General features: G+C 43.9%; 4 protein-coding genes across 6 annotated transcripts in view; 1 reads left to right on the forward strand and 3 right to left on the reverse strand.

Moving 5' to 3' along the window:
* Nucleotides 1–1,516: 1,516 nt before the first annotated feature.
* MEAF6 (MYST/Esa1 associated factor 6) lies at nt 1,517–28,703 on the reverse strand. 3 transcript variants are annotated; one of them, XR_009221896.1, is made up of 8 exons: nt 28,584–28,703; nt 27,313–27,428; nt 23,824–23,911; nt 23,631–23,676; nt 8,251–8,443; nt 4,508–4,565; nt 3,853–3,886; nt 1,517–3,062 (listed from the first exon to the last, which is right to left on the reverse strand). XR_009221896.1 is itself a non-coding variant. In XM_058553724.1 (7 exons), the coding sequence occupies exons 1-7, from the start codon at nt 28,671–28,673 to the stop codon at nt 3,054–3,056; spliced, it is 576 nt and encodes a 191-aa protein (XP_058409707.1). In that variant the 5' UTR covers nt 28,674–28,703; the 3' UTR covers nt 1,517–3,053. The 3 variants fall into 3 exon arrangements, 2 of the variants coding, with proteins under 2 accessions (XP_058409707.1, XP_058409706.1); XM_058553724.1 differs by lacking the exon at nt 4,508–4,565; XM_058553723.1 differs by lacking the exons at nt 3,853–3,886; nt 4,508–4,565 and having other exon boundaries at nt 1,517–1,992.
* Nucleotides 28,704–38,528: 9,825 nt separating this feature from the next.
* SNIP1 (Smad nuclear interacting protein 1) lies at nt 38,529–50,875 on the reverse strand. Its single transcript, XM_058553716.1, has 4 exons — nt 50,598–50,875; nt 48,996–49,098; nt 40,898–41,496; nt 38,529–40,011 (listed from the first exon to the last, which is right to left on the reverse strand). Exons 1-4 carry the CDS (start codon nt 50,822–50,824, stop codon nt 39,747–39,749), a joined length of 1,194 nt encoding a protein of 397 aa, XP_058409699.1. The 5' UTR covers nt 50,825–50,875; the 3' UTR covers nt 38,529–39,746.
* Nucleotides 50,876–51,956: 1,081 nt separating this feature from the next.
* On the forward strand, nt 51,957–60,214 carry DNALI1 (dynein axonemal light intermediate chain 1). Its single transcript, XM_058553718.1, has 6 exons — nt 51,957–52,064; nt 52,599–52,744; nt 54,557–54,726; nt 55,760–55,938; nt 56,277–56,441; nt 58,347–60,214. The coding sequence occupies exons 1-6, from the start codon at nt 51,984–51,986 to the stop codon at nt 58,380–58,382; spliced, it is 777 nt and encodes a 258-aa protein (XP_058409701.1). The 5' UTR covers nt 51,957–51,983; the 3' UTR covers nt 58,383–60,214.
* The window catches only part of GNL2 (G protein nucleolar 2), a 23,959-nt gene continuing 13,449 nt past the window's right edge, over nt 60,157–70,666 (reverse strand). The window contains exons 9-16 of the mRNA XM_058553714.1: nt 67,743–67,871; nt 66,907–67,011; nt 65,968–66,126; nt 65,653–65,766; nt 62,354–62,811; nt 61,923–62,002; nt 60,999–61,084; nt 60,157–60,345 (exon numbers count right to left, since the gene is read on the reverse strand). Of these exons, the coding sequence (XP_058409697.1) occupies nt 60,193–60,345; nt 60,999–61,084; nt 61,923–62,002; nt 62,354–62,811; nt 65,653–65,766; nt 65,968–66,126; nt 66,907–67,011; nt 67,743–67,871 (1,284 nt within the window). The 3' untranslated portion in view covers nt 60,157–60,192. The remainder of the gene's footprint in view (nt 60,346–60,998; nt 61,085–61,922; nt 62,003–62,353; nt 62,812–65,652; nt 65,767–65,967; nt 66,127–66,906; nt 67,012–67,742; nt 67,872–70,666) is intronic.

A 70,666-nucleotide genomic window follows, 5' to 3' on the forward strand; every position in this document is an offset into this window, starting at 1 on the left:
CAGTATAAACTTAATTGCGGAAAGAAGGGTTAACCTATTTATTGATCAATTTCTTAAAGCACTTGGAAGGCCCCCAAGACATGTACAGCAGCTCTGAAAAGTCCACACTCTCTCAACCCACACTGGCCCAGTCCAAATTCATGATGCCGCCCTTCAGACCCTCCAGTGGGCCCCAAGTGGCTTCCACTCCAATCTTTTACTCTGTGGTTGTTCCTGCTCTCCATCTTCAACCTGTAGGGTCAGACTATGTTTTGAACATTTTGAATTTGAATAGAATAAACTCTTTCCCCAGCCCCCTGGAAGAGTATACTTGAGACTCCCCAGGAAGCTTCATACAGACACCCAACTCCCAGGATAAGACATAAAACATAATACAAAGTGCCTGCAGTTTTGTTAATGTCTTATAACTACCAAAAGAAGCAAAGAACAACCTATTCTGATCTTAAGAGATGAGAAAGCTAAAGCAGAGAAAACCAGATTTACCCAGATGGCAGAAATCAACCAGCATGACTGCCCTCAGCCCTCCCATTCCCTCTTGTCCCTCTGGATTACAGGAGAGGGAAGAGGGAGACAAGAGTCACCTTGCAATTTGGCTCTAGTTCTTTAAATCAATTCATCTTCTGCTTAAGCCCTGAAGCAAAGTACTATTCCAAACCCAACCAACCTGGGGAAGGTATGCCTGGAAGAAATGCCTTCTCGGTGGTCCTGGGGGTAGTCCAGCTCAGGGGTCGCTGGTGGGGGCTGCTAAGACGGGAGGACACAGGCCACCCAGTAGACCACGTGCACCAAATGTTATATAAGTGGGTACTGGGAGGGCAACTGCCACCTAAATGAACGTGTCACTCCGTGTTAGCACATTTCTTCTTTTGATCAATGACTTGATCAAAGTCATTACCTTATCCTCTTTGAAAGTCAAGCAAACTTAGTTTATAACAGAAGTTACAAATATCACAGATGAAGTAGGCAGGGATCCCTGGGCGCCTTTTCCTAGATGACCCCAATGTAGGGAACCCACGCAACCTTTCAGGACTTGAATATCTCCAGTACACCTGGCCAACTTACAGGAAAACTGAGAGGTCCTCTAATCAATGATTAAACTTTACAGAGAAAATAGTATAAAGCAAGCAGCCTGTCTCTAACTACGATTATATATACACATGGGTGTATTCATATACATAGATATGCTTTTAAATAATATACCTTTTTAAGAGCAGTCCTACTATATGTCTAGGAAATGTCAAACTATGAGAGTTAGGAAATGTCAAACTATGAGAGTTAGAAATGTTTTCAGGTTTGCTGTGTGCTTTCCTCGGAGTTAAGGAAACTGCAGGTAGCCCCCCTGACCCTCCCAGAGAAGACGACAAACTGATAAAGGATACAGAAGTTTCTGGTTTCCATTGTTTTTAGTTGTTGGTTTTTTTAAAGGAACAATCTAAATATAAGAAACAATTTCCTTAAAAACCCTGACATTGGAGTTCTGCTACCAAAGACATAGCCAAGGACATCTAAATAGCCACAGAGTCAAAAAAAATTTTATTTGAGAAGAAGAGTGAAAGCTTTTGCACATTTGACAAGGTAGACTTGTTTTGATAAGAGATGCCATCCATATTCAGCTCTACGAATATTATCACAAATGGAACATATTTTTTTCTAACAAAGATACGGGCATAAGTAAAGGACTATGACTAAGAGAGTCGAAGGAAAGGTGAGGCCCCAAATCTTATCCCTAGACTGATTCACAACATAGGATTTAAATCAAACCATCCAGTCTCCTAACGCAGTGCTTCTCAACTTGGCTTCTGATCAGAATCCCAGGGACTCTCTGAAAGGAAATCTCAACAACTAGACGGGACCCAGGCAGTCTCTGGGGCTGGGACCCAGGCAGCAGTGTTTTTTAAGCTTCCCAGGTGATTCCAATGTGCAGCTGAGGCAGGTCAGCACTGCTCTGGAGGCAGGCAACAGTTATCAGCAAGTTCCGCAGACCAGCAACCCCTGTACGGAAGAGAGTCTGTTGGGCATCGCTGGCTCTCATTGATCCTGTCTTTCACTCTGCTCAAGAACTCCATATGGTATCAGCTTTGGGTGCAATTCTGAGCCTTTCTATACGCCTTAGTGATTTTTAGAGCAATATTTAATCAGGCAAAAACCAGCAAAGAGAGAAAAGATGGAAAGAGAAAGAAATTTCAATAAGGCATGATATGAATAAATTATTTTAAAATAAGTGAAAAAACTATCTCAGGTTTAAAAGTAAAGCATGAGAAGTCAAAGCCTGTGAAAATTTATTTATACAAAAAAATAAAAATATCTATTTTAAAGGATTGATTTAAACTTATGTTTTTCAGCTTTTCCTGTTCCTTGAACATGAAACTGTTTCCAACTCAGAAAGATTTAAGATAGGCAATTATTAAATAAACACTCTTTACCTTCCTCCTGCAAAAAAACAGAGCCAAGTTCCCCATTTTATTTATGGTAAACCAGATTATCTTCAGTTAAGAATATTGGCAACAGCACGAAACAGATTATCAGATATGTCAGCAGGAAGGTACGAGCTGTACAACAGCATTACAAAAAGCCCAAAGAAGATGGTAAAAACAACAATAGAAAAATAATAAAACACAAACAAAATAAGAAACTGCCAGATATTTACAGCCTCCCTCTGAAATGTGACCTGTGTTCTACTTTCAGCATAAAACAAAAGCAGAGAACATTTCTCGATGGGTATCACAGATGACGCTGGTGCCAGCCAGTCTAGGGGGAGACATTCATTCCAAGAAGGGAGAAACGCACAGTTAGCAACTTGCTGGGACTGTAACCAGGTCTTGGTCTTCCTGCAGTTCTGTTACTAAAAATGACACAGTCAATGATCCGATGCAGTCTGACAGAAATGACTTGTTTGTCACCACATTTCAGAACAAACCACTCAGAGTCACAGGCACTGGGTCTGGGAAAGCAGAGGTGGGTGGCCACACACAGGTGAGGGATATTTATCTTTGTGAGGTCGGAGGAGGGAAGCAGGACTCTAGAGCCTGGAAGCTTCTGCACTAACGAATCTTCTAGTAGTCCTAAGGAGAGAAAAACAAAGTCCCAACTTACTCTCTGCAGAATACTGGTTTGAACCTAAGAAAAAAATCTCATAAACAAGTCTGCTAGGGGGTTGTTCTGTAGCCAAAGATTCTATTTCAAACGTAATGGACGTTATTAACATCTGAAAATGGCCTGTCTTTTGAGTCCACAAAGAGACTAAACTGAATCAATCCTGCCCCATTAGATCTTCTGAGCTCACCAGTCATAAAAAAAAAAAAGCTAGCATTAACAAGTCACTATTTAATGAAAGGGAATTTTTCTTCCATAAAGATGTAACCCTTTCTCTCTCCAAAGTATAAAGAAAGTAAATAACACCTCAAAGTTGAAGTGTATCCAGATGGACACCTCAGACTTTAAAATGGGAGTTGTGGGGCAGGCGTGGTGGCGTAGGGGTTAAGTTCGCATGCTCCACTTTGGCACCCCGGGGTTCGCCGGTTCAGATCCCAGGCACGGACCTACTCACCGCTCATCAAGCCATGCTGAGGCGGCGTCCCATATAGAAGAGCTACTACTCAACAACTATGATACACAACTATGCACTGGGGCTTTGGGGAGAAAAAAGAAAAAGAGGAAGATTGGCAACAGATGTTAGTGCAGGGCCAATCTTCCTCAAAATAAATAAAAATAAAATAAAATAAAAATTTAAAAAAAAAAACAATGGGAGTTGTGACTCCTGACCAGGAACACTCAGAGTTCTGAAGACAAATACATTTTTCTCATCATCTACAAAATTACCAGCCTTTCTGAAATGGTCCGGCTGATACTTACAGCTCGTGGTTTTTTGTTTAACTTCAGATCAATCCTGTGATAGGAAAGATAAAAAATATTTGCATTTTAATTTACAGAAAAAAGGTCCAAGAATCAGCTACGCATAGGGCACAAGCTATAACAAAGGCTATTTGGTTATGTAAAATCCACATTCTTCATTAGACTATGTCATATTTAGTTGTTTACCCAGATATTATTAAGCAAGTATTTAAAAACACGAGCAGATACTCTTGCCACAAGGTAAACTTAAAACGACTCAAAATAGAAACATACAGCAGTTACAAAAGCCATATAGTTTTTTAAAATTACTCCAAAATTACACATTAGAGATTGGATTAAGAGGCATGCTCTACGTTAATGTGTTAGCTCTGTAACTATATCACTGATAATCACTGAGACACAGAGTGATTAAGAATAGGAAAGAAACTAGGACGTTGTATTTCTGGACAGGAAACACCAAAGAAATTTTAAAAATTTCAATTTTTAAATCTTTCCAAAGCAAAATATCAAGATCTTAAAACTATTAATCTCCTTATGAAGCAAAGCCAGAAAATCAACTTAAATATAAATTAAAGGTTATCTATTTTAAAAGAAATTAAAATGCATAAAAGTGAAGTTTACTTAATTTTGCTTAAGTTATTAAATAAAATGTTACCTCCATCACGTTTTTCTGTTTTTAAAAAAAACTTCCCAGCCTAACCTAATATACATACCTACAATTAAACAGATAAACTATGGGTTAGAAAGGTCTCAAAAAGGCATATTGGTCTCTACACACTAAACAACACAGCACAAATACTAATTCAAATCAAACTTACTCAAAGTCATAATCAAACATGCCAGACGGGCTGAGGGGCAGCATTTGAAAGGAAGAAAGCAATAGAAATTAATATACTAATTGAATAAATTAGTTGATTAGCCACCCTAGCAAGATTTATAGAAACAAAATCAGCTCTAAGAATAAAGTTTCAAACATCAAAGCACCAAAGATTCTGTGGTTGGGAGATTCCCTTCCCTCAGTGAATTTCACATCAGAAGAACAGACTATGAAAGGAAAAGTCATTTCATTAGAAAACTAGATACCTGCAGGCCTTCTATTAGCTGCCAGATTCAGAGTTAGAACTTTTAAAATATTTAATTGTAACAAAAAATACAAATAGGGCATTAGAAGAAACAGAGAAAGAAGGGTTTAGTCATATAATGAAGGGTGCTTTGAAGACAGTACCAATAACTCAGCATAATATACTTTCACTAAAATGAAAGATTAAAACGTCATACACTTTTAAAAAAGAAAACATTTTGCAACTTTTAACTCCAGTTATATGTTCTAGGTGTGTCCAGGGAACATGGCACTCCTTTTCTACAGCATTCATCCTAGAAGCCAAGGGTCGAGTGGAGAGTCTTGTTCCAGACACTGCAGAGCCGTATCACTCTGCCCCCTGACTGGTGACGGCAGTTAACTGCTTATGTCAGGGCTATAGTTACGGAACACCAAAGCCTGCAGTGCCCCTATTAAAACAAAGGAACGCTGACCTCCACAAGCAGCCAAGCCCCAGGCTCCCAAAAGGGAGCAGTACAGAGGACCAGGCCACCTGTGGCCATCACTGCTAACAGACCACGGTCTGGGCAGACCTCCAAAGCAAACGTTAACCCGGAGTGCGACACCAGCTCCTTAGCCGGCTCCGACGCCTTCCCTGCTGTAGACACGTGGTAAAACAACATGCAAAATGGCTGTGTCATTTTGTCATTAGCCAGTGTTTGCAAGAGTGAAGCTGGAAGAAACCTGAACTTCAACATCCCTCATCCAACATCCCTTATGCAAGAGTTTCACTTAAGACATCTGGGACAGTAAACAGTAAGTGTACAAACCAGGAACTATCAAAAATTTAACGTTCAGCCTAACTCAACTTTGTTCACAAATCAAAGGAGACTGGACCTACTTAATGAAAACTTCAAACTATCTAGAAGAATTTGAGAGGTTGGGATAGTAGCAAAAACCTATAAGAGCAGCTATAAGTTATTATTTCAACTTTTTTCTTTAAAGACACTGGGACTCATCATTCAGATACCACGTAAAACATAAAAACTCAGAACATTGCAATCATTCATGAATGCTAAAAATTACTTAATAAATTTTCATATTCCCAAAGAGGACAAATTCAAAAGTGATTCCTTTTTGCTGAAGTGCCATATTTATTTCCACTTTGCTTTATTCACCATTAAACAGTGCCTGGCACACAGTAGGTACTCAGACGTTGGCTGAAATAATGTACTACTGACTTTATCGACCATGGGGCGTGGCACATGGGAAGAGAAACAAGTACTGTACTGAGTGCAGACTTACAACGTGTGGATCCCCCCACGCCATCTGTCAGCCCCACTCAGACATCAGTCAGGGGGTCAGGGGTTGGGGCCAAACACAATTCCAGACTAAAGACGGCAGGAGTCTGAGCAGCGTAACTGGCCAGGAGGTGCCACTCAGGTGCACTGAACTGTTCTCCCCAGTAAGAAGGCAAAGCAGGTCCACTCCGCCCCCCTGGGGCAGACAGTGCCTGAGGCCAAGGGAGACGCTGGCCAGGTATTAAACCAGGGAATGAACAAGGAGCCTGCTTTCCAAACAGAAGACACCACTTGTGAAAGCAGTAACTAACATCGAAGATCTTTATAATCTTGTATTTTTCTGAACGGAGTTAGCTCCTGGGGCCAGGAGAGGAAGGAAGAGTAGGAAGAAGTGCTGTTCCTATGAAAATCTACTAGAAACCTGCAAGAAAGTGAGGTTCACTGCCTAACTCCCTTGTGTCAGTCAGCTAATGATGTCACTAAAGCAAATGAGGTATTGCCAGAAATAAATAACAGCTATCTGGACAGTCTATCATGACAGATGGAAAAAATGTCCCAGCAACTTTGAAGGAATTTTCTCCCTACTCTTAGATACTCTGAAATAGGAAAAGAATCATTACTTTAAAATGACACTGGAGTAAACTTAATCAAAGCATCACGGGGCATGATATTTAATTATCCTGACAATTTAAAAAAATATTTTTAAGAGTATGGTTCTCTGCTACTGTTTGTGATAAGCTAAGATCAGTCCTATCACAGTGATCAAATAACCTGTAGCCTTACCGAAAAAAAAGATAGGCAATTTTTGCTGCTTCTTACTGCAATTATGAGACTGGCACGGTGATTTCTGGTTTGCAGAAAAACATAAGTAGCAGTCCTTAGTCGCTATCTGGATGAAATACTATTTCTGCGGTCTAAAAACCACCACCACTGTCGACAAGAAAAACTCTTAAAAGAGTTAAAGAATCAGTTGATGCCAAGGAGGCTTAAATCAGTTAGAGTTGATTCTATATTATCCCCGGGTGTCATATCCACGAAGCTAACAATTTTCATACTTTGGGTGCATGAAGAAATATCCTACAGGTTTGTAAAACAACCCAATCCAGAAGCCAACTGGAGGGTAGGGAACCCCACGGACTCCTCGCATGCCCCCTTTCATCTTCTCAGCATGCAGGACCCCCAGAGAAGCGGGACAAAAGCCAGCCTGTGGATACCTGGTTTTCATGCCTTCCAGGGGAAGGTTTGAGGCCAGAGCAAAATCCTCACTCTAGAAACTATGCCCTATCCTCTCTGAGTGCAGCTGTATAACTTCCAGTTATCTAAGTTAACAGGCCTCAGCATTACCATACAAACCCCAAGCAGAATGAATGCTAAAATCCTCTCTGGGTGACACCTGACCCTCTGTCCACTGATGTCACTCCCACCTCATTATGTACTGCAAACAAACACAGTGGACAAACAGCATCTAGGAAGGCACTCTCATATCTTATAGACCTTATGTTGTCCCTCTGATATCTGAAGTCAGCATATTGCAGAGATATATAAATCTAAACAGAGAAATCACAAGCAATCAAAAAACTGGTATTTAAAAAGAAAAAAACGCATGTGAGATCAGTTCTCTCCATCCTGGAGAGAGTAAGAGTAGGCAGGGATCAGGACTGAGAGCAAAGGACTTTATCCCACTTCGCAGCTTCCTAACATGCACTAGTGGCATTTTCTAAATACCATGACACAGATTCCGTTTCTATTTCCCCTTTCCCTCTTCTAAAAGGATTCCAAATCACCATATTAAACAAGTTTCTAAGGAATAAAATTCTTCTACACTAGAAATAGTGAGAAGGATGTCCTTCCTGGTTACTCTAATGCCCACCAGTTCTCCCGTTAGAGAGGGAAAAATTAGTCTGCTTCATTTGGACCAAAGGAATTTCTTCCCATCAGCAACAGGAAGACTGCACCAACCCTGAAGACTTTTTTTCTAGTAAAGTCCCTTTACAGCAATGGCCACGGAAGCTCCGGGTGGGCAGGCGTGGGGTGTGGGGGCTGGTCCCTGCCACTGACCTGTGCCGGTTTTTGTTCTTTCGTTTTTTATGGCTGCTGTGGTGACTCCCCGAGGAAGCAGAAGAAGCAGCCTTCTGAGGCTTCACTCCCTGCACAGATCCGTCCAGATCCTCAGGGTCCTCCTGGCTCGGCTCATTTTCCTGATTGTGGAAGTCTGGAGAAGTATCGCTTTCCGTCCCACTTCCCGGCTCCCCTGGAGGAAATAAACACAAGTCCCCAGAAACATCATCAGTACTCCTCAGGCAATCTGTCCACCAACCAGGAAAGACTTTTTGAGCACCAATATACAGAAATAGATTATTTGCTATCCTCAAGGACCATATATTCTAATTGACGGGAAGATATATACAGTCAAAGCATCAAAGTTACCAGAGTTCTTGAAAAACATGTAACCTGAAACAGTGTAACCAGAGGCAACAGATCTAATGACAGCTGGGAGATGGGACCATACAACCAGGATAACCTCACTGCATAAAGGTTACTATTATTTTTTTTTCTTGGTGAGGAATACTGGCCCTGAGCTAACATCTGTGCCAATCTTCCTCTACTTTACATGTGAGACGCAGCCACAGCATGGCTTGATGAGCAGTGCGTAGGTCTGCACCAGAGATCCGAACCCCCAAACCCCGGGCCACGGAAGTGGAGTGCACAAACTTAACCACTATGCCACCGAGTCACCCCCACAAAGGTTATTTAAACATAGAATACACTAATGAGATTAATAGTTATATGAGAAACGTTACTGAAAACATTACATATGTCTTTGGGAGGTGAGAGATGACCTTGGGAAAACTTCCTACAGCTGGCCCTGGTTCCTTCCCCAAACCATACAGGAATCCTGTCTTCCTATCAAGAAAAAGGGCCCAAGAGGAGAAGAGCCCCATTACCTAAGATACTCTGAAAAGTCTTATGAATATTATTTAAAAAGCGATAATAATACTCTTCAGGTGACACATATTCCCAATTTTAAAACATCCCTTAGATATATTAAATAAGCAAGTTCAAGAACAATTTGTATAAATATATATTTTTTAGGAAAAATCACATATATTTTGGTAAATGTATACTTTTTTCCCCTGAAAGGAATTTCTTGAAACTCTCAATAGAATAAGACAGGGGAAGACTTTCACTTTACTGAACTGTTGAAGGATCCTAAATATGTTCATCATCTGTTTCTAAAAACTGTCAAAAATTTTGGACAGCAGGACCAGTTTTCTTCTTATGTCTTTGTATATCTTATGCTGGGAAGAGATTTCAAATTGAGTAGCAGATGAATATGAGAAGTAGAAAAAAGAGGCAGTCTCAAAACAGCAGAAGAGAGAAACAGAACCAGATCTCATAAATCAAGAAACTCTATTTTTATTTATTTATTTATTTTTTTTTTTGTGAGGAAGATCAGCCCTGAGCTAACATCCATGCTAATCCTCCTCTTTTTGCTGAGGAAGACCGGCTCTGAGCTAACATCTATTGCCAATCCTCCTCCTTTTTTTTGTTTCCCCAAAGCCCCAGTAGATAGTTGTATGTCATAGTTGCACATCCTTATAGTTGCTGTATGTGGGACGCGGCCTCAGCATGGCCGGAGAAGTGGTGCATTGGTGCGCGCCCAGGATCCGAACCCGGGCCGCCAGTAGCGGAGCACGCGCACTTAACCACTAAGCCACGGGGCTGGCCCAAGAAACTCTATTTTTGAACATTTCATGAAAGCAACAGAAGAGGGAGCTCTAAGAACTATGAAGCTAGAAAAAGTATACTGACCAATGCTGCCCTTCTAAAGTTCAGGACAGCTGATTTCATATAAAAATTAGCAACAGAACTTCAAAACTTACTACACAAAGCTAGAGTAACAAGACTGTGTGGTACTGGTATAAGAACAGACACACAGATGAATGGAATAGAATTCAGAGTCCAGATATAAACCCTTCTATTTATGGTCAACTGATTTTCAACAGGGGTGACAAGACAATTCAATGAAAAAAGAACAGTCTTTTTGACAAACGGTGCTGGGACAACTGGACACCCACATACAAAAGAATGAAGCTGGACCCCTACCTCACACCATACACAAAAACTAACTCAAAATGCATCACAGACCTAAATGTAAGAGCTAAAACTATAAAACTCTTAGAATCCACTGGATTAGGCAATAGTTTCTTAGATATGACCACAAAAGCAAGCATGAAAAGAAAAAATATATAAATTGGACTACATCATTTATATAAAACTCTTGAGCTATAAATGATATCACCACGTAAAAAAAACAACCCACAGAATGGGAGAAAATATTTGCAAATCATATATCTAATAAGGACTTGTATCCAGAATATATAAAGAACTCTTAGAACTCAAATTAAAAAAAAATCGGCAAAGGATTTGAATAGACATTTCTTAAAAGAAGATATACAAATGGCCAACAAACACATGAAAAGATGCTTAACATCATTAGTCAATAGGAAAATGCAAATTAAAACCACAATGATTGGGTTGTTTGCTTTTTGTTGTTGTTGAGATGTAAGAGTTCTTTATATATTTTGGATATTAACCCCTTATCAGACAGATGGTTGCAAATATCTTCTCCCAATTGTTAGGTTGTCTTTTCATTTTGTTGATGGTTTCCTTCACTGTGCAGAAGCTTTTTAGTTTGATGTAGTCCCATTTGTTTATCTTTTCTTTTGTTTCCCTTGCCTGGTCAGACATGGTACTTGAAAATATGCTGCTAAGACCAATGTCGAAAAGCACACTGCCTATGTTTTCTTCTAGAAGTTTTATGATTTGTCTTACATTCAAGTCTTGAATCCATTTTGAGTTCATTTTTGTATATGGTATAAGATAATGGTCTACTTTCACTCTTTTGCATGTGGCTGTCCAGTTTTCCCAACACCATTTATTAAAGAGACTTTCCTTTCTCCATTGTGTGTTCTTGGCTCCTCTGTCAAAGATTAGCTGTCCACAGATGTGTGGGTTTATTTCTGGACTCTCAATTCTGTTCCATCGATCTGAGTGTCTGTTTTTGTGCCAGTACCATGCTGTTTTGATCACTATAGCTTTGTAGTATATTTTGAAATCAGGGAGTGTGATACCTCCAGCTTTGTTCTTTTTTCTCAGGATTCCTTTGGCTATTTGGGGTCTTCTGTTGTTCCATGTAAATTTTAGGATTTCTTGTTCTATTTCTGTGAAAAACGTTAGAACTTTGATATGGATTGCATTGAAACCATAGATTGCTTTAGGAAGTATAGACATTTTAACTATGTTAATTCTTCCAATCCAAGAGCACAGAATATCTTTCCATATCTTTGTGTCTTCTTCAATTTATTTCAACGATGTTTTATAGTTTTCAGTGTACAGGTCTTTCACCTCTTTGGTTAAATTTATTCCTAGGTATTTTATTATTTTTGTTGCAACTATAAATGAGATTGTATTCTTCATTTCTCTTTCTGCTAGTTCACTGTTAGTGTATAGAAATGCAACTGATTTTTATATATTGATTTTATATCCTGCAACTTTACTGTATTCATTTATTATTTCTAATAGTTTTTTGGTGGATTCTTTAGGGTTTTCTATACATAAAATCATGTCATCTGTAAATACTGACAGTTTTACTTCTTCCTTTCTAATTCGGATCCTTTTTATTTCCTTTTCTTGCCTGATTGCTCTGGCTAGGACTTTCCATACTATGTTAAACAAGAGTGATGAAAGTGGGCATCCTTGTCTGTTCCTGTTCTTAAATGGATAGCTTTCAGTTTCTCTCCATTGAGTATGATATTAGCTGTGGGTTTGTTGCATATGGCCTTTATTATGTTGAGGTAGTTTCCTTCTATACCCATTTTATTCAGAGTTTTTATCATAAATGGATGCTGTATCTTGTCAAATGCTTTCTCTGTATCTACTGTGATGATCATGTGATTTTTTTTTTCCTGGTGAGGAAGACTAGCCCTGAGCTAACATCTGTTGCCAATCCTCTTTTTGCTGAGGAAGATTGGCCCTGGGATAACATCCATGCCCATCTTCCTCTACTTTATATGTGGGAGACCTGCCATAGCATGGCTTGATAAGCAGTGCATAGGTCTGCGCCTGGGATCCAAATACGGCCGGCCCTGTAATTTTCCTTTTTTGTGTTGTCCTTGTCTGGTTTTGATATCAGGGTAATGCTGGCCTCGTAGAATGAGTTACAAAGCTTCCCCACCTCCTCAATTTTTTGGAAGAGTTTGAGAAGGATAAGTATTAAGTCTTCTTTGAATGCTTGGTAGAATTCACCAGGGAAGCTGTCTGGTCCTGGGCTTTTATTTTTGGGGAGGTTTTTGATTAACGTTTCGATCTCCTTACTGGTGATTGGTCTATTCAAATTCTCTATTTCTTCTTGATTCAGTTTTGGAAGGTTGTATGATTCTAAGAATTTATTCATTTCTTCTAGATTATCCAATTTGTTGGTGCATAGCTTTTCGTAGTATTTTTTATTCTTTTGTATTTCTCAGGTGTCCATTGTAATTTCTCCTCTTTCATTTCTGATTTTATTTGAGCCTTCTCTCTTTTTTTCTTGGTGAGTCTAGCTAAAGGTTTGTCAATTTTGTTTATCTTTTCAAAGAACCAGCTCTTTAGTTTCATCAATTTTTTCTATGGTTTTATTAGTCTCTATTTCATTTATTTCCACTTGGATTTTTATTATTTCCTTCCTTCTACTGATTTGGGGCTTTGTTTGTTTTTCTTTTTCTAGTTCCTTTAGGTGCACTGTTAGACTGTTTATTGGAGATTTTTCTTGTTTGTTGAGGTAGGCCTGTATTGCTATAAATTTCCCTCTTAGTAGCCCTTTTGCTGTGTCCCATAACATGTGGGCATGTTGTATTTTCATTTTCATTTGTCTCCAGGTATTTTTTGATTTCTCCTTTGATTTCTTCATTGACCCAACAGTTGTTCAGTAGCATGTTGTTTAATCAATTGTTTAAGCAATTAAATCATTTGTTCAAGCAACTGAAAAATGGGCAAAAGATCTGAACAGACATTTTTCCAAAGAAGATACACCGGAGGACAACAGGCACATGAAAAGATGTTCAACATTACTAATTATCAGGGAAATGCAAATCAAAACTACAATGAGTTGCAGCCGGCCTGGAGGCATAGCAGTTAAGTTCTCACAGTGGCCTGGAGTTCGCAGGTTCAGATCCCGGGCACGGACCTACACACGGCTTATCAAGCCATGCTGTGGCAGGCGTCCCACATATAAAGTAGAGGAAGATGGGATGGATGTTAGCCCAGGGCCAATCAAACAAACAAACAAAAAAAACTATAATGAGATATCACCTCACTCCTGTCAGAATGGCTATAATTAACAAGACAAGAAATAACAAGTGTTAGAGAGGATGTGGAGAAAAGGGAACTCTCATACACTGCTGGTGGGAATGCAAACTGGTGCAGCCACTATGGAAAATAGTATGGAGACTCCTCAAAAAATTAATAGAACTACCATATGATCCAGCTATTCCACTGCTGGGTATTTATCCAAAGAACATGAAAACATGAATGCGTAAAGATATATGCACCCCTATGTTCACTGCAGCATTATTCACAATAGCCAAGACCTGGAAACAACCTAAGTGTCCAGCAAGGCACGTGGGATATATACACAATGGAATACTACTCAGCTATAAAGAAAGTGAAATCTTGCCATTTGCAACATGGATGGACCTTGAGGGTATTATGCTAAGTGAAATAAGTCAGACGGAGAAAGGCAAACACTGTATGATCTCATTCATAAATAGAAGATAAAAACAACAACAACAAACAAACACATAGATAGAGAGATTAGGTTGGTGGTTACCAGAGGGAAAGCGGGGGGGGGGGGGGTGCGTAAAAGGGATGATTGTAATTAGTCTTTGGGTGCTGAACATGATGTAGTCTACACAGAAATCAAAATACGACGACGGGGGCCGGCCCGGTGGCGCAAGCGGTTGAGTGTGCGCGCTCCGCTGCGGCGGCCCGGGGTTCGCTGGTTCGGATCCCGGGCGCGCACCGACGCACTGCTTGGTAAGCCATGCTGTGGCGGCGTCCCATATAAAGTGGAGGAAGATGGGCACTGATGTTAGCCCAGGGCCGTCTTCCTCAGCAAAAAAAAGAGGAGGATTGGCGGATGTTAGCTCAGGGCTGATCTCCTCACAAAAAAAAAAAAAAAAAAAAAAAATACAACGACGTACACCTGAAATTTACATAACGTTATAAACCAATGTTACCTCAATAAAATAAATAAATAAAAATTAAAAAAAAAAAAACCACAATGAGATATCACTTCTAATTATAAACAGAAACCTCATTAAATTGAAGCTCTCATTAAATTGGGGGAGCGCTCATGCCCTACTTTTATACCAGAGCCCAAAAGGAAGAAGAAAGAACTTCCCCTTCTTGATGGGCAAGAAGCTCAGCCAATGAAACTGTCACAATTAGAGACTGTCACAACTAAGCCAATGAAAAGCCATTACACACAGAACTCTCACCTCCTCCAATGGACCCTCTCCACTTCCTCTTTCCTTCTATAGAAGAGTTTCTCTTCCCCTGCTGTTGGGGGACTTGCAAGTGGCTCACCAAGGTTGTAGACTCTGAACTGCAATTCTTTGCTGATCCCAAATAAACCCATTTTTGCTGGAGAAATAACCTGCTGTCTATCTGTCTAAGGTCAACACTTCCCACCCACTGGGATGGCTATAATGGAAAGACAGACAATAAGAAGGGTTGGTAAGAATGCGGAGAAATTGGAACCCTCATACATTGCTGATGGGAATGTAAAATGTGCAGCCACCTTGGAAATCAGTTTAGCAGTTCCTCAAAAGGTTAAACATTGAATTAGCAAATGACCCAGCCAATTCTACTCCCAGGTATATACCCAAGAGAAATGAAAACATGTTTACACAACACCTGTCATGAATGTTCAGTATTATTCATAATAGCCAAATGTCCATGAACCGATGAATGCATAAATAAAATGTGGCATATTCATACAATGGAATGTTATTCAATATTAAAAAGAAATGTAGGGGGCCAGCCCCGTGGCTTAGCGGTTGAGTGCGCGCGCTCCACTACTGGCGGCCCAGGTTCGGATCCCGGGCACACACTGACACACCACTTGTCGGGCCATGCTGAGGCCACGTCCCACATACAGCAACTAGAAGGATGTGCAACTATGACATACAACTATCTACTGAGGCTTTGGGGAGAAAAAGGGAAAAAAAGGAGGAGGATTGGCAATAGATGTTAGCTCAGGGCTGATCTTCCTCAGCAAAAAGAGGAGGATTGGCATGGATGTTAGCTCAGGGCTGATCTTCCTCACAAAAAAAAAAAAAAAGAAAGAAAATGTGGTATATACAACAATGGAATATATTATTCAGCCTACAAGGAAGGAAATCCTGTCATACACTACAACATGGATGAAGCTGGAGGACATTATGCTCAGTGAAATAAGCCAGTCACAGGACAAATACTGCATGATTCCACGTATATGAGGTATCTAAGATAGTCCAACTCACTGAAGCAGAGAGCAGAATGGTGGTTACCAGGGGCTGTGGGGAGGGGGAATGGGGAGTTGCTGTTCCATAATTATAAAGTGTCAGTTATACAATATAAGTTCTAGAGATCTGCTGTAAACATTGTGCCTATAGTTAACAACATTGTATTGTGCACTTAAAAATCTGTAGATCTCCTGTTTATTGTTCTTACCACAATTTAAAAAAAAACCTATCATTTGGAGATACATACTGAAATACACATACAGGAAAATATGGCATGATGTCTGAGATTTTCAATACAATACAGGGGGTGGAGCTGAGAGTAGGTGAGATGTGGATCAGCCACAGTGTGATGGTTTGGGGGCAGTGTGATGGGTACACAGGGGTTCATTATTTTATTGTCTCTATTTGTGAAAACTCAAAATTCACTTTAATAAAAGTTAAAATGTAACCTTTTTCCCGCTCTTATTTTATCCCAATGATACCTGTAACAGGCCCTCCCAAGGTATGCTTTTAGGAATGCGAATAGCAAGACTCTTTTTGGAAAGTCTAGAGTGTTTTCCCACACTAAGAACCAATTCCCCAATTCTCTAGACACTAAAAATTCAAATTAATTCTGACACTAACTACCAGAGTTGGGGCAGACCCAACAGGTTAAGGGCTCAGTCCCGCAAGAAGGCCCCCACTTCAGACGCCAGTTGCAAGGCCTGGGCCTCCCATACTTCTGACAGACCAGCTATAAATCAGGAGTACCTACAACCCCCTCCTCAGGTTTGATAATTTGCTAGAACCGCTCACAGAACTCAGGAACACACTTTACTTACTGCTAGTGGTTTATTATAAAGGATACAACTCAGGAACAGCCAAATGGAAGAGATGCACAGGGCAAGGCATGGAAGCCCCATGCCCGCTCTGAGCACACCACCCCCCCAGCATCTCACCGTGTTCACCAACGGAACTCCTTCATTTAGGGGTTTTTATGGAAGTTTCATTATGCAGGCATCATTAATTAAGCCATTGGCCACTGGTGATTAACTCAATCTCTAGCCCCTCTCTTCTCCCGAGGAGGTTTAGGGGGTGAGGTTGAAAGGTCCAAGCTTCTAATCCACAACTGGTCTTTCTGAGGACCAGCCCCCATCCTGAAGCTACCTAGGGGCCCCCAGCCACCAGTTGTCTCATTCAATTTTTTTGCATACCAGTCATTTTCATTACTCTGGAGATTCTAAGAGTTTTAGGAGCTCTGTGCCAAGAAAGGGGACAAAGACCAAATATACATTTCTCATTATGCCACAGAAAATAACTGAGTTTTATTTATGAAAATCACTCTTTGACACAGTAATGTCATTTCTGGGACACTGTCACACAGGAAAAAAAAAAAGCTTATGTATACAAGGCAGTTGACTGTGACATCGTGCATAGTGGAGAAAATGGAAACAGTGTGAACACTCATCAACAGAGGCAGCACAACCCAAAGACGGGGTATTTTTCAGCTTTTAAAAAGAACGTGAGATGATAACAAGAGCCAACACATACAGTCCTTACTATAAGCCGAGGACTGTTCTACACACTTTAATTATATATATACAACCCTCACAAAAACTCTACGATTATGATGTCCATCTTACAGAGGTAGGAACTGAGGGACAGAGAGGTTAAGAAACCTGTCCAAGGTCACATAGCTAATGGGCTGTGGAGTCGGGATTCGAACTCAGGCGGTAGGGCTCTGAAGTCCATGCTCTTCATCACTACTCTATCCTGCCTCTCACTGTATGCATGGAACTGGCAAGGGTACATGTGATGTAATAAGTGCAAAAGCAGATAATATGCACACTTAGGTCTAATTTTTCTACTAAAAAAACTCCAGCTCGTGTGTGTGTGTGTGTGTGTGTGTGTGTGTGAGAATCCAGAAATATGTGTTAGGAAAATACCAAGCTATTAATGTTGGCTACCTCAGAAAGTTGGGACTCAAGTAGAACAGCAGGTAATTAACCTTTTTCATATTCACCTCTGAATAGCTTGACTTGTCATGAGAATGTATTACTTTTCTAATTTATAATAAAATATAAAAAGATGAGCCTTAATTGGAGAAGTATTAGGACAGCCTTCCTCTCCCATACCCAGACCTATTTTTAGTTAGGTAGCAAACGTCATCTCTAAAAATGCAAATGGTGGAGGGACTGGCTGGGGAGGGAACAGGCTGACAGGTCACAAGGTCACGAAAGCTCTGGATCATAGATAGGATGACAGAAGGGGCGCTAGACTGAGTAGGGGCTGGGCACAGGGGGAGAGAAGGGTTAACTAAAAAGGTGGGAGACAAGTAAGAAAGGCAAGTTAGACACAGCAAATTTTATGTATGTTGCAATTCTATTAAGACATTGATAAGCAAAACTAACCATTTACTCATTTTGGGCCAGCTGCTATGAGTACTGAGTAAATGGATGAGTTGGTCACATTCTAGGAGGTAAGTACACATGTACATACACATGCGTGTAAACACGTACAAAACAGTGCAAATGGAATCAGAGCACTATGAATAGGGCGTCCTCTCTGAAGAGGTAACCCATGTCCCAAAGGGCTGATATGGATATTAAGGCCCTGAAAAAACTCAGGGGGTGGAATTTAAACTGGACTTTGAAAAATTAGAAGCCAAAATAAATACAAAAAATAGCACAAGCAAAAGTGCAGAGGTGAGAAAATGCAAAGTATATTTGGGACAAATAAATCAAACCTGTGATTCATTTAATAATCAAATTAAACAGAGAGCTTGAGAAATGAGAGGTGAAGTGGAATAAGAGATAGGTTAAGAGGAGTCATAACGTCAGATTAGGGATTTTATCTAGCGAGACAACATGAGGTGATGTTTAAGAGGACTAAAGGTTGTTTAACCTCTCTGAGCCCATTTCCCCATCTGTAAAATAGGAATTCTTTCTCTTACATGTTGAGTGTCTCTTATGGACGAGGCACTGGGCTAGATGTTGGGGCTACAGCAATGTTCCCCGCTTTCAAGGAGCTTATAATCGATACCTGTCCTCAAGGAGTAGCTTTAAGGACTAAATGAGATAACGCAAGTAAAGTGTCTGCTTAGTGTCTGCAACATAGCAAGTGTTTAAATCTCAATATCCTTGAGATCTACAAACACGCAAGTCAAATTCCAAACAAACAGAAAGACCACTTGCAGTAAAACAGTTGCTAGCAGGACCTAAGGCAAAGTCATCAAGAATTTCCCAACAGAAAAGTAACATCAAACAATTAATATGTACCCGTGTTTTAGGATTATTAGGCCAGAAGAGGTTTATAAGAGGGAGTGGAGCCAGGGAGACTAGATCAAACACTGTTAAAATACAAAGTGAGGCCACAAAGTAACAATTTCCTTCTCAGCAGAAGAGGAGCGATAACAAAAGGGGTGGGTTACAGCAGCTCGGAGCGCAGCAGCAAGTCAGGCAACCGTCTGAGGCTGCCACTGTGAAAAGGCACATAAGGTTGTTTCTCATGCACGTGAAAGCGAGCAACTCATCTTTAGAGCAAAGAACATCAGATTTTGATTAAGTTTAATATAATCCACATATGAGACACTCTACCTATTAAAAGAAAGGCTAGCTATTGAACAGTGCCAAAAAAATAACTTCTGATCAGCACAAAAAGTTTTAAGGAGGAAAGGCGGATACCCAGAACAACACTGATGCTGTGGTTTACTTACCCACTGGAATGAGGTAACTGCTGCGGAGAGATGTGGTTTGATGAAAGCTTCAGAGGAGTCCAGTAAAATAAACAGTGGAGACTGTGCTGATCCTTGAAAGGAAACTGGATAAAATCTGCCTGGTTTGTTTTTCTTTTACTTTACTCTTTTTTACAAAAATATACAATGCTTCGCTAATTTGCATAAAATTCCGCTTTGGGGACCATGCTAATCCACTCTCACTCTAGTTTGGGTACATAAGAAGCCAAAGGGAGCAGAAAGTAATGCTTTTTTTGAGGAAAATTTTCAGAATGGTTTGAAAAGAAAATGATAAAAGTACAAAACTCCAAAATACTTCAGATCTAAAAATATGCAATTCAAAATTCTCAGGGAGAAGAATGTTTACTTCACTGCTACCAAAGATCAAAAACACAGAAAACATTCCACAAGATTGGTTTCACAGAAATTCTGAGACCCTGGAGAGCTTTTGTACAAAGGAAAGAGTGAAAGGCAAAGCAGACCTTTCCTCTCCTGGAATTAAAGCGTGGTCTGAATCACCTTGGTCTTTCAGGGACCCTCAAGCCTTGAACTTGGTTTAAAGAGGTCCAAGCACCCCCCCCAAACGCAAACATAAGTCTCCTCCGGAAGACAGCTCCTTCATCCCAGCCCTCAAATTACTCCACAAATATAGTCATGTGTCACACAACGATCTTTCGGTCAATGACAGCCACCTGTACAATGGTGGTCCCATAATATTAGCACCATACAGCCTAGGTGTGTAGTAGGCTACACAATCTAGGTTTGTGTAAGTACACTTGATGATGTTCACACAACAATGAAATGACCTAACGATGCAATGCTCAGAATGTATCTTTGTCGTCAAGCGGCACATGAGTGTACTTTTAACTATAATGAGCAGTACACAGTCAAAGATAACCAACCACACAGGGAAATCAGATTTCATGAGTAATAATCAGCAGAAACGACAATCAGAAACAGGTCCTTAGAAATTTCAGAAACTGAAATACAGACTACAGAAAAACTACGCTTACTATACTTAAAGACGTAAAAGACAAGTTTGAAAATAACTGCAAAGAAAGCTACTGACAAATTGCATAGCAGATTTTTTAAAATAATTAAGTAGAATTTCTGGAAATTAAAAACGTAATAACAAAAGATTTAAAATCAAGGGAAGGTTTAAGAGCAAATCAGACTCAACTGAAAAGAGAATTAGGAACTGGTAGGTCAAAAAAAAATTACTCATAATGCATCACAGAGACAAAAAGACAGAAGAGATAATAAAAGACATAAAGGATAAAATGAGAAGGTTTAACATATCTTAAGCCAGAGTACCAGAAGGAGAGGAGAAGGAGCATGGAGCAAATACAGTATCTAAAAACATTCCCAGTAACAGCAGGGAATTTTCCAGAACTGATGAAAAATACCAAACCACAGTTTCAAGAAGTCCAAAGAAACCCAAGCCAAATAAATAAAAACAAATTCATGGGGCTGGCCCAGTGACACAGTGGTTAAGTTCAAGTGCTCTGCATCGGCGGCCTGGGGTTCTTGGGTTTGGATCCCGGACACGGATATACACATCACTCATCAAGCTATGCTGTGGTGGCATCTCACAAGCAAAATACAGGAAGATTGGGACAGATGTCAGCTCATCGACAATCTTTCTCACCAAAAAAAAAAAATAGCAGTGGCAAGTGGTAATGGTGGAGGTGGTGAGATAGAATGCAAAATTACTTTCAAAGGGCTCTGACCATTTGAATTGATGAACTTCAGTATTTATGTAACTCTCTATACTCTGCTTTATTCCAAAAAGAATTCAAGGCAGCTTATCCAGAGTCATATAACAAAATCCAATAAAATAAATTTAAAATGAGGTAAATAACACAAAGGGGAATAGAAGAGGAAAGTAAGCTGGATGCAGTACTAAGATTCATTCCCAAAATGCATGCTATGAATTCCTATTTGCTTTCTAGAGGGGAACCACAAATTTGGCGTTAAGCGTTTTAGCACCCATACAAAGAGGGAAACATTCAATTACAAGATTTTCAGTAAAAACCAACTAGTCTTTCAAGGAAAACAACAACTCCTAAAGGAGATAATAGTAACGAAATAAAAAACATTTGCAACATCCTCTTACAATAAATAGAGTAACACATTTTACAGGACCAAAGTGTAATTCAGAAAATGCAACTTTATAGGCAAGACCAAGGAATATCACTATGATGTATTCCAGAGGTGGGGCTCAATGTAGGGGGAAGTTCCTAAGGGAAGGGATGGCCTGCAGATGCTTCAGAAAATCTTTAATACGTATTTGTCGCAGTCAAGCTTCTGAAAGTAGGGGCTTTAAGAGCCTTCCTGACTAGTACCTGAGTGCACCTGTTCTGTGTGGGTAACTGGGTACAGGGCCATATACTAAGCTATCCACTAAGCCAGGGGCTGGATAATAGGCTCTTGTGAAAAACCGAGGAGTCAGACTTCATTCCATCTCAACTCATAGGATTCAGGTCCAGAATGTCCCATAACCAGTCTTGTTACTCAACAAAGCAGATAAAATGGCTCTACATTCTAGAAGTGGCATCAATTGAAAAGAAATGAGATTTAACCGGCAGTCATAGCAAAAGAAAAATCAGGACTTGGTACAACTGATTAGGTTGCAGAAAGGAATCAAAGGCACCTACAAAGTTTTGAATGAGGGAGAATAACAGTACTATTAACAGAAAAATTGGGCAGACACATTTTGGAGGAAAGAGAATAGCTCAGTTTCAGGCAAAATGTCTGAGTCTGAATACCTGAGCGGAAGGGGCCGGCCCCGTGGCTTAGCGGTTAAGTGCGCATGCTCTGCTACTGGCGGCCCAGGCTCGGATCCCAGGCGCGCACTGACGCACGGCTTGTCCGGCCATGCTGAGGCGGCGTCCCACATACAGCAACTAGAAGGATGTGCAACTATGACATGCAACTATCTACTGGGGCTTTGGGGACAAAAAAGGGAAAAAAAGGAGGAGGATTGGCAATAGATGTTAGCTCAGGGCTGGTCTTCCTCAGCAAAAAGAGGAGGATTGGCATGGATGTTAGTTCAGGGCTGATCTTCACAACAACACCAATAACAAAAAAGAATACCTGAGTGGAAATGTCTAGAAGACATTTTCTAGAAATGCAGGACTAAAGCTCAGGAAAGGGGTTAGGGATAGAGCTAAAAATCTAGAAATCTCACCATGGAGATAATGACTGAAGTCACTGAGTAGTTCTAATTCCCAAACTCAAACCACTGCCCTAATGCAAACAAAAGAACTGGCTCCCGCCACAAGATACGCCACCTGAAAGAGGCACACGACCACCACACAAAAGGCAGGCTGCATTCCAAAGCGATCCAGCGCACAGTGTGGGCATCCAACACAGCCACATAGAGTCTGACTCAGAAAGATGAATGCATAGACCTACACTCCACCACTAGAGAGCAGAAGAGAATGAAACTAGATGGCTTACACAGAGAATGATACAAATTCTCTACAAAGTAAACTATCCACTCTCCATGTTATATTTAAGAACACACAGGTACATTCTGTTTACAGGACTGGAATTTCCTAAGAATTATTAAGTTAGGTACATGGGGATTTATTAAATACGTCTGAAATTTTCCATGATGAAAGAGTTTTTTAACTTTTTTTTTTTCCCACTGAAGACGACTCACCTGAGCTACCATCCGCTGCCAATCTTCCTCTTTTTTCACTTGAGGAAAATTAGCCCTGAGCTAACATCTGTGCCAATCTTCCTCTATTTTGTATGTGGGTCACCACCACAGCACCACTGACGAGTGGTGTCAGTCTGCATCCTGGATCCGAACCCACAAACCTGGGCCACCTAAGCAGAACATGCTGGACTTAATCACTAGGCCATAGGGCTGGCCCCTGAGATTTTTTTTAACTTTAAAACAATTTCCTAAGACTTATCAGGAGTGAAGACATATCTTTGTGTCTTCAAGCAGCTGACGTCGATCTTCGTGTCATAGAAGAGGCACAAAGGACATGGCAGTTTCTTCCTCCAAAGAAAGACGTGATCAAGGATACCCAAAAGGATTCCTAACTTCTAGAGGAAGAGGCAAAAGTATAAGAGATGCAGTCTTCAGATACACAGTTGGACAGAAGTAAAATATGGGGACTATGGTAGCGTAACAATCAATTGATGAAAAGTAAAAAATAACTTACTCTTTTCAATGAGCTGGTCTTGAACTCCTGCCAATGCACTTACTGCCTAAAAGAAAAAAACCACCAGTTACTAGAAAAATTATCACAGACCTCAGGGGAGCACTCACAGGCAGAAAGGAGAGAGAAAACTCAAAGAAATTTAACTGAGGTCTTCCTCAACAATGGCCACAGAAAGACCCCCCACCTCACTTACAGCTGCTGAAGTCACTGAGGATTTACTGAAGAGTCTCTCAGCCTCCTTAAACTTCCGGTTCCTTCGATCGTTTTTGCTATTGGAGTTTCTAAAACACACACAAAAAACTCATTATAAGCACCAAGCTATGTTTATGGCTCAAGCCGAAGATGTCCCAGGGCAAATGTAAGGAACTCTTTTTTTTTTTCTTTTAATTACCAAGCTCCATACAGAAATGCCTCCATACCACTTGGATTGACCAAAACAACCTTTACGCTGAATGCCTATGTAGAAAGCAATGTTTTCCAGAGTATGGTACGTGCTCCACTGTGGTACATGTGATTACTTTAAGTGGTTCACAATCATTTTCATTTTCATTTTATTTATTAAATTGTATTTATTTTAATTGCACTTATTTTAATGCTTATTACTAAAAACCACTAGCACAGACTAGCGATAGGAAGTGTCTCTGTTAAAATTTAAAGAAAGAACTAGGGTTCCTTAGAGAAATGGCTGATATCAGTTCTGGGACAAGAAAAGGAAAGGTGACAGAGAGCAACAAAGTGCTCAGACTATTGGGTCACGTACAAAGGACAAAGCCCGAGGAGGCTCCCCTGGCCACGTATGGAACAAACTAAGCATCAAAAAGGATAACAATGGGTGTGTCTGCTTTGTAAAAAGTCTCTGAACTGCTTATTTATGATTTGTGCACTTCTCTGAACAGTCACGTACCACATAATGTTTTGGTCAACAACAGACCGCATATACGACGGTGGTCCCATAAGATTAGTACCATACAGCCCAGGTGTGTAGTAGGCTGTACCACCTAGGTCTGTGTAAGTACACTCTATGATGTTCACACAACGACGAAATTGCCTAACGACACATTTCTCAGAAGTTATCCCTGTTGTTAAGTGACACATGACTGTATACATTTCAAGAAATGTATTTATACTAAAAAATAACATAAACCTCTACAATAAAAAAGTGACAGCACTACATCCTAACACACTGATTTTTTAAAAAAATCCATGAGGGCCAGCCCCGTGGCTTAGCGGTTAAGTGCTCGCGCTCCGCTGCTAGCGGCCCTGGTTCAGATCCGAGGCGCGCACCGACTCACCGCTTCTCCGGCCATGCTGAGGCCGCGTCCCACATACAGCAACTAGAAGGATGTGCAGCTATGACATACAACTATCTACTGGGGCTTTGGGGGCGGGGGGGAAATCCATGAGTCTATAGTGATACTAAAGAAAGACGGAGAATGAAAGAGAGAGAAGATAAAAAGGGAAGATTCTTCTTCCAGAATGCCAGTAATAAACGTAAAAGGAATAGTAAAATTAGAATCACTATTTTGCAACCTCCAGTATAATAAGCGATTCAGATAAGAATCAACAATAGATACTAAAACCAGTGATAAAAATTTGGGGGGAGCAGTATATTCACACTGTCTAAAAGTATAACCTCCAAAACTACTTTTTAATTACGAAGAGAAAAAATGAACTTTTATAATGGAGAAATCATATGATCAAACTTAGAAGTACCAATAATGGGACAATCTGACATCCTGCACCTCCGGAGAAAACAGAGGTAAACAACAAGAAGTACACAAATCACTAATGTGACATTTTTGCCAAAAATTTAAACAGGATCTCTTATGAGGTCACAATAAGAAAAAATCAGGGAGCCGGCCCAGTGGTGTTGTGGTTAAGTTTGCATGCTCCACTTCAGCGGCCTGGGGTTTGTGGGTTCGGATCCCTGGCGCAGACCTACAAACCACTCATCAAGCCATGCTGTGGTGGCGTCCCACGTACAAAATAGAGGAAGCCTGGCACAGATGCTAGCTCAGGGACAATCTTCCTCATAAAAAAAAAAGAAGAAAAAATCAGGAACTGGAACATTCCACAAGACAACCTCATAAACAACTTCACCACCAAAAAAGTGGGAGACTCTCCAAAATTAAGAAACTAAAGAGACGTAACAGCAAAATGCAATGCACGGATGCTACGTGGATCAAAACAAGGTAGCAAAGCATTTTGGGGACAATTAGGGAAATCTGAATAAAGACTGTGTATTAGATGATGCTATTAATTTAGTGATAATTTTCTAAGCACGATAACTGTGGTTAGGTAAGAAAAATGTTCTTATTCTTAGGAGGTAATAGCTGGCATAATCAGGGGCAAAGTGTTATGATATATCTGCTTTTAACCTTTAAATGGTTTAGCAAAAAAAAAAAGTATGGGGAGGGCCGGCCTCGTGGCTTAGCGGTTAAGTGCGCGCACTCTGCTACTGGCCGCCCAGGTTCAGATCCCGGGCGCGCACCGACGCACCGCTTCTCCGGCCATGCTGAGGCCACATCCCACATACAGCACCTAGAAGGATGTGCAACTATGACGTACAACTATCTACTGGGGCTTTGGGGGGGAAAAAAAAAAGTATGGGGAAAGGGGTGATATAACCACAAAGAGGCAGCCTGAGGGAGATCCTTGTGGTGATGGAACAATTCTGTATCTTGTTTTGTTTTTTTATTTATTTTTCCCCCAAAGCCCCAGTAGATAGTTGTATGTCATAGTTTCACATCCTTCTAGTTGCTGTATGTGGGACGCGGCCCCAGCATGGCCAGAGAAGCGGCGTGTCGGTGCGTGCCCGGGATCCGAACCCAGGCCACCAGCAGCAGAGCGCGCGCACCCAACTGCTAAGCCACGGGGCCAGCCCCAATTCTGTATCTTGATTGCAGAGGTGGTTACAGGCATCTACACACATGATAAAATGACAGAACTACATATACACATTGTATCGATGTCAATTTCCTGGTTTTGATAGTGCACTAGAGTTACATAAAACCCAACCATTGGGGAAAACTGGGTGAAGGGTACATGAGACCTCCCTGTACTGTTTTTGCAACTTCCTACGTATCTATAATTATTTCAAAATTTTTTTAACAAGTTAAGTATAGATAGATGTGTGTGTTTACATATATTATAGAGAGAGGAAGAGAAAAGAAAGAGAGAAAGCAAATGTGGCAACAAGTTAACAAGTGGTGAATGCTGGTGAAGGGTAACAAGTGTTCATGCACTATGCTTTCAATTTTTCCATAGATTTGAAAAATTTCAAAAAGTTCAGACAGTTTTCAAAAATAATATTACTAAATAAATAGTAGTACAGTTGGCACACAGGTATGGCAAATATCGTGAGGGCGGAGCTCATGACTGATTAAAATGTGGAAAATACTAACAAGAGAGCTGCTGTGTAAAGTATTATATGCTGTACTTCATTTAAGCCTCACACAACCCTGTGCCATAGGCTGGACTTTCTACTTTAGTGATGTAGGATTTGTCCGGAATTACTCAGTGAAGCAATGGCTGAGCCAGAGTCCAAGTTCAAGCCCAGATCTCTTTCCCCACCACCACTTTATTACTGCCTCCCTGCAAACTTGCCACCAAGAATACATATATCCTTAAAAACAAATACTACTAGGGTACAACACAAACACTGCAGGCTTCTGACACTCACTTTTGGTTGGTCAGATACCGATCCCAGCCACGAATAATGTTGCCATACATCTGAGTGTCCTCCAGGTAGCTCCCTTCAAACGCATAGATCTGTCTCTCCAAGTTTGCCAGTGTTTCCTGAGAGATGAAAAACAAGGAAAATGGATAATGCCTTTGAAACGCAAACGTTAAGTCTGATCAAACTGAAAACTCAAGCTCAACTACACTAAACCACCCTGGTAGAAAGACGGATCATATGGGGAGGGGCACGCTGCTTCAGACTAAGCCAGTCTAGACCTGTCTTGTTGGATCCCTTTGAGAATAGAATGGAATAGACAGAGCGCGTCCCCAGAAAAATATACACGCGTGCAAAATTGTCCATATATTTCAGAGGGTTCATAGAAACCTAGCTGTCAAGAACCCCGGCTGAGGCAGAACGTGAGCGGTCGCCACTCCCACGCATAAAAGGTACCGCTACCGGGGAGAAGGAAGGCTGCGCAGCCTCCTGCGCCAACTCGCTCCCCTCCCGGAAGGCTCAGAGAGGCCGCCTGCGCTAGGCTGCCAGTTGCTATGGAAACCTGGAAGGGCAGCTTCAGGTGAGATGGGCCTCCCGCTGCCCAAGCCAAAACGCCATGGGGAGGGAGGGCTTAGCCATCAGGGTGCATGGGACCCTGGCTGCATGTCACAATTCATAATTCCCTAGACTGAGCCCGTTCCCCTCGCCTGTCACTTTCTAGATGTTCCCAAACACATCACATCTGCCCATCAAAAACCCCATCCAACGGATCTACTCCTAGTTCCCAAAAGGACATGCGCCCCTCCATCCTCCAAAGGCCAGACTGGATAACAAGGTGCCCCTCCCATACCCGCCCTGGTGCTACCCCACCCGCCCCAAAGCCCACCGGCAAGCCCGAACCAATCTCCTACAGCCCACCGACACGCCCGCCCCAACCCCCAAAGATCGCGGACCCGCCCGCTTTCCCCCAGCCCGCAGAGCTCACGGACACTCGCCTTTCCAGGCTCCCACGCACAAGCCCCCACTCCCAGGCGCATCGTGCCTCCACGCCCCCGCCCGCCCGGCCCCCTCCCCGGCTCCGCGCCCCGCCCCCGGCCCCGGCCCCGGCCCCCGCTCCGCACGGCCGCGACGCCGAGGCGCCGGCGGGCCGCGGAATGCGCAGCCCGGCCTCGGCCACCGGACTCCCGGGGTAACGGCCTGGCGCGGCGGGGCTGGGGCCCGGAGGCGCGCGCGGGCGCGGGGCACCCACCCGGGCGCCCCGAGTGCCAGCCCCTCACCGCCAGCTCCTGCTTCCGCTTCACGAGCTCCGCCAGCTCCCGCCGGGTGTCCGGGATCTGCGGCGGCGCCGCCTTGTTGTGCATCGCCATGTTGGGCTGAGGCGGGCGGCGGCGGCGCCAGCTGGGGGCGGTCCCTGCGCGCCGCCGCCCGCCAGGGGGCGCCTGCGCCGCACTGCGCCTGCGCGCCCGGCTTCCGGAGCCGCGCGCCGCGCTCTCGGCCTCGGGCTCTCGCGCGCCTCGCCTCGGGCGTTAGCGCTCTGCTCCTGGTCGTAGCCGTGTTTCTCCCCTGGCTGGACGTCTGGGCTTTACGGACGCCACGAATTCACCGTGTCCAAAACTAACCTCCTCCTAAGTCGCCTCAGTGAACGACTTGCACTGTCCACCCAATTGCCCAAGTCAGAAACCTGAGTATCATGCTCATTCTCCTTCACCCCCTTAATCCCATGCAAAACCAAATCCTGTGGACTCGACTCCAGAAGAGCCCGCAAATCCGTTTGCTTTTGTCTGCCACCTCCCTCGTTCATCCAGGCCCTCCCTACTGTTGGCTACATTATTCCAACAGCCTCCTGTTTCCACCGTTAGCTCTATTTAGTCCATTATCCACAGTGGTGCCAGAGGATTTGTTTGTGGAAAACAAACGTGGTGTCTCTCCCCTGGTTAAAATCTTTCAATGGCTTCCCATTGCCCTTTCGAGAGACAAGTATGTGCAGCGGTTAAGGACGCAAACTGGAGCCGAAACTACCGTATTCAAAATCCTGCCTCTACCGTTGATCAGCTGTGCCGCCTAGGGCAGGCAGCTAAATTTCATTGTCCCAACTTCCTCATCTATAAAACATAGGTAGTAATGGTACCTACCAAATAAAATTGCTGTGAGGAGTAAATCGCTTAATGTAGGGGCTTGGCAAGTAATAGGGACTACGTATAAGTATTAGCATTTATCTTTAAGCCCAGCATCCTTAACTTTGTTTTCACTTGGCCCCTGCTTCTTCCCCAGCTCTCTCTATTTTTCAGGGTTCTGCAATTTCACTATCGCGAATGGGATTTTTTTTTTTCATTTTTTTTTTTCTTCCTCGCTTGGATATCTTTCAGTTTCTGAAATCTGTGGATTGATATCTTTCACCAGTTCTGGGAAATTCTCAGCTATTTTTCTTCAGATATGCCTCTGCCTCATTTTCTCTCTCCTTCTGGAACTCAGATTAAACATAATAATCCTGTATGTATGTATGTATTTTTGAGGAAGATTAGCCCTGAGCTAATACCTGTTCCCAATCCTCCTCTTTTTGCTGAGGAAGATTGGCCCTGGGCTAATATCCCGGCTGGGCCGCCCAAGCAGAGCACGTGAACTTAACCTCTACGCCACCAGGCTCCCCCTAATCCTTTATTTTTTTGCCTACTGTCTTTTTTCCATCCTTTTTGTCTCTCTGATGCATTCTGGATAATTACTTTTGTGTGTTGATCTTGTAACCTGGGATCTTGCTGAACTCCCTTATTAATCTAGGAGGGTTTTTTGTAGATTCCTTGGGATTTTTTACATAGACAGTTGTTTCAACTGCAAATAGGAAGTTTTATTTTTTTCTTTCTAATCTGTATGCTTTTTATTTCCTTTCTTTGCCTTCCTATGCTGGCTAGGACTTCCAGTTCTATGTTGAATAAGAGCAGTTGGAGTGGACATCCTTGACTTGTTCCCTATTTTAGGAGGAAAGTATTCAGTCTTTTACCATTAAGTATGATGTTAACTGTAGGGTTTTTGTAGATGCTCTTTATCAAGTTGAGGAAGTTTTCCTTTATTCCTGGTTTACTGACAGTTTCTATCATGAATGCGTATTGAATTTTGTCAAATGCTTTTTCTGCATCAATTAACATGATCATGATTTTTTGTCTCTACTCTCTTGATATGATGGATTACATACATTCGTTTCCAACTGTTGAACCAGCCTTGCATATCTGGAATAAACCCTACTTGGCCATGTTGTGTAATTATTTTTATCTATTGCTGGATTCAATTTGCTAATATTTTATCGAGAATTTTTGTGGCTAAGTTCATGGGATGTTGGTCTGTAGTTTTCTTTAAGTTAGGAGGTGTTCCCTGCTTTTCTGATTTCTGAAAGAGATGGTACAGAATGGTGCTAATTCTTGAAATGTTTGGTAGAATTCTTCAGTGAAACCACCGTCTGGGCCTAGATATTTCTTTTTGGAAGCTTTTAATTACACATTCAATTTCTTAAATAGTTATAGGACTATTCAGATGATCTACTTCATATCAGGTGTATTTTGGTATTTTATGGTTTTGAGAAATTGTTTGATTTCATCTAAGTTGTTAAATTTACGTGCCTGAATAATTTCTTTTGACATATCTTCCAGTTCACTAATTTTCCCTGAAGCTTCTGTTAAAGCCATCCATTGATGGGTTTACAGTTATTGTGTTTTTCATTTCTAAAAGTTTTTGTGTGTGTGTGTGTGAGGAGGATCAGCCCTGAGCTAACATCCATGCTAATCCTCCTCTTTTTTTGCTGAGGAAGACCGGCTCTGAGCTAACATCTATTGCCAATCCTCCTCCTTTTTTTTTCCCCAAAGCCCCAGTAGATAGTTGTATGTCATAGTTGCACATCCTTCTAGTTGTTGTATGTGGGACGCGGCCTCAGCGTGGCCGGATAAGCAGTGCTTCGGTGCACGCCCAGGATCGAACCTGGGCCGCCAGTAGTGGAGTGCGCGCACTTAACTGCTAATCCATGGAGCCGGCCCTCTAAAAGTTTTAGTTGGTCTTTTATTTTTTTATTTTTTTTCTGTTAAAATGATTTAATATTTTGTAAATGATACAAAATTTCTTCTTTTCAATTAATGAGCTATTTTCTTTTTTTTTTAATTTTTTGTTTATTGCAGTAACATTGGTTTATAACATTGTATAAATTTCAGGTGTACATCATTATACTTCTATTTCTGCATAGATTACATTATGTTCACCATCCAAATACTAATTACAACCCATCACCACACACATGTGCTGAATTATCCCTTTTGCCCTCCTCCCTCCCCCCTTCCCCTCTGGTAACCACCAATCCAATCTCTGTCTCTGTTTGTTTGTTTGTTTATTGTTGTTATCATCTACTACTTAGTGAAGGAAATCATACGGTATTTGACCTTCTCCCTCTGACTTATTTCACTTTGCATAATACCCTCAATGTCCATCCATGTTGTCACAAATGGCTGGATTTCATCGTTTCTTATGGCTGAGTAGTATTCCATTGTGTATATATACCACAGCTTCTTAATCCATTCGTCCCTTGATGGGCACTTAGGTTGCTTCCAAGTCTTGGCTATTGTGAATAACGCTGCAATGAACACAGGGGTGCATGTATCTTTACGCATTGGTGTTTTCAAGTTCTTTGGGTAAATACCCAGCAGTGGAATAGCTGGATCATTTGGTAGTTCTATCCTTGATTTTTTGAGGAATCTCCATACTGTTTTCCATAGTGGCTGCACCAGTTTGCACTCCCACCAGCAGTGTGTGAGAGTTCCCTTCTCTCCACATCCTCTCCAACACATGTTGTTTCCTGTCTTGTTAGTTATAGCCATTCTGACGGGCATGAGGTGATATCTCATTGTAGTTTTGATTTGCATTTCCCTGATAGTTAATGATTTTGAACATCTTTTCATGTGTCTGTTGGCCATCTGTATATCTTCTTTGGAGAAATGTCTGTTCAGGTCTTTTGCCCATTTTTTTAATTGAGTTGTTAGTTTTTTTGTTGTCGAGATGCATGAGTTCTTTATATATTTTGGAGATTAACCCCTTATCAGATGTATGGTTTGCAAATATCTTCTCCCAATTGTTAGGTTGTCTTTTCGTTTTGTTGATGGTTTCCTTTGCTGTGCAGAAGCTTTTTAGTTTGATGTAGTCCCATTTGTTTGTTTTTTCTATTGTTTCTCTTGCCCGGTCAGACATGGTGCTTGAAAATATGTTGCTAAGACCGACGTCGAAGAGCATACTGCCTATGTTTTCTTCTAGAAGTTTCATAGTTTCAGGTCTTACATTCAAGTCTTTAATCCATTTGGAGTTAATTTTTGTGTACAGTGTAAGGTAAGGGTCTACTTTCATTTTTTTGCATATGGCTATCCAGTTTTCCCAACACCATTTGTTGAAGTAGTTGGTCTTCTAAATAACTTCCTTTTCATTTGTTGCCATTTCTTGTTCCCTGTGGGTATTTTAAAATTTATCATTTATTTCTTTGAAAATAGGAACCACAGGGCCAGCCCTGAGGCAGTTAAGTGCGCGTGCTCTGCTGCTGGCGGCCCCGGTTCCGATCGGGCTCGCACCGACTTATGACTTGTCAGGCCATGCTGTGGCGGCATCCCACAAAAAGTGGAGGAAGATCGGCACAGATGTTAGCTCAGGGCCAGTCTTCCTCAGCAAAAAGAGGAAGATTTGGCATGGATGTTAGCTCAGGGCTGATCTTCCTCACCAAAAAAAAAAAAGAAAGAAAATAGGAACCATGAACATTTTATAGTATCTTCTAATGCAAGTATCTGAAGTCTTTGAGAATCAGTTTCTGTTATCTTATTTCTGTTGGTTCTCAGCTAGAAGTGCCTTTTCTTTCTTTTTTTTAAATTTTATTTATTTATTTTCCCCCAAAGCCCCAGTAGATAGTTGTATGTCATAGCTGCACATCCTTCTAGTTGCTGTATGTGGGACGCGGCCTCAGCATGGCCGGAGAAGCGGTGCGTCGGTGCACGCCCGGGATCCGAACCGGGGCCGCCAGCAGGGGAGCGCACACTTAACCACTAAGCCACGGGGTTGGCCCTAGAAGTGCCTTTTCTTTGCAGAAAAAAATGTGGCAATAACTGGAGGGGAGATAAAAAGTCCCTTCCTCCAAAGAGCAATTTCATTTATTTCTGTCAGACACCAGGAGGCACTAATAGTACAGCGTCATCTTAAACCGAGTTCAAGGCTTGAGTTTTCCTGAGTGCTCAGGCTGCAAATCCCTAGGAGGATTTGATTTCTGATCCACTCTTATATTTTGAAGAGTATAGCCCTTTGGCATGCCCATGTTTACCGAACCAGGTTCGTTTTTGCCCGTTGCCCAGAAAGCCAAACACTGAGATGACGAGATTCCAGAGAGAGGGGGTTTAATCACAGGGCAGCCAAGTGAGGAAAACGGGAGAACAATTCTCAAATCCGCCTCCCCACTGAGGACTCAGGGGTATTTATGGGGTGAGGGCAAGGTGGTCTGAAATGTGGAGATAGATGATTGGAGGGAGGAGAGGTGAGGTAACTGATAATCTGCGCAAGCGTAGTCAGACTTCATGCCTTTTCATAGGACGCATGTTCACAAAATGGCGATGTTGCATGACCTGAGGGTGGAGTTTTAGCCTCTTGACGTCAAAAGTTCGCTTATCGGACATCTGCGCAGGCCCAGTTGATGGGTTGGTAGTTTCAACTGGCCTGAAGTGGACAAGGAGTTCTAATTCCTGAAAAACAGCTCAAACACCAATTACCATGGTGACCCAGGCTCCAGGGAGATGTTATCTATAGGAATCTAGTGGGAGTCAGATAGCATATTGCCTAAACAGCACAGTTAACAATGGGTGGGTAAACAGCTAAAAGCTATAACCAGTCATTGCAAAAAGGAAAAAAAAAAACTTTAGTTCCTAGCTTCTTAACCATCAATGGCTAACTGTTTGCAGGTTTCACTCGCTTTTTGTGGGAAACACCTGTCAGTCTACCCATTCTGTGTGGGCTTTGGATTTTGATTTCTGTCCCATTCAACCTGGGGTAAGGTCTGATATGCTAGAATCAAATATGGTTTGCCTTTAGATCAAATGTGGTTTCCAGCCATCAATGCTCCATTTCTCTCTGGATTCTCGCTTATCTTCACTTTTGGCCTGATAACTTGGACACTTTAAGAAATTTTTTTGCTTATATTTTATCCAGAAGTTTTGGCTGTATTCAGCAGGAGGGGTCAGAAAAATAACTGAGTCTGTCACTGTCAGAAACCAGAAGTCTCACTCACCCCCTTTCCCCTGTTGAACGTCAAGTGCTTCCAAAGCCTCACTGGTTTATCACGTCAGCACTTCCACGTGCTAGTCTCTCTGCCTGGAAATATTCCTCTCTTTCCTCATCCCCACTGGCCTCTTCTGGCTACCTGCTCATTCTTCCCTGACTCCCAAGGCTTTGTTAAATCCTATTTCTCTGTGCTTCCACAATCCCCAATGCTTCTCCTATCTAGCACTGTCTGTAGCTGTTGGTTATATTGCTCCGTAAGGGCCAGACCTTGTACATCTCATGGCTGTAAGAGGCAGCACATCACAGTGGTTAAGAATGTGGCATCTGGGGGGCCGGCCTGGTGGCACAACAGTTAAGTGCGCGCGCTCCACTGCAGTGGCCCGGGGTTCGCAGATTCGGATCCCGGGCGCGCACCTACAAACCGCTTGTTAAGCCATGCTGTGGCAGCGTCCCATATAAAGTAGAGGAAGATGGGCATGGATGTTAGCCCAGGGCCAATCTTTCTCAAGAAAAAAGGGAAGGATTGGCATCGGATGTTAGCTCAGGGCTAGCCCTTGCGCCAAAAAAAAAAAAAAAATGTGGCATCTGGAAACAGAGTGACTGGGTTTTTGAATCCTGGTCCTACCTACCACTCTGTGATCTTAACCTCTCTGTGCCTCAGTTTTTGCATCTGCAAAATGGAAAGATAATACAAGCCTGCCTCATACAGTTACGAGGATGAAATAAGTTAATGAGCATTAGTGCTCATGTAAAATACTTAGAACTGGGCCTTGAACATTGAAAGTGCTCCTAAGTACTGGCCGGTTTTATCATCGAGGTCTCAGTTCACGGCACTTCTTAGGCACCCAAATTATTGAATGTTTGTCTATTTTTATGAATCAACACGATTTCCAAGCAGCTCTATGACTTGGTAAGGTGAGGATTTGCCTGAGCCTCTCTCTACCTCTGAAAGTCCCATTCACTGTGATTTCTTTGAAACCACTATGAATCAGGCAGCTTAACGAACCAGCTGTCTTTTCCCTCCTCAAATCTCTCCACTAAGCTCTGCTAGGGAGGTGGGAGGGAACAACCCAGAGGAAGGACCACTGAACCAGGACTGAGATGACTTCTCATCCTAGCTTTACCACTGCCCTGCTGTGGGACTTCAGGTAAATAGCTTAATTCTGTAGGATCCTTTCCACATACTCCACTCCAGTCCTGCTGTCCCCTAGACTGCTCAGTCTGAAGCCATGCCCTCCTCTACTACTGGTTCAAAATCCGCCTCTTCTCTAAGGCATACCTCAAATAGCATCTCTGGCACAAGGTGCAGCCCACCTCCAAATTACCACTCCCTGTTTCTAACTTGCAATTGTAAACCTATTGTTAGCATAATAAGCTTATGCAAGGGTTGATTGATTGGATTAATTCACTTTAACTTTAGAGTAAACGTGAACAAATCAACTGTCTTTTTCAATAGTTTCCCACTTGATAAATGGAAACTTTACCAAGAGACCAAATGAAGCTTTCAATTCCAAAGCTTTAATTTAGGGCCGGCCCCGTGGCTTAGCGGTTAAGTGCGCGTGCTCCGCTACTGGCGGCCCCGGTTCCGGTTCGGATCCCGGGCGCGCACCGACACACCGCTTCTCTGGCCATGCTGAGGCTGCGTCCCACGTACAGCAACTAGAAGGATGTGCAGCTATGACATACAACTATCTACTGGGGCTTTGGGGAAAAAAAAAAGGAGGATTGGCAATAGATGTTAGCTCAGAGCCGGTCTTCCTCAGCAAAAAAAGAGGAGGATTAGCATGGATGTTAGCTCAGGGCTGATCTTCTTCACAAAAAAAAAAAAAAACAAAGCTGTAATTTAAATCAAGTAGCCTTTTCACTTGATACAAACCCACATACCCAGTAACATTGTGGGCTCAGAATGTTGCACAAGCAGGCACTGCTGGCGTGTTGTGTGTGTGTCACTCTTAGGCTCTCATTAAAATATCATTTCGTTCCTCACATCCACAACTAATTTCCACAAAGGGAAGGATGTTAAAAAAATATAAACCATCTGTGCACCATATCAAATGATAATCAAACTACAATATATATTTCAGTTCTAAGCCTTTTAAAACCAAGCTATATTGTATACTGGCATATTCAATACAATAATACAAAATAAAAAAAAAAAACCTTCAGTTATCTGCATTGATTACTCTGCTTTCACTTATCACCAGGATACAATAAAAGTTATTTGAAAGTTACATCATCAGTTGCACTGAATGAGCTGTCCTTTGTCAATGTTAGAATGAGGGAACTAGAAGATGACTAGGAAGAGGCTTGATGGGGAAAATCTGAAGATTCTGTCCCAGACCTCGTCAGAACAGTAGACCACCAGAGGATTTGGGGGAGGGGCTCAGAAGCAAAGGGCTGTTTTGCAGATAGCTTGATTTTGACAGCAATGATTTGCACAAGCCAGCCAAGGTGGAGAAAAGGTGGAAAAAAAAGTTGTCAATAGCTAAAATGAACATGAGTTTCTAAGCAATGACTTAATGCAAGAAGAAAGTTTTAGGGTTATGTCAATTTCTTTTTTCTGTTTTTTGTGAGGAAGATCAGCCCCGAGCTAACATCTGATGCCAATCCTTTTTTTTTTTTTTTTTTTGCTGAGGAAGATTGGCCCTGAGCTAACATCCATGGCCCTTCTTCCTCTACTTTATATGGGACGCCACCACAGCATGGCTTGACAAGCAGTGTGTCACACGCCCGGGCTCCAAACCTGCGAACCTTGGGCCGCCGAAGTGGAGCATGCACACTTAACTGCTTGCACCACCAGGCCGGCCCCTTGGGGTATGTCAATTTAAAATGAGAAGTCTGCTGCTGCTATCTGGCTTTGGAGATGGGTAATGTCTTTTCTTTGACTCTCTTTCTTTAAGTAAAAGGGGTTGGGGGGGAGAATACCTTCCCCGATATTTGGCATGAAGAATCTCTTAATCCAGGAAGCAAAACTGTTACCACACATTGGGCCCTCTTATTGAAAAATGTAGGCGAAGTGGTCATCTATCTCAGTGTCCCCCAGGACGATGTCTGAAGCAAAGCCCAAGGCTACCAGGAAGCAGTGGAGTAGCACAGACTGAACAAAGGGGCCCTGGAGCGAGATGCCCAGTTAGTGCCTAATCCCAGAAAGAGAAAACCATCAGTCTGGATTAAGAGAAAAATTTATCAGAACAAAAACTACCTTTTAGACATGCACATATGTAATATGTGATCCATGGCACACATCAAAATTAGGAAAACAGCGGTTATAGGGGCCAATGTGGAACACTTGGGGGGGACCTGCTAACCGCTCTTACATGGTTGTAGCTTCTCTTCATCTTCCCTTTCATGTAACTGACCTTATTCAGTGTCCACTCTTCAAAGGGGATCTTTCCATTTCTTTTGAATAAACATTAGTCAGCTGCCCCTCCCCACACTAGTCAACACTTGGCCCTGAGTACACATGGGTATGTGAGACCTTCGTGGAAAAACAATGATAAAGACGACAATCTAATAGCATCATACATTTCAACCCAAGAGGAAGAGTTGGCAGCAGCACGGAGTGAGTTGCAATCTCTCTCCTTTCTCCCCCCAACCCCCTCACCACCTGAGGGTAAAACAGCAGTGACAGGGATACTGGTATGAGGCCCATGAGTATAACCTGCCCCAACTCTGACTATTCTGGGAAGGAAAATCCCGTCACTGCCAATTTAGAAAACACTGCTGCTTCCACAGGACCAACCCTCACTTGCCGAGATTTGAAGATCTGGACTCCAATGCAGGCGTGGGTCCTAGCTTCACTATTTCCTTGTCTTGCCCCCATGACACCCTCCACAACTACCTATTTTTACCTCAAAAATATTGATACAAAGATTCCTTTAGCAGCAAATAGACATATGCACACAAGGTCCTTTATGCCAGGAAAGTATTACTCTTTGAAATGAGGCTATATTTACAAATTTTATTATTTTTTATCTCAAAAATACATATAAATGAAAACCTGCTCTTCAAATGCAAGGAGGCCTTTGCCTATAACGTAGAATTACATTTACAACCACAAAACATTCTCATACGAAAATCAGTATGCAGCTCTTCACACACAATTTTATATATGTATACACACACACACACATAATATATGTAAGTAGTTATGACTTTTCTACTTACAAATATTCCTCTGGTGGAAAATTAGGAAACTGGGCAATTCCCATGCTTTCTAGCCTTGGGAAGGGAAATACAACCTCTCTTAACGTTCTTTAAAAAGATGAAACATGTAAACTACACAATCTCCTTTAGACATATACACATATTGTTAGAATAAAGCAAGGACCCTGCCACATAAATGATAGTGTGTTTCTTAAAAAAAGAAGAAAGGAGATGATATTTGAATAAAAATGTAAAGTTGAAGAACAGATAAGATGATCAAAATTGTTATGTACATGCGCCATGGAGAAATCAGAATTCTCTCATAGGAAACAGATCCATGACCCATTTCAGCCTCTCGTGACATTAAATCAGCACCCACTGGCAGTAGCCATGATCTTCCTGTACAGTCATATGCTTAAGCAGGCTCCATAAAGCATCTGTTTAAGTCCAACAGGCAACAATGAGGTCATGTAGTAAATTCCCACCCCCCAAAAACGAAGTGCAAAATCAACCTCTGTGACTCAAGAGCTCAACCAGGGCAAAGCTTTGGTATATACTGGAGGCTGTTTTGGTGATAACCAAAGCTTAGGAAGATTCTCTGTTCAGGGGTTTGCCACAAAAACAAAAACAAACCCAGTCTGCAAAGCCTAACGACTATATAAATAAACTGTACAAAGAGAACAAACCACAGTTCACCTTTAACCAAGGGATTATAGTTTCCTAGGCAGCAGTTCTGAAAGCACCAACTAAAGCCACAACGCTTCTACTAAAACACGATGTGTTGGTGAGACTGTTCTGAAAATAAATGCCCATAGGCATGTGGTTGATGTGCCACAGAAAAAAGGCCAACCAAACAGAAGTCAGTTTTCTTACACTGTAACATAAGCTGGTCAGCAACAGAGGAAAGACTTAAGGCAATAAGAGGCATTACAGAGAGCACCACGGTGCTCTTTCAGTCAATCCCAAAGCCTTTGAAGAAAGAAAAGGTCTCTCAAGAGTTTGGGTTGTTTCTTAGTTTGCTAGCTGTCAGATACTTCCTCCTCCTCCTCGTCATCCTCATCTTCTTTCCTGTCTACTTCAGAGGTGTCAGAGGACTCATGAAGCAGAACATACTCTCTGCTGCTGAACCCAAATTTAAGTACATCCTTTTCCTTCAGTTCATAGTATCTCTGTGGCTCAATGCGCTTGTTGTTCAAAAACGTTCCATTGCCTGAGCCAAGGTCAATGATGTAGGGCTTCACTCTGCGGCCAACTGTCCCATCAGCACGAGTGTATTCCACGAGCCTAGTAGAGATAAAGCAGAAAACTGTGAGCAAAATCCTGCTCAGATCATCCAGCTCTTTGCTAACACAGCCTAGGAGAGGTAAATAACCTGGCTTGAACACAGTTCAAGTTGAAACTCTAGGAAATCAAGGGTAAGGCATGACCTGGAAATTGGGAGCAAGTTAAATATACTTAGTAGAAAAGGTGAGAACTGGTCATGGGGAGGGAGGGGGGAAATCCATGGTAGATCAAAAGCTTAAATGCAGAATCCAAGGCCTCTTGCCATGGTTAAGAAAATACATTTTTGGTGTTGTTTATCATCAATATAATGCTTCTTTCACCTATATTTCAATATATTTTAGCTCCTGTCCCAATGGGAATAAAGCAGTAGATCTGGACTTCAGAGTCGAGGGAGCTAGATTCGAGCCCGAGTTCTACTATGGTGATCATTTATTTGCTGACCTTCAGTCTTCTCATCTGTCACATGGGGATATTAATCCCTGTCCTATCCTCCTCACAGGATTGTTGTGAGGATCAAACAATAACAGAGGTACTAGACAAACTGTCAAGATACAGATTCAGCTAACACACATGCCAGGCATTCTCAGTTACGTTTCCATTTAACCCTCACAATAGCCCTGTGAGGTAGGCAGAAACTGAGGTCCAGAGAGTGGCTTGCGCCCCAGGGCAAAACCTGGTGAGGGGCAGTGGCAGGATTCAAAATCGGGATTTCTGACACCAAGTTCTATGCTCTTATACAGATGTAAGTGATGATTCAAAGGGCAGTTAAATACAAGGGGTATGGGGTTCTTCTGCATATACGTGTACACAAATCTTAGCAACCCTAACTGACAGACATTCAGCTTCCTGTTCGAGCTTCAGCTCCTTTCTGCAAACGTACACTTACCGATACTGAAAGACCGCGTGCTGCTTGGAACAGGAGGGATGGTCGATGGGAATGTCTGCGATGCGGCGGTGCCGGCCCAGGAGGTAAGCGCTTTGTCGATGGATGTACATGACTGGAAGCACCTCATCATTTTTAAATGGGTAGAGACGCCACCGTTTTTTTGGGATACGTGCTTCTGGGGGCTCGCTGTATTTAATGACTACACCCCGGAATGTGTTGGTGTCCTCGAGAAGTGCCCCCGAAAGTTCAAAGCTTGGCTTTTCTTTAACAGGCACCTCTTTGTCTTTGTTGTTGCCACCAGGTCGAGGAACCAACTCCTGAGACTCATTACCACCCGCGCTAGCTTCATTCTTCTGGCGATGCTCCCGCCGCCGGGCATTATAAAACTCCCGCTCTGCTTCCTGAGCCTGCAGGTTCTGAATGTCCCGATCCCGTCCCTGAGCCTGCCCACTCCCGGGCCTCTCGTTTGAGGTTCTCCTCTGGTGGGAATGGCCCCTGTGTCTGTCTCGGTCACTGTTCCTGGCTCGCCTGTGTTCCTGTCCTGAAGGTTCCCGGTGCTGCCGATCCTCCCGGCCTCTCCGGGGATGATCCTCACGTTCCTGAAATTCAAACAGAGTCAGTGAATTAAAGGTAGTCTGCAATCTATGAAAAAGCTGCAATCAAAAAGCCATTTGTGATTTGGACTTTGGCATTCAGAGCAAAACGTCCCGCAGAAATAAGGTTATCAGTGGTGGCTGTGTTCCCTTGCCACACAGTCTATGTATCCCATGCTGCTACCCAGCTACAGCTCTAACAGCGCAAACGCATGTCCTGAGCCCTAAAAACAAGGGCACCTACAGGCAAACTTAGAGGGAAGCACAGACAGAAAACAGAACTCACCAACAGAGTTAAGTAGTCATGTACAAAATCATTATGTAAAGAGGAAGGCCAGCTTTCTTTTATGCCAAAAGTGAAACTGTAACAGTAGTTTTAAAAGAGCTCATTTCAACAGTAACAAAAACTATTCACTACCTATGAATACACTTAAGAAATATGCAAAACATACAAGAAGAAACTTGTAAAAATTTACTAATACATATTCTTTAAAGATCTGAAAAAATCAAAAAATATACCACGGTTTCAATACTGAAAAAGACTCAGTATTGAAAATCAGCCTGGTAGAAAATGTCTGCAACACATAACATATACTAATATAGCAAGAAGAAAATAAATCAATAAGAAAGACAATTCAACAGAAAAATGGGCAAAAGATATTACCAAGCAATTTTCAGAAGAAATAAATATCTAATGAACACATGAAATAAGCTTATCCTTAATTATAACCAAAGCATCAGAGTTCACCAGGGAGCCCTGCACACAAGCAAGGCTGCCTGTCCTGGAAAGGGGTAAAGAGGAAATCCTCAGCAGTGGACTGAGATAGCCTGCCCCCAGGCCTTCTCCCTGAGGTACACAGGGGTCAAGTAGGGGCCTGCTTGCTCAGAACAGGATTCCGTTTTCCTAGATTTCCTAGTCTCCACTGACAAGCATCAAGAGGGAGCCTCAGACACCCATCCCTCCTACCCTAAGATGTTCACAAGATTGCCACCACGATCTGCCTGGAATTCTCCACCACTAATCTCATTATGCCCTTTATCCCTGATTAAATGAGTCACTACAAGAAGCCACAGACTCCAGCCATCGCCCCCACCTCCTTTGTATTCTAATCTCCATGAGGCACTGTACATCCACTATTCTGTCCCCAAATCCCACCCTTCTTCAACTCCTGAAACCATTTTACTACGCCCCCTGGAATGGAAAGCTCAGAGAAATCTACACCCTTAACATTTTCTCTGCAAGTTCCCCTCTCCTCTCCTCTGACAGAACCCTCACTCTGCCCTAGTACACTACTTCCCTGCAGCTCTCTCAAAGGGCAGCTGTTTTTGCCCCACAGACCCTCCCAGTCCCCACCATCTCTAGGTCTGGACATAAGGTAGGTGTCCTCCTTGCTTCTCATTGCCAATTCTAGAACACTCCCCAACCTCTCCCTTTTCCCTAAGAGCCCCAGCCCTGAACCTCCCCAAGACCGTTATCACCCATTACTCTCATTGTTGCTGTCATTCACTAACCCTCAATCACTCCCCTTCACTTCTTGCTGATTGTGCTTCTAGCTCAGGTCATTCTCTCCACCATTACTCTTGGTGATTTCAGTAACACAGAGGCGGCCCTTGACACGCTGACCCCTGTTCTTTGAGTTCCTCTCTTCCAGTGACGTTATCTGTCTCCTCCCTTCACCTCAGCCACTCACTCCCACGGCTATACACAGACCATTCCATTTCCAATAACTGCAACCCCTCTATAATTTCAGTCTCAAGCAATCCTCTTTCTGGCCCCCTTTCCAGTTCACATCTTCCCCAACTCTAACAATCCTTATCCCAATAAGACATCCAAGCCTTTGATTCGACTACCACTGCACAGTCCCTCACCCTCTTGATGGCCTCTCTCCCTTCCTGTCTAATTTAAATTCCATCGTCAAGCAGCATGATCACTCCCTTGCAGACTTAAATCGCTTGCCCCTATGCCATCCTGTCGTACCTTCCTGGCAAAACCACAACCAGCATGAAGCACGTGAAAGTGGCTGGAGAAAAACACAAACCATTCTGATTTGTCGCACCGTAGATGTATGACCCCAAGCTATACATAGATGTATGACACCCAGCAATCATCCCACATTTCCCTGATCCGTTCATTCTCCCAGTTTCACCCCTTCTCTCTCCTCAAATCTCCTACATGGTCTTCCCCATCACTTATTCACTCAGAAGGGATTTCCCACATCTACCCACCTACCAGTATCTACACCCATACACTCTGCCTTCCTTTCCTGTCACCATGAGTGAACTATCTGTGCTTCTATCTGAAGCTAATTCCTATACTGGGAGCTTGATCCCATCCCCTCTCAAGATTCTCCCCTCTCTCGTACATAATCTATTCCCCCCTTCCTCTACTGGATCATTCCCATCAGCACAGGAACCTGCTCTTCTCTAGACTCCATTTCCCAAGCCAGTTTCTACTCTATTTCTTCACTCCTCTTTACAGTAACACTCCTCAAAAGAGTTTTGATTTTTTAATCAGTCTCCAATTCTTCTCCCATTTTCTTTTAAACCCTCCAATTAGGTTTCACCCTTATTACTCCACTAACATTGCTGGTCAAGGTCACCAATGATCTCCACAACACTAAATCTAATAGCCAATTTTCAGTCTTCATTTTAAATATGTGTATACCAAGCAAAATGAGTCAACACTATGGAGAGAATATGACAAACTACATAACCAGATAACACAAAACAACTAAGATTTCAATATACACTCTCAGTTACTGATCAGTCAAGTAGGATAATATATAATATGGTTCTTTTTTTTTTTTTTTAATTTTATTTATTTATTTTTCCCCCAAAGCCCCAGTGGATAGTTGTATGTCATAGCTGCACATCCTTCTAGTTGCTGTACGTGGGACACGGCCTCAGCGTGGCCGGAGAAGCGGTGCCTCGGTGCATGCCCGGGATCTGAACCCCGGGCCGCCAGTAGCGGAGCGCGCGCACTTAACCACTAAGCCACGGGGCCGGCCCCAATATGGTTCTTTTTTTAAATTAAAATCTTTGTATGGAATACATATAAACACACACACGCATACCAAAACATAAAGGAAAAGAAGAGAACATAAGCGTAATAGAGCCTTGAACTATAAATATCAAACTACAGGGTGCCGGCCCTGTGGCGTAGTGGTTAAGTTCGCACATTCCACGTCAGTGCCCTAGGGTTTGCCGGTTCAGATCCTGGGCGCGGACCTACTCGCTGCTCATCAAGCCACACTGAGGCAGTGTCCCACACTGCCTCTACAACGACGACGAGCTACAACTCTTCAACTATGATACACAACTACATACTGGGGCTTTGGGGATCAAAAAGAAAAAGAGGAAGATTGGCAACAGCTGTTAGCGCAAGGCCACTCTTCCTCAAAAAAAAAAAAAAAATCAAACTACTAAAACAGTTACCTTTGGGGAGTGAGGTGATTTTTTTGTTTAGGGAGAGGGGTGCGATTATGGGGATAATGAGAGGAGGAGCCATATACTACATATACCTTACATAGACTATACTCTCACTTTTTATTTTATATACTTCTGTGTTATTACAACGAGCATGCACTCAATACATTTTTTTAAACGGTGATGCAGAGGTGGAGAAGAGAACACCCGTCAGCACAAGTCATGCTTCAGTCGGAGGCTGTGTGCTGCCTACAATCCATGTGAAAGTCACTTCGCTTCAATCACCTGTCAAGCCCTTTGCTTTAGAGCCATTTCCAAGTTTCTAGCTGATCAATACACAGAAATCAGCATTTAAAGAGATAATTTGCGAGGCCGGCCCGGTGGCACAAACAGTTAAGTGCATGCGCTCCACTGTGGCGAGCCGGGGTTCACCGGTTCGCATCCCAGGCGAGCACCAATGCACCGCTTGTCAAGCCATGCTGTGGCAGCATCCCATATAAAGCGGAGAAAGATGGGCATGGATGTTAGCCCAGGGCCAGTCTTCCTAAGCAAAAAGAGGAGGATTGGCAGATGTTAGCTCAGGGCCGAGCTTCCTCACACACACAAAAAAGATAATTTGGGGTCAGGATGGAAATTAGCATATATAAGCAAACTAAAACTTTTCGAAATAATAATAATTACAGAAAAGTTCCATGCTAACAGCTCCAGGATTTATTGTAAAATGCTGATTTAGAAACCAGAGGTAAAGAGCTGCAAGTTGTACATAAACAAACAAACAAACAAACACACCAAAAAAACTCCAAGTGGTTTGAGAGGCTCAATCTGGGTGCTGTGGTTCCAGGGGCTGAATTCTGAGACAGCCAAAGCAGTGCCTGACCAACTCATATAAAAGACTATCAAGACTGTCTGGCTTTACATCTTTAAGGTAGTAGAAAGTTGGCCTACACTCTCTGAAATTCATAGGAAAATCCATTGTCTCTATTTGCATTTTGAAACACTGTTGTTAGTGTCAGCCAGTGGATTCCGACTCCTAGCCACCCTGTGCACAGCAGAGCGGAACCCTTCTCAGTCTTTTTGCGCCATCCTCTCACCTTCTGGCGCACTATCAGATAATGCTCCACTGCTAGTCACAGGGTTTTCGTGGCCAATTTTTTCAGAAGTGGGAGGCCAGGTCCTTCTTCCTAGTGTGTCTTAGTCTGGAAGCTCTGCTGAAACCTGTCCACTATGGGTGACCCTGCTGGTATTTGTAACATAAGAGCTTCTTTAAAAAGAAGACTGAATGCTTGTCCTTCAAGACTGAGGACAAGGCAAGGGTGTCTGCTCTCACTACTGTTATTCAACAAAGTGCTGGAAGTCTCAGCCAGCTCAACAAGGCAGGCAGTAAAACATATATAGATTGCAAAGGAAGAAATAAAATTGTCCCTATTTGTAGATATGACTGTCTATGCAGAAAATCCTGAATAATCTACAAAAATCCTCCTAGAATAAATGAGTGAGTATAGTAAGGTCATAGGATATAATATAAAGATACAAAAATCAATTCTCTTTCTATATTCTAGCAATGAACATGGGGGCACTGAAATTTAAAATATCACTTATAACCACTCCAAAAAAAAAAACTTAAGCATAAGTCTAAGAAAACACGTATAGGACTTGTATGCTGAAAACTACAAATGTTGATGAAAGAAATCAAAGATCTAAATAAATGGAGACACACATAGTGTTCATGGATTGGAAGACTCAATATAATAAAAAAGCCAATTCTCTCCAAAATTCAGGTTTAACACAATTCCTATCAAAATTCTAGCAAGGTTTTTTGTTTTTATAGATACAGACAAAATTGCTCTAAAATTTATATGGAAAAACAAAGGAACTAGAATAGCTAAAACGATTTTAAAAAAGAAGAAAGTGAGAAAAATCAGTCTATCTGATTTAAGAATTATTATTATATTGCTACAGTAATGAAGGCTGTGTAGTATTGGCAGAATGATAGACAGATCAATGGAACAGAAGAGAGAACCCAGAAATAAACCCACACACACGCCCAACTGATTCTTGACGAAGAAGCAAAAACAATTCAAGGAAGGAAAGAGCCTTTTCAACAAATGGTGCTGGAGCAGGTGGACATTCGTTAGGAAAAAAATAAATCTCGACCCAAGGCTCATGAGGTTTAATTCAACAAACTCAAAATAGATCATGGACTTAAACATAAAACTTCAAGGTAAAAATATATCTTCGGGATTTAGGGTTAGGCAAAAAGTTCTTAGACATGACATCAAAACCACAATCCATAAAATGAAAAATGGCTAAGCTGGACTCCATCAAAATTTAAAACTTTGGTGCAGTGGTTAAGTTTGGCGTGCTCTGCTTGAGAGGCCCAGGGTTCACAGTCTCGGATCCTGGGCGCGGACCTACACCACTCATCAGCCACACTGTGGTGGCGACCCACATATAAAGTGGAGGAAGACTGGCACAGATGTTAGCTCAGGGCTAATCTTCCTCAGCAAAAAAACAAAACAAAAACCTTTTGCTCTGAGAAAAACCCTGTTAAGAGAATAGAGAGATGAAGTATGGACTGGAAGAAAATATTTGCAAACTACACACTCAAAAAGGCCTCGTATCTAGAATATACAAACAACTCTTAATCCAACTAGAAAACAGGCAAAAGACATGAAATGACAGCATATACAGAGGGCAAATAAACACATGAAAAGATGTTCAACAACATTAGCCATCAGGGAAATACAAATTAAAATCACAATGAGATATCACAACACACCTATAAGAATGGCTAACATAAAAAATAGTGCCAATACCAAATGCTGGTGAGGATGAAGAGAAAGTGGATCATTCGAACATTCTAAGTGGGAATGTAAAATGGTACAGCCACTGTTATAGACTGAAATTGTGTCCCCCCAAAATTCATATGTTGACGTCCCAACCCCCACACCTCAGAATATAACCATTTTTTTGGAGATAAGATCTTTAAAGGATTAAGTTAAAATGAAAGTGAGGTCCTAATCCAATACGACTGGTGTCCTTATGAGAAAAGGAAGAGACACCAGGGATATTAGCACACAGGGGAAACACCATGGGGGGGCACAGCCGAGAAGGTAGCCATTTGCAAGCCAAGGAGAAAGGCCTCAGAAGAAACCAAATCTGCTGACACCTTGATCTTCGACTTCAAGTCTCCAGAACTGTGAGAGAATAAGTTTCTGTTGTTTAAGCCTTCCGATCTGTGGTATTTTGTTATGGGAGCCCTAGCAAACTAACACAGACACTCTGGAAAACAATTTGGCAAGTTCTTAAAAAAAATTAAACATGCAACTACCATATGATCCAGCAACTGCACTCCTAGGCATTTATCCCAGAGAAATGAAAACTTAAGTTCACACAAAAACCTGCACACCAATGTTTATACAGCAGCCATATGTGTAATAGCCAAAAACTAGAAACAACCAAGGTGTTCTTTAATGGGCAAATGGTTAAATCCATACCATTGAATACCACTCAGCAATAAAAAAGAATGAACTACTGATAGATGCAACAGCCTGAACAAATCTCCAAAGAATTTTACTGAGTAAAAAAAGCCAGTCCCTAAAGATTACATACTGTATGATTCCATTTATATAACATTCTTGAGCAACAGAATTATGGAAATGGAGAAGAGATAAAAAGGTGCCAGGAGTTGAGGGGTATGGGTGGGAGGGAAGAGGGTATGACTACAAAGGACAACATGAGAGATGCTTGTGGTGATGGAAATGTTCTGTACCTCGACTGTATTGATGTCAATACTCTGGTGCGATATTGTACTATAATTCTGTAAGACGTTACCTTTGGGAGAAACAGGATGAAGAGTATACCTCTGTATTATTTCTCACAACTGCTTGTGAATCAACAACTATCTCAAAATAAAAAGTTCAGTTTAAAAAAGCAAGCAGAAAAAAAAACCAAAAACAAAACCAGTTTTTAGCAAAGCCCACGGCAGGTACAGGTGAACACATACACAACACTCTCCAGCTAGGATGGGAAGAGGCTCTAGATTTGCACCTAGTGTCAAAACATTTCAATCCACTTACCTGCTTCACTTTGACTGTTGAGTGGTGAGGACTTCGGCTTCTCTTACTCCTAGGAGACTTGCTTCTTCTCCCTGAGGACTTGTTTTTCTTTTTGGCTGGGGACCTTTTCAGAGCATGGGACACACAGGATTTTATCTCGATTTCCCTTCCTCCACACAAATTAGCTGCAACTATCAGGCTCACCTACTAACACAAACACATTTGTGAAGGTCTCTGCCGATCACACAAAGGAGCCAGGAGCTTCTGTTTCCTAGTCCTAACGTCTCCCTTGAGTCCTGGACCCACATATGTAACTGCCTACTGAATATTCTCACTTACATAACATAACTCTTGATTCCCAACCCCTCAAAAACCTTTCCTTGGAGCAGGCCCGTGGCCTAGTGGTTAAGTTCGGCGTACTCCGCTTCAGTGGCCCACGTTTGGTTCCTGGGCACGGACCTACACCACTAGTCATCGGCCATGGTGTGGTGGCGTCCCACATACAAAACAGAGGAAGACTGGCACAGATGTTAGCTCAGGGCAAATCTTCCTCAGCAAAAAAAAAAAAAAAAAAAAAAAAAAAAATTTCCTCTCTGTCTTTCCTCTCTGCCATCTCTGTAACTGGCACCACCATCCACCCTCTTCCTCAAGCCAAAAACCTAGAAGTCACCCTTGATTTTCTTTTTCCTCACCACCAACAGCCACTCCCTACTCTTCCCCCACAATCACATTCAACCCATCAGCTCCGGCTCCATCTCCTCCCTCTCCCACCTCATTCCTACCACTCTTCTTGATCACTACACTGGGGTTTGCTGTTTTTTTTTCCCCCCTATTTCTAGAACAATTACAATTCATCCTACTTCAGGTTCTTTGCACATGTTGTTTCCTCTGCCTACATCTTTACATGGCTGGATTATTATCATTCAGGTCTCAGCTCAAATGGCACCTATTCGGAGGGGCCTTCTCCCACTTCCCTCCAATCTCTCACTATCACATGACTGTTTTAACCTATCCCTAACACGTGTCATTAACTGAAACTATTTTATTTGCTTGTTATTTTGTCTCAGGGCTAGAGCACATCAAATTTCGCGAGGGTAAAGGCCACCTACCTTGTTCACCCTTACAGCCCCAGTCTTGAGCACATAACAGGTACTCGGTAAAACTATGTTGAATGAATGAATAAATGAGCCAATCCAGTAGAAAACAATTTTCTTTTTCCAGAATTTCTATCAGGGAGATCGCCTAGGCCCTCGATGTGTAAACCTTTCCGGGCAGATGACTGAAAAGACAACGCCCGCACTCCATTTGCAGTCACATGGGGAAAATCTTTCATTTCAACTTAAATGGTCAGTCCTACCTGCTGGGCCATACTCCGCGAAATGCTGCGCACTCAGAGATGAAGGGGCGGACCCTGCTCGTTAGATTAGCCGCTTAACGCCCAGCTATAACGCAAGTGACAGGTACCGGAGTAAACATTTAACCCAAGCACTAGCGGGTCACTTCCACCGCCTTAGGATGAAGTCCAAGCTGCTGCCCTCGCTTCAAGGTGTGCTTCTGACGCTAGCCCTGTCCTCCCTTCTCAGAGCCCGACGTAAGGTCCACCCCGGGCTGCTTCCCACTTACCGGCTACCTCCTCGGGCTCGGTTCCCGCGGTGACCCGGGCGGCCTGGCTCGCCGGCCGGCGGGGACGGGCTCCCGCCGGCGGAGTCCGGACGGCGGTGGGCGGGGGGCGCTGCTTCCGGGCTGAGTCGCTCTTGCTTCACCACCACGGCCGCCGCCGCCGCCACCATGTCCCCGTCCCGGTGCCGTCGCCGGCTCCCCCGCTCCCGCTCGCTCTTCACCTCCTTCATGCTGAGAGACCCGCTGAGCGAAGCGAAAATACGTCCGTTGTGCTCCTCTCGCTGAAGGAAATGACGGGCTTTACACCCCCCCCCGCACTTCCGCTTCCGGGGTGCGCGCTCTCCCAGAAACCCTCGCGGCGGAGGGGCTAGACACGTGACCACGACTCCGTAGTCGGCGGGGCCGTAGGGACCCGGTTCAGGTGGCGGGAGTTTTGAGTTTCAAAAGCAAACTTCTGCGAAAAAGCTACTCTCAAGGCTGTTTGTTGTCGCGTTATTAGTAATTACTAAACACGGAGACAACCGAAATGCCCAGCGGTGGGAAATTGTTTAGCCGATTGATGGATGTATGTCGCCATTCGCAGTGCTATTTACAAACTGTATGACAAATGGAAAAAACCCTGGTTTGTTAAACGAAAGAAGCAGGATACAAAATTGTGGCTATGTTTACGTTTGAAAAGAGAAAGAAAGGAGAAGAGAAGGAAATGCAATCATAGGTGATAGCCTGTGGGCAAATCATTAGTATTTCCCCTCTATTCTTGAACTTTCTTTTATGTTGTCATTTCTCCATTTAATTAAAAAATACTTTTTATTTTATTTATTTATTTTTTGGTGTGAGAAAGATTTGCTCTGAGCTAACATCTGTGCCAATCTTCCTCTATTTTGTATGTGGGGCACTGCCACAACATGGCTAAGGAGTGGTGTAGGTCGTGCTGCGGGTTCCGGGCTCTGGGATCCGAGCCACTGAAGTGCAGCCCGCCAGCCAAGGGGCCGGCCCCCACAAATACTTTTTAAAACCGGGGAACTCCAGAGGCCCTCCTCTGGGAATCTTTCTCAATCCTTCACTGAGGAGTCAGATGACTCCCATTTTGCAGGTGACAAAATCGGGGGTCAGCGAAGGTGATCTGCCACCTTATTCGAATTGTGAGCTAGACGCAGCGCAGGGACTCGAATCCGTTTTCTCTGCTTCCAAGAGTACCGATGCGACCCGGCGAGCAGGAGGCCTGACAAGCGAAGCACGGGAAAAGCTGGGCAGAAACTCCCGCGCCGCTGGCCCCGCCCCACCCCGAAGCCCCGCCCAGGCCATGAGGCTAGGAGAGGTTTCCATGGTGATGGCAAACAGGGCCATGATTCGAGGGGCCGCCGCTGGGCTACTACCTTCGCCGCCGCCATGATTCCCCCCGCGGACTCTCTGCTCAAGTATGACACCCCGGTGTTGGTGAGCCGGAACACGGAGAAACGGAGTCCCAAAGTAAGGACGGGTCTCAGGGGGCGGAGGAGCCCGAAGCTCCAATGAGAAGAGAGACCCCGCGTTGAGGATAGGGAGTCCCGAGGGACAGAGGCTGGGAGTAAAGGGACTTGGAACGGGGGAAGGAGTGTGGGAGAGCGTTACAAGAAGGCCAGATGTTGGGTAACCCCAGAGGGCAGATTTAGAATGGGGAAGGAAGTCACAGGGAGATGAATGGGGCTTACTCTTTTTCATGGTAGCTGGGTCCAAAATAGATCTGGTAGTGATTTCACACCCATCACTAGAGGTGTGAAAGCAGAGGCTTGAGCACCCGTGCCAGAAACATCACTTCAAGGAGATACAAGCATTGGGTTGGGGTAGGACCAGAGGCTATGGCCCCCTTCAGCTCTGAGATGTAACTTCTGCTGAGAAGACAGGTGGGGAAAGTGAGCTGGGAATAGGGGACGATGTGCAGGAGACCTGGAGCAATCCAGAAGGCCAGGATGTGTGGAGCTGAGTGTCTGTCACCTCCTGCCCTAACTTGTCCCTTCTTCTCAGGCTCGGCCACTGAAAGTCAGCCCCCAGCAGCCTGGACCCTCAGGTCCAGTCCCGCAGCCACCAAAAACCAAGGTCCCCTCAACTTCCTGTGTCCCAGATCCTACAAAGCAGGCTGAAGAAATCTTGAATGCCATCCTGCCCCCAAGGTAAAAAAGTAGGAGCAGTGTCTGGGAGAAGGCCCAGGCTTTTGCATCCTAGAACTTGGGAATGTGGGAGGAGGCAGTCTGTCTCTGTTCCTGGCTGGGATTTCCTCCCAGCATCCCAGAGCTCCTAGAGCTTGCAGATGGCTGGATGCTGAGAGGGTGGGAGGAGACCTCTTCTCTATCCATCCTCATCTCCTGAGGGCTCGCGCCCAGGCTCATGGCTTTAGATCCCATCTATACGCTGATGGCTCCCAAATGTGCATTTCCAGCTCTGTCCTATCCCCTAAACTCCAGCCCCATATGTTCTACTGCTTCCTCATTATCTTCATGAGGATGTCTAATAGATATCTCAACTCAGCATGTCCACACTAAATCACAATTTCTTCCTCCTCCAACCTGCTCGTCCCCAGGCTTCTCCTTTCTACTAGGCGCTCAGGCCACCTTCCATTCCTTTTGGTCCCTCATGTCACATGTCCTATCCTTCATCAAATTCTTTTGGCTCCACCTTAAAATTATATTCCAAATCCAGCCACTTTTCACCACCTCTGCTTCCACCATCTTGTTCCTGTCACTATTTGTCACCTGCAGTACTGCAATGGCCTCCTATCTGAAAACCCTGCTTCTACTCTTTGCCCCTGTAATTTAATCTGCACACTGCCCTGAAATCATAAGTCAGATCATGCCAGTCTTCTGCTAGAAACTCTTTAATGGCTTCCCATTTCGCTCAGGCTAAAATCCAAAGTCCTTACAGTGGCCTGGAAGAGCTGGCGTGATCTGGCTCCTGATAGACCCAGGATCTTATCTCCTGGTATTCTCCTCCTTGTTCACTGTGCTAATGCCGCAGAGGCCTCTGCTTGCTGTTTCTGAAACACTTCCATCGCTCTTCCACCGCAGGACCTTGGCACTTGCTGTTCTCACTGCCAATGACACTCTTCCTCTGATATCTGCCTGGTTCTCTTCTTCACTCAGGTCTTGCTCAAATGTCGTTTCCTTAAGGAGGCCTTCCTTGAGCATCCTTGTAAAAGAGCGCCTTCTTTCTTCACCATCCCCTTACCTGGCTTCTCTCTTCTACAGCCACATTTATCACTATGTGGCATGCCTTTTTGACTATTTTTATGTAATAAGTTGATAGCACAGTTTTTAAGGCTATGATGGAAAGGAGAAACAGTAAAAGAGAGACTGCGATTTCCTCCGAGAAGGGGGTCAAAGAGGGGAGTGGGTGATTTTTCAATTGACGCCCTCCTACCAATGCCTGGAAATTCTCTCCCCCATGGCGGTTCTATCCTCAGGCTCCTTCCTTGTAATTCTGGAACCTGGCCATGCCTCTGATACAAGGTTCATCGTGGGGAGGCCCACATAGGCACACACCTTCAAGAACCTCCCCTCTCCCCAGTACACACATTTGCCTCTTTCTGGCTGGCACAAGATTTGTGGTGCCCTGTGTCTCCCACCCGACAAGTCAGTGGAGAATTCCCACTGGGCCTTCTGTTGAGATCAACAACGACCATAAGTCTGTCCTCAACATGTAAAGAGGGTAAGATTTGGAACGTGGGTGATGATTTCATGGAGGGCTGTGGGAGAGTGGAGATGGCCCAGCTCCAAGGTAGAGGCTTTGTGGAGGCAGCATAGTGAGGGTGGCCTTGAAACCACACACTCCCCAAGGAAGAGAGAAGGATGGAAGATTCTGGTGGGTCGAGGACAGAGCTGTCCCTCACACCTCTCAGGCAGAGAGCTCAAAGGGCCTTCTCTGCTCATGTCTCGAGGACCCTCTCTGGTCAATGGGTTTTGCTCAGGCTGGCTGTGTCTGTGCCGCAGGGAGTGGGTAGAAGACACGCAGCTATGGATCCAGCAGGTGTCCAGCACCCCCAGCACCAGGATGGATGTGGTGCACCTGCAGGAACAGCTGGACCTGAAGCTGCAGCAGCGGCAGGCCAGGGAGACCGGCATCTGCCCTGTCCGCCGGGAGCTCTACTTGCAGTGTTTCGGTGAGTGGCTGGGGGCGGGGTACGGGACACCTGCCTCCTTCCCTTCCTCTTCAGCACAGACCCAAGCCCTGAGTATCCCCGAGCTACAGCCTATCCCATCCTGGAATCATCTGGTCCCTCCCACCCAGGGACCGCTACATGCGCCCCCTCCCCGTCCAGCCCCACCTCTCCTACCTGTCCCCCACCTACCAGTCCCCCACTTGACAACCTGGTTCTTCATCCCGCAGCAGTTGTTTGGAGTAAGATGAGAACTTCCATTTTAAATCTTCGTTTTTTTCCAAGACTTCTATAATAAGCATGTGTTAATTTTTTGATTAGAAAAATTAATGTTCTATACTTATATCCATCTATCAACATTTGGCCCTTGGTCCAGAAAAATATTTCAGGGTAATGTGTTGTTAACCGACGGATACAAAGGATTTAAGATTTCCCTCCACAAGTGCTGGTGTCGAATGTCTCTGTCCCTCGCCCACTTTCACCGGCCGGTGTGGACTCTGACATGCAAACCACCTCCAAACCCTGAGGCAGCTGCAGAGTCTAGCAGCTCCCTTTAGTCGGCGTATGATTATGGTTGGCCCTCCAGGTCAGCCTTGATGGAGGAGACGGGTGGGCGAGCTCTAGACCCCGCTGTTGCCAGCCCCAACCCAGTCCAGCCAAGGGGATTTCCCAGCCACTTTAAAACAGCCACCATCTTCAAATTGAAAAAGGCAGCTTTCTTTGAATAGTACCCAGTTTCTGGCTGAGGATGGAAGAGAGGGGCCCCATGGCTGCAAACAAACCTAGGGCTCCTGTCTCCCTCTGCCCTGGCCACAAGGGGCTTGTTGACTGCCTGTGCTCCCAAGAGCCAAGTTCAGAGTGGTGGCTGCATGGCAGGGCTCCTGGGGCCACTCAAGGCCACTCCCTGAGGCCTGACTCCAAGTGAGGAGGACACACCCTAGAGCCCTTCCCAGTGGGAAGTGTGGTTTGCAGCAGACGTGGTGCATTTCTGCTCCCGCCTGTCTTCTCTGACCTCGCTGTGTGTGTGCACTGGAAGATGAGCTGATCCGGGAGGTCACCATCAACTGTGCGGAGAGGGGGCTGCTGCTGCTGCGAGTCCGGGATGAGATCCGCATGACCATCGCTGCCTACCAGACCCTGTACGAGAGCAGCGTGGCGTTTGGCATGAGGAAGGCACTGCAGGCCGAACAGGGGAAATCAGACATGGAGAGGAAAGTGAGTGGGGTTTACCACGAGCCTTTGGCCCTCTGTGACTCTTCTTTCAATCTCAGGGGCATATGGTTGTCATTCCAGCGCTCATTCTGGCCTCCTAGGGTGCTCTCCCGCCACCTCAGAGGACCCTGGGGTTCAGAGTGTAATGGCCAGCCTGGTGATGGCAGAGTTGTCTACTCTTGGACGTGCCGTGCCAGTCATTGACCTCCCACTGGGTGGCAGTATAGACCCTGGCAATGTCTTGGGTTGGACAGCTGTGTCCCAAGTCCCCTCCACCCAGGCACTCACATCACCCTGTCCACTTGGTGACGTCTCAGGATGACTGGGGGTTCTGTCCTCAGATTGCAGAATTGGAAACGGAGAAGAGAGATTTGGAGAGGCAAGTGAATGAGCAGAAGGCAAAATGTGAGGCCGTCGAGAAGCGGGAGAGTGAGAGGAGACAGGTGGAGGAGAAGAAGCACAATGAGGAGATTCAGTTCCTAAAGCGGACGAATCAGCAGCTGAAGGTAGTCAATGTGCAGGCCCCGGGCGAGGGGCTCCCACACCCCTGTCTCCCCACCCCCCTAAGCCATGCAGGCCAAACACTCAGTTCCTTTTCCTACAGAGGACCTCTAAATACTTGTCCACATGCGCTGCCAAGGAGTAAAGGAAGCTGACTTTTTTGGGGGGGAGTGGAGATGGGGGTTCATTACCCAAATTTTCCATCCATCTGGCTCCGGAGAGGGGCTCTGTTCTCAGCTCTGAATCCCCATGACGCCTCGGCCTACCTCTCCAGTGGAATTTTTTTTTCCCTTGGAAAAAAGTGACCCATCCTCTGGGAGAGGTGGATATGGCAAAAAGCGGAACTTCTTTCCCATCACGGCTGATAATTTAGAGGATTCGTAGAGTGTCCTGGGAGTGCTTGCCCCCTGCAGGCCCTCTGAGGTACAGCCTTTGGGGCCAGCAGGGAAGGCCTTTTGAGAGGGAAGAACCATTTTAGATACAGAACCTTCCCCAGGTTTGCGGTGAGAGGAACTCAGCTGTAGGTGTTTTTTTCTTTTGCTAGTGGTATTTATCCAACTGGCTATCCAACTGGAGAGAGGGGACGGGTGAGAAGGGCTGGGCAGGGGGCCAGGCCTCGGAAACTCCGGGCTCTGTGTCTGGTCCACAGGTTCTCAAAGGTTGGGCCGCAGACCTGCACCATCCTCATCTCATGGCAACTTTCATAAATACAAATTATTGGGCCCACCCCAATCTACTGAACCAGAAACTTTGGGGTCGGGGTCCAAGAATCTAACAAGGTCCCTGGTGATTCTGATGCTTGCTCAAGTTTGAGAACCAGTGCTCTAGATATGTGGCCTATTGACGTTCAGTGTCTGTCTCCCATGGCCCTGGCCAGAAGGGGCCCCCGGATGCATCTTATCTCCCTCTCCTCCCTAGTCTCACAGAAAGCTTTCCTTCTTGCGATTGGCAGGCTTGTTGGCTCTACAGGCCAAGAAGGCTGGGCATTTGAGATAAAGAAGGGCTTGTATTAACTGCTAGTGGAGGATGACATAGATTTTCTTGTTGCTGAGAAGTTTAACAAAAACAAAGAAAAACAAGAAACTTTCACAGCCAGATGTGAATCTGTTTACTTAGCAGCCTCTGAAGCTGCCTCCCTTATCTGCCATATTCCTTTATCATAAGCCCAAGTTCCTCAGTTCCTCCTATAGTATTGGCAGCAAGAGCAAAGCAGAATAACTTGGCACCTTTCTAACATTTACAAGCAACCTTGTAATTCCCAGGGTGAAGGACTCTTTAGAAGTGAGTTATTTTTATTGGCTCAAAGCTGCACTGCAAATAAAGCAGTGTTTGCAATCCCCAGGACAGACCTCCTGAAAGATCTGTCCACACACCAGGATAGTCAATTATTTCACTGGCTGCCAGAGCAGCAGAGTAAATAACTCCCAAGTGTCTTAAGCTTTACATACAAGATGGACAGCTCCCTACTCACTGGTAGCAATTTTCTCTAATTGGGTGTCAAGTTGTCTCAGTGGCTGCAAATTTGCTGTTTCCCAAACCTCTTGTCCCAGCACCGAGCTCCCAGGATCCCAAACCAGAGAGCCAAATGTTTAACTGAGCAGATGTATTCAGGCCTGAAATCTGAGCCATGAAAAACCACTATTTCAACAACTTTTATTCAATTTCCTTTTGAATGCTTTATATTATACACTGAGCCATTATTGTATGGAAACCAGGACAGCTTTGGTTTCTCATAATGTATGCCAAGCCAGAAACCAGCTAATCCAGAAAATATGGAGTTGGGAATGGAGGAGAAAAACACTTGGAGTGGCAGCATTTAGATTATCCTTCCCAGAGACTTTTATCACCTCTCAACTATTTGCGTTAGGCTGCAAGTTTCAAATATTAACGGAGTTTGTTTTATTTTTCAGGCCCAACTGGAAGGCATTATTGCACCAAAGAAGTGATAATTTCCATATGGGTCTCAGCAAGCACTACTACCCCATCATAAGCCCTCTGTAATAAAAAGCTAGTTTCCTGAGTGAACAAGCCATCCCCTCCCCTGATCACCACCTACATTTGTCAGAAGTCACACCAGTGCCCCAGTGTCATGAAACATCTAAGGTCTGGCAGCCAGGCTCCTAGTTGGGCAGAGGAAGGTGGTGTCGCCCAGATCGTCTCAGTATGTGGCTTCCCAGCCAACCTTGGGATGTGCCAACTCGAATAGGAAGACTTAGGATTCACCCCTTTCTCTGCTGCATCCCTCCAGTGGAGCAGCTGCTCTCTCAGCATCACTCCACACATCACTGATTTTTGGCCAAATGAAGCTGCTTCTCTGTCCCCTGCATTTTTGGTCCATAACTCATCTTGTACCTTAACTTGGGCTTCTCTGGCCCATCTTTCCCTTATTGGATGTCTTTCATCATCCCTACTCCAATGCAGTTCTAGTAACTCATTTTGGAGCTTTGGTTTTATACTATATCATCTTGTCCCTGCCAAGTCAACTGGGCCCCCTCCTCCTCAGTTTCACACTGCCTAGGTGAGGAAGCAATGGCAAAGAGTAAACCCATGGCTTTTGAGAAAGTAAATGTTTGCTGGAAACACAAGTCCCAACGTCCATTGTGAGCTGCCTGCACCTCAGCTCCTCATCCACCACAGATTTGTTCACCTTATTCCGCAGAAAATCAAACCCTGACCCTAGACCCCTCGACTAGCTATGTTTAAGTGACAGCTGGAGAGGGGCCCAAACCTCACACGTAGTTCTAATTATTAAAGATCGGGATATCGCCTGTAGACAACTGCATTTTACTACTCCTCATAAGTTAAACTCAAAAGTTTGGAGGCTCAGGACTCTTCTGGTTTTTGGACCCACAGTACTCAATTAGCGATATCAATCTTTATCCAGGGCAGACCAGGGTGGGCTAGGGAAGCAAGCTGGGTGCCTTCCACCCAGTCAAATCTCACAATAACATACTAAGAAAGCTCTAACATCTCCAGCAGGCTGGAATGCCTCAAGCGCTCTATTCCCCCGAGGTACAAAGAGGGGTTCCCTCCTGAGTGGAGCTCTGACCTGGCATCATCCTGGTTAGGGCTTCAAGGCTCACTGAAGAACTGCAATCTGACAAGAGCTATGCTCCACCAAGTCCAACATGCCCTGGACACGTGCATCTCAAACCTGAAGTCAACGCTTTCACCCTAATCCAGGTGTCCTGAAAAATTCTAAGACTCCACTAAAATGACCTGTCTGTGCTCTGTCATTTCATGGAAAAGAACTCTGTTCACTGAGATGTGCTAGTTCCATGACTCCTTGACAGTAAAGACCTTATGTCCTAAATGGGTCCATTTAACATACTCAATGAGGGGCAGAAGTTGCTGGAGCTTTTTCTTCTTATTTTAAAGCCTGGACCATGTACACTACATCCTTGAAATTTTCTTCTTTTTACAGTTCTGTTCCAACTTGCTAACTGCACGTACAAAAGAAACACCAGATTTTCCATTTTATAGACTTCGTCCTTGTCTCTGTCTGATATTGACATGACAGTCACACTGGAGGAACTAAGAGCGCTAATTCAAGTGTTTGACATACCAATGGACTCCATCACTGAACTCCCTGGAGGTGAGGGGGCTTTATTTTCACTAGCACTGGGGAAGGGTTTCAACTGTCAAACCTCAGAACAAATGCATTATGGCCTTAGAAATGCCAACTGGGCATGAAGAAAATGAACACAATTTCTAATTGCATATTTTTGTATAATTTAATAAACAATTTTTTAGATGTTACTGCTTATGTTTGAATTTTTTGTGTTTGTGTTTCTGCCCCTCTGAGTCATTGGTCTTCTTTTTGTTTCTGTTCCTATTTTTCACGTTGTGTGTCTCATAGTAGCGTACACCAACTTTTCTAGACTGTTGCTGCCGTGCTGCTCGCCTCCGCTGTAAAAAATGAGGGAAAAAAAAAAAAGGCAAAAAAATCAATCAAACATGGAGAGTCATAAAACAGGCCCCCGTTTCTCTGTGCTGCGTTTCCCAGGCTGCTTCCACAACTACCGGAAACGGCGCTAACAACAGACACAAGTCTGCTCTTCCGCTGTAACAACTCCCAGTCACAGACTGTCCTTTAGTCCAACCCTTATCCAGTGCTTGAATCCTTTCTACAGCATTCCTGACAAGTGCTCCTCTGTTCCAAGGCTGAACACTTTCGATCAACTCTGCACCTCGCAAGAGGGCCCACTCCAGCTCTGAAGAATCCAGTTACAAAGGTGAACTTCACAGAGGGCAGCGACCTGTCTGTCTAAACAGCTCTGCTTATCATGTGTCACTTCCCTGGGGCAACATAAAACCAACAGACTCTTCTGGATGATAGTACACATGTTTGAGGACAGCAATCAGGATTTCCTAAAACATAAAACTTCATTCAGTGGGCCAACTCTTGATCCTACTTAACTGACCTCAACTAGATCACTTAGGACTGGTGTTCGTCGGATTCAACTCTAGACCATTAGTTTCAGAAAGAGCAGGTCTTAAGAACTAGATTTCTCCTCTTTATGTTCTACACCTGGGTGATATTTAAGACCAAAAACACGTACTTCCTTAGATGTGAGCATCCTGCGACTTTTATTTGAATGCTCCTCTTCCCTCTGGGCCTTCCTCTTCTTTCCCTTTTTGGTAGGTGCTGGAAACAATACATGAACACATACACAGAAAAGAAACAGAAATTTTCTATTTAAAATGTGTCTGTGAATCCTAAGGTGGGAATGAGCCTTACGAGCTGGAGGAAGAAGGAAGAAGGCCAGTGTGGATGGAGTGCAGTGAGCGAAGTGCAGAGTAAAGCAGGAGGGTGGGAGGGCGCCAGACAAGGAAGGGCCTTGCGGCCCACGGCAGGGTGTGCATTTCGGACAGGAAAACACAGGCTTTTTTTTGGTGAAGGAAGATTAGCCCTGAGCTAACACCCGATGCCAATCCTCCTCTTTTTGCTGAGGAAGACTGGCCCTGGGCTAACAGCCGTGCCCGTCTTCCTCCACTTTACATGGGACGCCGCCGCAGCGTGGCCTGACAAGCGCTGCGTCGGTGCATGCCCGGGATCCGAACCCATGAACCCCGGGCTGCCGAAGTGGAGCTCGCACTTAACCACTATGCCACGGGGCCAGCCCCAACACACTCTTGATATAGAAGCTGTCAGTCCAACAGAGTAAAGAATAAATACATGAACCACCTCACCCCGCCCCCCATAAAAATCTGTCTTTGGATACACTCTTGGATTATAAGGTTAACGACGTACTCTTTCTAGAGGAAGTTTCCTGCATTACCCATTTAATCCCAAGAAAACAGCAGAATGAAGTGGATAATCCAATTTGTATGATAAATAGTATGTGGAACCAGGGTAACTGGCCGAGTATGATAAATATCTGTGTGGATGATAGTACAAGAGATAATTTGGAGATTAAACTTAGATTTCCTAAAGTTCTAAAGATACAAATCACATCTAAATGATTTAAATCATTTAACTTTACCTCTATCTTCTACATCTTCAGGTGTTCTCCTTTGTTCTTCAGGTTTTGCAAAAACCTTTTCAGTTAGTCCCTTGGATATTCTGAAACAGAAAAGCCAAGTAACAAAGCTGTCCAACATTCCCCTCCACTGCCCACATCATGTGCTGCCGTGGAGACGGAGACACCTCACAGGTTAAAGAAACCCCATCCTCTTCACAGTTATCGCCACTGGTAGGAGGCAACACCCGACAGTCTTTGCAGCACCCTGGGCATTTGTAAAAGACTGAACCACTAAGCTTCTCACACTTCAGAGAGCTGAATGTTAAAAATTTACAGATCATTTTTTAAAAATGGCAATAACCCCCCATGTAAAAACACTGCTCCAATACTCGTGGCAAGTTTCTGGGAAAGGAAGGAGCAAACTGCAATTTGTGAGAAGATGAGAGGACTACCTGACTGCTGAAAACTTTTTAGCTTTGGCTTTGTTTAAAAACTTCTGATATTTAGCGATCTTTTCATCCAGGGCTTTAATAACCGCCTTGGTGTCGTTTCCCTCGTGTTCTTCCTGGGACTCGGGGTAAGACTCCTCCCCCTCGTCTCCGTGGTGCTCAGGCTCCTCCCCCTCCTCCTCCTCTGCAGAACAGCTCTCCAGCTCTTCCTCAATATCTGACATCTCCAAAGGAACCAGGTCATCCCCAGAAAACTGAGGCACGACATTGATTTTGCCGAAGTTCTGTCGAACCCGTGCCACAATCTGCTGCATTTCTGAATCAGCGTCACAGTGGCCCTGCTCTTCTCTCTCCTTCTCAGCGACAGACTCTGACTCTTCACCTACAGTTTCTGTCATTTCCTCTCCTGGGTTGTTCTGCGTTGCTTCTGTGGCAACTTCCAAAGATGAGGAGGATGGAAGCTAAGGGGTGGGGTCGGGGAGAGAAATGGAATTAGACAATAAAAACTGAATTTCTGAACTTAAGCCTTGCTCTCAAATGAGGTAATCCTCTCCTCAGGACTAACGGAGAGTACTGAAAACACCCAAATTTGAGTCATGCCGTTAACCTACTGTAAGCCAAGGTGCATTAAATCCAGAACCCAATATTCAAGGATCAAAGAAATTTATCTGCAGTTCCCAAGGATAAGCCAACTAAGAGCATATTTAATCATTAAAATGAATTAACTATTTACTGTAGACACATGCAATTCCCTCCACCTTCACTGAGGACTATAGGAAGGGGGCTGTTGGCATAAGCACAGCTTATCACGTAGCACACAGGACTACATGAGAAGGAAGCCAAGTAGAGTGAAGGATGGAAACAACACTAGCTTAGAAAGTTTCCAGTACTAAGGAGAGGCACTGAGGCAGCATCCCGAAGAAAGGGCATCACGTAAAAGGAGGGGCACCTCGTGAGGAGAGTTCAGAATGAGCGCTGAGTTTGGGAACACTGAAATGACTGGCCTGTTTTAGGTAACGGTGCAGACAGTATGCGCCAGGCTTTACACCAGTGCTTCACATATGTAGTATCATTTTATCCTTGCCACTGAGACTCACAGAACTTATGTGATTTTCCAAAGGCAACAGTGGCTAAGCAAAGTGCTAAATAAATCAGGAATCCATAAAATTCAGGAAATTGTATACAAAATTTGTAGGTACATTTTTATACATTTTTCTAGTAAGGTAAATATTTCAGCTTTTGGATTCTCAAGGAGGTTCCTGCCACCACCAAAAAGCAAAAAAGAAAAGACAAGAATCACCGAGTTTGGGGAGCTAATTATCTAAACGTAATGACTAGGTATGGAGGAAGAGTTAAAGAGCACGCCACCGTTTCCACACAGGGTCACAAGAGAGTAGTGAGGGACTTCCTCATACAGTTGCTTGCTAACGTAAAACCGTCCAGGGGCCGGCCCTGTGGCCTGGTGGTTAAGTTCAGCGCGCTCCACTTCAGCAGCCCGGGTTCTTACCCGGGCGCCGACCTACAACACTCATCAGCCATGCTGTGGTGGCGTCCCACATACAAAATAGAGGAAAACTGGCAAAGATGTTAGCTCAGGTCACTTCTTCTTCAGCAGAAAAAAAAAAAAACCTGTCCAGCGGCTTCCTGCCACACTGCCCTCCCCTTGCCCGACAGAGTCCAGCCCCACAACTTCCTTCATACTATGAACACATCACCCATGCTCCTGCCTCAGGTGCTTTGGGTGGGCTGCTCCTTGTGCCTGGAATGTTCTCCTTTCAAGACATTCGCGTGGCTCCTGCCTCGTATCATTAAGGTCTCTGCTAAAACGCTACTTTCTCAGAGAGGCTATCCCTGACCACGCTACACACCAACACACTCCTTTGTCTCCCACAAGCCCCTTCCCCTGCTTTAGTTTCCTCACAGCAATCAATACTTCCCGACATTACATATTTATCTGCTTACTATCTGCCTCCCTACAGTCTAATAAAAATACGTATTTGGTCTCTAACCCCAGTTCCTGGCACAAGAGCTCCTAAAACCCTTGGAATTTCCTGAAATTCCTAAAGACAGGGGTGTCTTTTGTTATTCCCAACAAGCCCCTTTCTACCACACCAGTTTATGCTAATGAGATCACTCCTGGTGAGGTCTAGCTTCAGAGCAGGGACTGGTCACCAGAAAGCCCAAACCCTTAATCAGCCGGCTGGAGACTGAGTCCAATCACCAACAGCCAATGAGTTAATCAACCATGTCCACATAATGAGACCTCCATAAACACCCCTAAAAAAGGGGGTCTGGGTAGCTTCTGGCTTGGTGACCACACTGATGTATTGGGACGGTGGCATGCCCAGAGAGGGCATGGAAATTCCTGCCCCATACCTTGCACTATGCGCTCTTCTAATTGGCTGTTCCTGAGTTATACCCTTTATAATAAACTGGTAATCATAAGCAAAGCACTTTTCTGAGTTCTGTGAGTCATTATAGCAAATTATCAAACTTGGGAACCCCACCTGCAGCTGGCATATGAAGTGGGGGTAGTCTTGAGGGGCTGAGCCCTTGACCTGTAGGGGCTGTGCTAACTCTGGGAGCTTATGTTAGAATGGAACTGAATCACCAGACACTCCACTGCTCTCAAAGAACTACAAAACTGGTAAGAGGAAATCAGAGCTATATGGACCCAAAAGAATAGCACGGAAGCAAAACTGAAAGCCATCTCTTCGAGAAACTTGGCTGAGCTCTGAAAAAGATCCCAGAAATAGAAAAGTAAAGTGCTCAAGTTGGAGCCTCATGGCAGGTGCCAAGGTGAGGGAAACAGAACAGGTGGGAAGCTTCTCATTCCAGCCCAGAGGCCCCAAATCTAGGACTTCTTTCTCTGAGTATCAACTGTACCACTCTCCTTCCCTACCTGATCACGAGCTTCTCGAAGCAAGGGCTTTGTTATTTATTCCTATATTCCCTGTGCCTGACACATAGCTGGGTCTAATAAATGTTTGTTAAACAAATGAATCTTGGAAAGGCCTCTGTTCCTCAAGCATAAGAACAGCACAAGTACTGGAAGAGCACTTAACATTTAATGAGCCCTTTTCCTCAAGGCCCTAAGGACTGGTATTTAACTTGGTCTTCAATCATACACCCACTTTCTGGTCTCCAGATGCCACCCCCCAACAAGCTCATGGTGATGGCACTCAGGAATTGGACACTGCAGCTGAAACACCTAAACCAAAGGAAAAAGATTCTCCACAACAGCAGGCGATCAAAAGGCCAGTAACCGTGCTTTCCACGAGGTGGGTCCAGGCTGTTCTTACCTGGGGGGCTGCAGGCGGCTCTGCACTGGGTGGCTTGACAAAGAAAGGAATCCGGCCCCGCTGCCAGTCATTGAGAACCATCTTACCCACGGTCCGCAAGTCGGGCTCTCCGCCCTGAAATGTCACAGCAAGACTCCCAATTAACTTCAAAGAACCAGACCACCTCCCATTCTGGAGGCATCTCAGCCGTCCCAGCTGTTCATCACCACCTACGTGCCATCTCCTATTGCTCACACGACGCATACAAAAGAAGGGCCCACCACAGGCACGTGCCCGCAGTACAGCCCGGTCTAAGTCCTCACACACCCCACTCACCTTCAGTAACTTCCCAGTCCGGAAAGCTAGCTTCTCCAGAAAGTCCTCAGCATTCTCCCAAGCGTCAATCTTGTATGTCTTGCTGATATATTCTGGCTTCGCTCTTTCAAGGACAGCACCAATGTGGTCTTCAGGAGTCTTAATTTTTTCAACTTGAACCTAGATGTTAATAGGAAATCTCCTGCTCACAAATTTTATTACAGAAGCAGTGAAGTTCCAGCGTTCTTTGTAACAATATTTGAAAACAGATTTCAACACCACAAAGCAAGTGGAGTCTGGCAGGAGCCTGTCTCCAAAGCGGCTGGACACGGTCAGCTGGAAGGAGCACCACTGAAGGCCGATCACAGCTGCGGAGCCCAGAACGCAGCCCTAATCCCAGGTCACCACAAACTAACGGTGTGGCTTCCCCAAGCAGTGTAAAGATGGAATGTTTCATGCTACTCACTTGCAGAAATGGTTAAAAGCCTACCAACCCCAGGACACAAAGAGAACGTGGAATAGTTTAAGAGAGGAAAGGGGGAAGGTGCAGAGGACCTATAGCCATCAGCACCAGCTAAGGTTAAGTGGAACCATTTAAAGTCTTCATATTCAGAAACTAGTGAGGAAATGACTGAGTTCCAAAATGACTCAACCCATAAACCCACGGAGATGAATTATCACTAAACATAAACAGACCCTGCTTCCCTCTGGATCCTTAAGCTGCAAACTCTTTTGTGGGATGACGTTGACCAGATATGCCCATGGTTCCACTAACTCCTCAAACAGGCTTAAGTGGGACGGAGAGGCTGCCCTGTTCAGCATCATGTTCCTGAAGTTTGGTCAGACAGGCTGACCCCAAACTGCCTTCCGAATGAGTAAAATGCAAAGGTATCCAGTGTCCCCCACAGAGCGCTTCCCCCAAAAGGCAAACAAAGAGCCCAGAAGGACCAGAATACTCACAACGCCTTTTAGCACAATGTCCGTCTCCGAGTCCTCAGAGGGGTAAACCACACCTGGGCAGTCAATGAGGAATATCCGACGCATCAAGGTAATATACTGCCAGACCTGAAGACAGAAAAAGCCTGAGACTCCCCGTGTCAGACACTAAGAATCTGATTTCACAAACCCCTGATGCTCACGAAGCTAGAAAGCGGGGAATCAAAGTGAAGCAACCTGCTGCGTAATTAAGCTACGAAGTCCCTCCTCTACTTAGGCTATGCATGAGGCACTTCCAGTAAGTATACACTATACTTTCCATCAGCTAAGAGTCTAAAAATAATGCAGAGGCAAGATCTCCATCTAGTATTGTGCAATAAAACCCAGTAAATCTCTCCCTGATTTTTAAAAGTATTCTTGGAAGCTTAACACTGTTTGGCCTCTCTTTCTTTCAGCAGAATCATGCTGCCCCCCCCAACATTCTGTGTTCCAGGGTATGATCCCCAACTGTCAGAATCTACCCTAATGTTGAATTTTCTTCCTTAACCCAGGCATCAAATACTCTTGGGTTAGTTTTGTTTATCAAAGCAAAAGGTTGGAGTGACAATTTAAAACAGACTTAAATATAAATGGCACTTGTCAAATCATGCCAAAGCCACACAGTGGCATACAAAGTACTCCAAGTCTCATCAAAAAGGGAAAGAAGCAACTCTGGTATATTCCAAACTTATACGGATACTACACTCCCAATGGAGGTCTTCATTCAAGAGAAGCAGACAGAAATCGCCATGTCCTAAAGAATCAGCTTGCACGGAAATAAAATATGTACAAGTAGATAAGACCCTTCGAGCCAGACATACCTTGGTTTCACCTGCAATGGGGGCCACACTGCAAACTTTCTTGGAGCGCAAGGTGTTTATCACAGAGCTCTTGCCAACATTTGGATAGCCAATGAACCCGACACTGATCTGTTTCTTATCAGTGTGCAACTGTTCAAAAAAAAGTACACACCACATACATACAGTCATGAATATCTCTTCGGACAAATCAGTTGTGTTACTCTGCTAATATAAAGAATACAGTGCAAAACTGTTGCTACAACTTGATTTAAAGCCTACACATAGTCTGAATGGGCTGGATACATATACTTATTAATAAATCAGAGGCGAGTCATTTCCTCAGTCATCCACATGAAATTATTCTTGAATACTTTCAGGTTAAAAGCATGTAAGTCGAGAAACAAAGGAAGAAATAGCTTGTTAGTCATTAGTTTAGGAGAACATCATCCACTGATAAAATGTCTTCAGGGAAGAGAACCTTAGCAGATGCACCAACTGGGAATCCCAGGACACACTTCTCTTTTCCTCTGCACAATACATTTTGTATTTTCATTGCCAAAAATAAACAACAAAAGAAAAAAAAAGCAACTTCAAAAGTTAGACCACTGGGTGCAAGTCTCAAGGAGGCAGAGCTCAAGAAGAAGAGTCTACAAATGGATGGGGACTTCTGACTAGAGACGGTGGACGAACATCCACGCACTCACCGATCCCTCTACGAACTCTACCAGAATGACAGCAGTGGGAATTAACACATGTAAACCCACAGAACCAAACACATAAAACCAAAGAAGGAGCTGGAGATGAAACAATAAAAACTAACATGTGATGTTAACAAAATACTAGCAGCTAAAACGTAGTATCTACCTTGGTCTACTACAAAATATGAAAGCTAAGTGGCTGCAAAGGTAGAAAACCTAAAAATCCAGCGAAAATACTGCCAATAAATCACAAAAGTCTTCAGGAATTGGCAGTACAGATGCCTCTAAGGGTGGGACTGAAATCAAGAAGACTAGTGGAAGGTCTGTAGAAACAGTCACACCTCTCCATCCCCTCCCTCACTCAGCATGGGCACCCAACCTCTCCATCCCAGAGCCTGAGGAGGTAATGACTTTTTTGAAACCCTAAATATCTGAAAATATCTTTAATTTTCAGACCTGAAAGGGACCCTAGATTTAGAGATAACGTTAGCTGAAGGCAAGTGTTCCCGGAGTGATTAATTGAAAGTCTAAATAGTGAATAGTGAGAGGCCCGGCACCTACTCCCACTGAGTTCCCAGAACCCTGGCAGCCCTGAGCTGGAGACTGGAAGATTCTTTTCTGGGGAAACGCACAGGCCCAAGAGTAAAGACCTACAGACACTGAGATCTAGGGCGTCCTCCAACAAAATGCTGGGTTTCTATCCAACCTTACAGGGAGGTCTATCGTTCAACAAGCCCACTCTCCACATAAAACTTCTATCGGCTTTCTTCTAATGGCTCGCTCTTAAATATGAATGGAGAGCCAAGAACAACCAGACATGTGAAGTGGGACTCTAGTCGAAAAGACAGAAAAACACAAAGAAACTGAGAGGAAACAGAGTCAATGTAGGGAGAGAGGAAAATGTCAAAATACTACTACCATTACCATTCTCAGAGAGACAGAAGATGTTCCATCTGTGAAACAAGAACAGGCTGTAAAAGGGGGCGGGGCAATTCAGTTACACAAGAGCTCTCAATTTAAAAACTGAAAGTGAGAGGCAAAATAAATTTTGCGATAGAACAGTTACATGATTGAGTCAGGGAAACTGCCCAGAAAATAGAGCAAAATGTCATAAATGTACTAAAAGAAAGAAAAGATAAGAAAATTCAAGAATTAAAAAAGGAGACAAGACCAAATTCCTAAAAGAGAACAGATTATGGGGCAGGGGGAAGGAAATTTCCAAGAAATAATATAAGACAATATCAGACTGAAAGGCCCATCCAATGCCTGGCTCACTGAACAATAAAAGACCCATCTTAAAGCACATCACTGTGAAATTCTAGAACAGGAATTTTTTTAAAAGATCTCAGCCACAAAGGATTAGGAGTCAGAATGGTCTCAGATTTCTCAGTAGCAACATTAGAAGACAGAAGTCAATGCAGTGGTGCCGTTGACATTGTGTAATGGTGTGAGGGTAGAATAAAGATATTTCCAGAACGAAGGTCTCAGAAGATGTTCCTTCTAAGCACTCCTTCTCAGGAAGCTTTTGGAAAATATGTTCTATCAAAAGGAAGGCGTAAACTGCACCAGCCCTGGTGGCCTTGTGGTTAAGTTCGGTACTCTCTGCTTTGGCTGCCTGGGTCTGGTTCCCAGGCACGGACCTACACCACTTGCCTATCAGTGACCATGTCATGGCCGTGGCTCACATACAAAAAAAAAAAAAGAGGAAGATTGGGGGCTGGCCCGGTGGCATAGTGGTTAAGTTCACACCTTCCGCTTTGGCGGCCCAGGGTTCACGGGTTCAGATCCCAGGTGCGGACCTATGCACCACTCATCAAGCCATGCTGTGGCGGCATCCCATATACAAAGTGGAGGAAGATGGGCACAGATGTTAGCTCAGGGCCAATCTTCTTCACTAAAAAAAAAGAGGAAGATTGGCAGATCTTCCTCAGCAAATAAATGAATGAATGAATGAACAAACAAACAAACAAATAAATAATCAAAAAAATTAAAAAGGAAGGAGTAAACAAAGAAAGAAAAGAGATCCAATGAACAAGGTATCCAACACAGAAAACAGCCACAGGAATTCTCAGGATGATGATGAAAGGAAACCCCAGGAAGGAGAGTCTGCAGCCGGCCTGGGGAGCAGCCAGGCCCAACTGGAAGGCAGGTACCCAGATGTTCTGAAAGTTCCCACTCTACCAGAGGATTTGGTGACACGTTAGTGACAAATAAAATAGAGCTAATTAACATCAGGGAAAACAGAAA

This window comes from Diceros bicornis, chromosome 13 (assembly GCF_020826845.1).
Source record: "Diceros bicornis minor isolate mBicDic1 chromosome 13, mDicBic1.mat.cur, whole genome shotgun sequence".
In the NCBI taxonomy this organism is placed as follows: domain Eukaryota; kingdom Metazoa; phylum Chordata; class Mammalia; order Perissodactyla; family Rhinocerotidae; genus Diceros; species Diceros bicornis.

Excerpts from the sequence above, each read along its gene's own strand:
- SNIP1 (XM_058553716.1), bottom strand. The coding sequence starts at position 50,824 with ATGAAGGAGGTGAAGAGCGAGCGGGAGCGGGGGAGCCGGCGACGGCAC. Across the intron at positions 49,099-50,597 it reads CGAGCCCGAGGAGGTAGCCG|GTCCCCAGCCAAAAAGAAAA; the intron begins GTAAGTGGGAAG and ends TGCTCTGAAAAG. Across the intron at positions 40,012-40,897 it reads CACGCGGTCTTTCAGTATCG|GCTCGTGGAATACACTCGTG; the intron begins GTAAGTGTACGT and ends TATCTCTACTAG.
- MEAF6 (XM_058553723.1), bottom strand. The coding sequence starts at position 28,673 with ATGGCGATGCACAACAAGGCGGCGCCGCCGCAGATCCCGGACACCCGG. Across the intron at positions 23,912-27,312 it reads CGGTATCTGACCAACCAAAA|AAACTCCAATAGCAAAAACG; the intron begins GTGAGTGTCAGA and ends TGTGTGTTTTAG. Across the intron at positions 1,993-8,250 it reads AAGAACAAAAACCGGCACAG|GGGTTGCTGGTCTGCGGAAC; the intron begins GTCAGTGGCAGG and ends TCTTCCGTACAG.
- DNALI1 (XM_058553718.1), top strand. The coding sequence starts at position 51,984 with ATGATTCCCCCCGCGGACTCTCTGCTCAAGTATGACACCCCGGTGTTG. Across the intron at positions 54,727-55,759 it reads GCTCTACTTGCAGTGTTTCG|ATGAGCTGATCCGGGAGGTC; the intron begins GTGAGTGGCTGG and ends GTGCACTGGAAG. Across the intron at positions 55,939-56,276 it reads AATCAGACATGGAGAGGAAA|ATTGCAGAATTGGAAACGGA; the intron begins GTGAGTGGGGTT and ends TTCTGTCCTCAG.